This window comes from Aegilops tauschii, chromosome 7 (assembly GCF_002575655.3).
Source record: "Aegilops tauschii subsp. strangulata cultivar AL8/78 chromosome 7, Aet v6.0, whole genome shotgun sequence".
Taxonomy (NCBI): Eukaryota; Viridiplantae; Streptophyta; class Magnoliopsida; order Poales; family Poaceae; genus Aegilops; species Aegilops tauschii.
In genome coordinates, this window is record NC_053041.3 from 651,764,381 (window position 1) to 651,825,328 (window position 60,948).

General features: G+C 46.2%; 4 protein-coding genes across 7 annotated transcripts; 3 read left to right on the forward strand and 1 right to left on the reverse strand.

The window, feature by feature from the left end:
* The first annotated feature begins 39,475 nt into the window (after nucleotides 1–39,475).
* LOC141027948 (uncharacterized) lies at nucleotides 39,476–40,046 on the forward strand. The gene is made up of 2 exons (XM_073505617.1): nucleotides 39,476–39,692; nucleotides 39,789–40,046. Exons 1-2 carry the CDS (start codon nucleotides 39,530–39,532, stop codon nucleotides 40,031–40,033), a joined length of 408 nt encoding a protein of 135 aa, XP_073361718.1. The 5' UTR covers nucleotides 39,476–39,529; the 3' UTR covers nucleotides 40,034–40,046.
* A 93-nt stretch (nucleotides 40,047–40,139) lies between these two features.
* Nucleotides 40,140–48,584, forward strand: LOC109775872 (protein FAR1-RELATED SEQUENCE 5). 2 transcript variants are annotated; one of them, XM_040395328.3, is made up of 8 exons: nucleotides 40,140–40,422; nucleotides 41,172–46,197; nucleotides 46,683–46,748; nucleotides 46,844–46,927; nucleotides 47,008–47,070; nucleotides 47,272–47,429; nucleotides 48,011–48,078; nucleotides 48,155–48,584. In XM_040395328.3, the coding sequence occupies exons 2-6, from the start codon at nucleotides 43,528–43,530 to the stop codon at nucleotides 47,278–47,280; spliced, it is 2,892 nt and encodes a 963-aa protein (XP_040251262.2). In that variant the 5' UTR covers nucleotides 40,140–40,422; nucleotides 41,172–43,527; the 3' UTR covers nucleotides 47,281–47,429; nucleotides 48,011–48,078; nucleotides 48,155–48,584. The 2 variants fall into 2 exon arrangements, with proteins under 2 accessions (XP_040251262.2, XP_040251263.2); XM_040395329.3 differs by having other exon boundaries at nucleotides 48,167–48,584.
* On the forward strand, nucleotides 40,236–41,472 carry LOC141027619 (uncharacterized). The gene is made up of 5 exons (XM_073504708.1): nucleotides 40,236–40,262; nucleotides 40,328–40,414; nucleotides 40,917–41,024; nucleotides 41,172–41,300; nucleotides 41,413–41,472. Exons 1-5 carry the CDS (start codon nucleotides 40,236–40,238, stop codon nucleotides 41,470–41,472), a joined length of 411 nt encoding a protein of 136 aa, XP_073360809.1.
* LOC109775873 (phosphatidylinositol 4-phosphate 5-kinase 9) lies at nucleotides 48,455–55,618 on the reverse strand. Of its 3 annotated transcripts, none has more exons than XM_040395330.3 (9): nucleotides 54,452–55,618; nucleotides 52,493–53,842; nucleotides 51,848–52,015; nucleotides 51,379–51,544; nucleotides 50,931–51,041; nucleotides 50,600–50,787; nucleotides 50,362–50,522; nucleotides 50,081–50,255; nucleotides 48,455–49,986 (listed from the first exon to the last, which is right to left on the reverse strand). In XM_040395330.3, exons 2-9 carry the CDS (start codon nucleotides 53,806–53,808, stop codon nucleotides 49,704–49,706), a joined length of 2,568 nt encoding a protein of 855 aa, XP_040251264.1. In that variant the 5' UTR covers nucleotides 53,809–53,842; nucleotides 54,452–55,618; the 3' UTR covers nucleotides 48,455–49,703. The 3 variants fall into 3 exon arrangements, with proteins under 3 accessions (XP_040251264.1, XP_020190154.1, XP_020190155.1); XM_020334565.4 differs by having other exon boundaries at nucleotides 54,448–55,616; XM_020334566.4 differs by having other exon boundaries at nucleotides 54,444–55,616.
* Nucleotides 55,619–60,948: the final 5,330 nt, after the last annotated feature.

Here is a 60,948-nt window from a genome sequence, read left to right on the forward strand (position 1 = left end):
GTATGATTTGGGTGTGTGCACCCGGACAAGCGCGATCCAGCGTGCCGCCGCCGGCGGCGCCTCATCTTCATCGAACACCACATCGTCAAGGTCCTCCTCTCGAAGACCTAGCTCCTTCATCAATGCTGTTATGTCATCCGTCTCGGAGGGACCTGCAGAGCGCGATCCTGAAGCTCCGTCCGACGCCATGGAAAACTTCGAACCCTAACCCGATTGGAACACCGGGCCTTGAGGATAACCCTAGAACCCCTCCCACCCCAGTCCCGCCCGGACCAGGGTCGCCACCGCACGCCCGCTCGAAGGGAGGGGGCCGGAAGGCACAACAGAGGTAGGGAAGAGAACGATCTCAACGATGGCGATCAGATCGCCTCGAGAGAAAAAAAAAACCCTAACTCGAGGGAACTGTTTAAAACATCGCCCTCTTAACATCCCGTATTGTTTTCAGATTTTTTGAATCTTTAAAATATGGTTTAATCAACGAGCTCGACCGCTTCCTGTGTGTCAGCAGGCCCAACTCGTGGGTGCTTGTGTGTGCCGGCCCAACACGTGGGTGCGGCGTGCCTGTGTGCCAGCGGCCTTTTTCTAGCTGCACTCGAACGAGGGAACGAGACAATCGACAATACATGAGTATGTAATAGATTTGTTTTTGCCCAGAATCAAGGTATGCCCACTGGGGGCCTCCGCCAGTAATGAACTGTTTGGCAATCTAACAGTCTGGTCAATAGAAAGGCCGACCATGCCCCTTACACTACATATGGAGGTGTTTGTGCACTGTTTTCTTCTTGAAGGTGTCGTTTTTGAAGACCTTTTATGTTTTTTAGATGTTGTCTTTGGTGGTGGTTTCTGTGTTGCTGTTGAGAGGAGTTGATCACTGTAGTGAGGTCTTTGTTTTTTTTTCGGGCTTACCTGCTCCGGTCATCGTGCTCCTATCTGTACTCCCTCACTGTTCACTTGCCATTCTACGGTGTCAACATTTTTTCTCACCCCGCATCTTTTTTCGCTGCCAAAACAAATCACAAAACAACCGTATTCGTTTATCTTTCCGGTACTGCATCCGTATCTTTCCTTTGTGATTGTGACTCGGCGCCTGGTCGCTGCCGCTTGGGCCAAAGCCGTCGTCGTGGTCCACCACTAGGTCAGCCATGTCTCCGTCGACCATCGTTGTGCATCAGCTCCGGCGCCCTGGGCATTTGATGTTCAACGGCGGCAGCAACAACGTGGTGAGAGCGCAATTGTGGCATTGACGACGGCGAGCACCATCCGACGGAGCTTGCGCATCAATGGACGGGATGGTCTCCATGACCTCGTCATGCACCTCACGGTCGCGCAGCCATGCGGGCGGGGCACGCTGATGACACTACGACTCTAGAGGAAATCTCCGCAGCTCCTTGATTCTTGAGGATATCTCGTTGACACATGCTTCTGTTGTGCATGTAATCATTGTACTCGGCGGTACACCGCATGGTCAGATTGGGCATGGCGCCATAGTTGACAGTGACGGAACCAGAGGAGTGTCGATCGACTAGTAGCCGTCGTCGATGATGACGAACTTGGGCGGCGCACGGACAGGTAGGCTTGGGAGCCCGGTCTCAACGCCGATGACGTCCTGGTATATTGGCAGACGTCCCACGCGCACAAAGTTCACGAGGCGGGGCCTGACCGCCACGACGGCGAACGCCGTGTTGGTCTCAGTGGCGCCCACGATGAGCACGCTGTTAGACGTATTGTTAGGAAGGGTATCAGAGCCAAGAGGTCTTGAGTTCAAGACCCGGCTGGCGCAATTAAATTGCAGCCCACTTTCGGTCCATGTTTAGGCCTGAGGGAGCCATACGTGAGGGGGAGTGTTGACGTATAATGTGCTGCCTAGTCTCTTCCATCAGATCGGTTTTTTTGGTTGCATTGGCTAGAGCATGCACTTCTACATGGTATACAGAGCCATCCTCTTCCCAATCTAGCTTCCAGAAAACTTCTTTCCATCGCCATGTCTTCCACCTCGACCACGGTCGTCCTCAACCTTGGTCCTCCTCCATCCGAGAAGTTGTCAAAGGGGAATTACCTCTTGTGGAAAGCTCAGGTGATGCCCGGCCTGCAAGGAGCGCAGGTCACGGGGCTTCTAGATGGAACCGACGCAGTGCCCCCTACCACGGTGGAGTAGCAGCAGTCGGACAAGACCACGGTTGCAGTACCAAATCCTTTGTACGCGCCGTGGCTGTCGAAGGATCGGCAGGTCCTAAGTTACCTGCTGAACTCACTCTCCAAGAAGATCCTTGCTCAAGTTATTGTTAAGGAAAACACCTTCGATCTATGGACTGCAATCACCACAATTTTTGCATCGCAGTCCCAGTCCAGAATCACGAACCTGCGGATTGCCATCACTACCACGAAGAAGGGCGCCATGTCCAGCAGCACCTACATCGCCAAGATGAAGAACCTTGGGGACGAACTTGCAGCAGCAGGCCATCCGGTTTCTGATCCCGAGATGGTAGATTATGTGCAGGTCTAGACCGAGATTATGATCCGGTTGTGGCGGCCATTGGTGCTGTCAAAACTTCCATCACCGTGGATGAGCTCTTCGCCCAGATTTCTGCCTTCGATCAACGAGTGGAGATGCTCGGGGATGGTACAGATCGGAGCTTCAATTCTTCTGCAAACACAGTGTACAGGGGGCGCGGCCAAAACAGGAATCGAGGCCGTGGGCGTGGCCGACGAAGGCGTCCCCCTTCTCCTCCTGTCGGAAATGGTGGCAGAGGCTACAGAGGTCGCCCGCAACAGCAGCAGCAGCAGCAGCGCCAACAACCCCCTCGGGACTATCCCGAATGTCAGATTTGTTACAAGTTCCATGCAGGAGGTGCCTGTGCTTGTTGGGATTGCTATGAGGAAGATGACTATGAGGAAAAAGAGGCTAATGCTGTCACCAACGGCTATGGCATCGACACCAACTGGTATACGGACACTGGAGCTACAAATCACATCACCGGTGAGCTGGACAATCAGAGACAAGTACCACGGACCGGATCAAATCCACACCGCAAGCGGTTCTGGTATGGAAATCACTCATATTGGTCATTCAATTGTTAAAACCCTAATTAAAAATTTGCATCTAAATCAAATCCTGCATGTTCCTGAAACTTCAAAAAATCTTGTCTCAGTTCATAGGTTTACTCGTGATAATCGTGTTCTCATTGAATTTTATCCTTACTTCTTTTTGGTTAAGGACTTGGACACGAGGAGAATCCTTCTTAGGGGCAAGTGTGTGGGAGGTCTTTACCCACTCATATCATCGTCATCATCACTGAATAAACAAGCTTTTGTCGTCATCAAGGCATCTTCTTCAAAGTGGCATAGTAGATTAGGTCACCCCTCATCAGTTATTGTTAAACTTGATCTTAGTAGAAATAAGCTTCCTCATACTCATGAGTCTAGCACTGAGTCAGTTTGTGATCCATGTCAGCAAGCTAAAAGTCATCAGCTACCATATCATATTTCAACCAGCATATCTACTCGACCGTTACAACTTGTATTCTCAGATGTTTGGGGACCAGCTCCTATTTCAGTCGGTAGACATTCATATTATGTAAGCTTCATCGATGATTACAGTAAATTTACTTGGATCTATCTCCTTAAAAAATGATCTGAGGTGTTTCAAGTTTTCAAGAATTCTCAAAATCTTGTTGAACGGAAACTAAGCACTAAGATCATCGCCATGCAAACTGACTGGGGTGGTGAATACAAGAAACTCAATTCTTTCTTTCAGCAACTTGGTATCTCACACCATGTTTCATGTCCTCATGCTCATCAACAGAATGGTTCTGCAGAAAGGAAACATCGCGACGTTGTTGAGGTAGGGCTAGCCCTACTAGAAAATGTGTCCATGCCACTAAAGTTTTGGGATGAAGCATTCTTGACTGCCACATACCTAATAAACTTGCTTCCTAGCAGAGTCATCAAGTTTGAAACTCCTATCACACGACTTTTTGGCATTACTCCTAATTATAAATCACTTCGTGTATTTGGTTGCGCATGCTAGCCAAACCTTAGACCTTACAATGCACACAAACTTGCCTTTCGTTCAAAGCAATGTGCTTTTCTTGGATATAGTCCAATTCACAAAGGGGTCAAATGTCTAGATATCTCCACTGGTAGGGTCTATATATCCCATGATGTCGTTATTGACGAGTCGGTTTTTCCCTTTGCATCTCTTCATCCTAATGCCGGAGCACTCCTTAAAAAGGAAATTCTTCTTCTTCCATTTAATCCTCGCGATTTTGATCATGGGGGCCATGATAATTCTACTAGTCCTTGTACTGTGTCCACACCTGTGCAGGTTCATGAAGAAGACATAGAAGAAAACGGTACAGAAAATGATGAAGAAAATGATCAAAATTTTGTTGAAAACGGTGCTATATTTCATGAACTGGAAGGATATGAAATAGGCGCTGGAGACGAGGCGGATCCCGCGTCACCTGAAACTCCTGTGTGCTCGGATTCCTGGGACCACGCGCGAGGATTCGCGCGGGATCACGCGCCTGGAAGGAGTCAGCCCAGCCAGCGGGCGGGTGCCACGTTGCCCTGTGCAGCGGGGACGAGACTTGCATGCTCCCCGCGCGTGCGCCCATCTGTGCTCCCGCGTACGTGGCTTGATTTGATTGGAACAAAATAAGGTCCGGCCCCAACCCCTTAAAATCAGGGAGGAGATGATTAGATTAGATTGGAAAAAGGGGGGAAACAGCCGTAGGATGAAGTGGGAGCACGGATGGGAGCATGGGGAGGGAGCAGGCAAGCCGGATCCGTGCAGCGGCGGGGCCGTGGCCGACACGCATGCATGGCTCGGGACGGCTGCATCCCACACGCGCGCCATCAGAGGCCCCGATAGCGACGGGTTCTGGATTTTCTGCGGTAGCTGACTCAGGAGCAAGGGCCACACCGCCGGCTACAACGTCCAACTCTGGATCTGCTGCGGAAAGTGCATCTGATGCTTCTTCTGGATCTTCTGTGGCTGAGTCTGCGTTGCCCTCTGCACAACAAATGACACGTCCTGTTCAACCAGTGATCCCGCGTGTTACAACTTGTTTACAAAAAGGTATAAGAAATCCAAAAATTCTAACCGATGGAACTACACCGTATGGCATGTTGTGTATTGCAGGGGAACCAACAAGGTTAGAAGATGCACTTGGAGATCTGAAGTGGAAAAGTGCAATGGATGAAGAATACTCTGCACTTATGAGAAACAAAACTTGGCATCTTGTACCTAAACAAAGAGGTAAAAATATCATTGATTGTAAATGGGTTTTCAGAATCAAGAAAAAGGCAGGTGGCTCAATTGATAGGTATAAAGCGCGTCTAGTTGCAAAAGGTTTTAAGCAACGTTATGGTCTAGATTATGAAGATACTTTCAGTCCTGTCGTTAAAGCTGCAACTATTAGGCTTGTACTAGCTATTGTTGTGTCCAGGGGTGGAGCTTGAGACAGCTAGATGTTCAGAATGCGTTTTTGCATGGTGTTCTAGAAGAGGAGGTTTACATGAGAAAACCACCTGGGTATGAGAATAAAAAAACATCCCGCTATGTGTGCAAGCTTGATAAGACTCTTTATGGCTTGAAACAAGCACCGAGATCATGGTACTCAAGGTTGATTTCTCAGTTGAGGCGTCTTGGTTTTGCTGCATCCAAGGCTGATACATCACTCTTCATTTATAACAAGGCAAACACAGTTATATTCCTGTTAATATATGTTGATGATATTATAGTTGCAAGTTCTTCACAAAGTGCCACTAATGCTCTTCTGCATGATCTATGTTCAGAATTTGCTCTCAAAGATCTTGGAGATCTACACTTCTTCCTAGGCATTGAGGTTAAGAAAGTTCAAGATGGCATAGTATTGAATCGGGAAAAATATGCTACTGAACTATTAACTCGTATGGGGATGAAGGACTGTAAGCCTTCACCTACACCATTGTCTTCTTCAAAAAAACTTTTAGCATTTGAAGGTGGGCAACTTAAGGAAGAAGAAAGCACAAAATATAGGAGTGCAGTGGGAGCCTTACAATACTTGACATTGACACGACCAGATATATCCTTTGCAGTTAACAAGGTTTGTCAGTATTTTCTTGCACCTACTACTGCACACTGGACAACTGTTAAAAGAATTATGAGATACATAAAACATACTGCAAGTTAGGGTCTCCTGTTCAGACGTTCTAGTTCTACTCTTGTCAGTGCATTTTCTGATGCTGATTGGGCAGGATGTAGTGATGACAGAAAATCAACTGGAGGTTTTGCAGTATTTTTTGGCTCCAATGTTATCTCCTGGAGTGCCAGAAAATAGGCCACGGTGTCAAGATCAAGCACCGAAGCTTAGTACAAATCTTTAGCAAATGCCACTGCTGAAATTATTTGGTTGCACTAGTAGAAAAAGGGTCATTTGTCCCGGTTCGTAAGGCCCATTTGTCCCGGTTGTGGAACCAGGACTAAAGGGTCGTTACTAAAGCCCTATACCTTTAGTCCCGGTTCTTACATGAACCGGGACAGATGGGCCTCCACGTGGCCGCTGCGGCGAGCCCAGGCAGGAGGGCCTTTGGTCCCAGTTGGTAGCACCAATCGGGACCAATAAGCGTCCACGCGTCAGCATTTCAGGGGCTGGGGGTTTTGTTTTTTTTGAAAGGGGGGGTTAGGGGTTTTGGGGGGTTAATTTAGATGTTTCATATATTGTGTTAGCTAGCTAATTAATAGAGAGAAGTGTCCTCTCCTATCTTCGTTCTTGGTCAACGCTACGTACTATACGTATAGAGAGGACTCGACACGCTAGCTAGTAAGCAAATGAAGGAAACAGAATATCGTCATGAACATATGCATACAGAGAGAAGTGATATCGACCTCTCCTTCTCCGAGAGATTGGTCGAACAACAAGTTTTTGTATATCTATCCGACGCTACTGGCTACATATATACAATATAAGACCTCTTACAATATAATCCCCTAATTATATATGAACTCAGGGTCCACATGGTATTCTCCGTCTTTATCGATCACGTGGTCAAGAAAGAATGCCGCCAATTCCTCTTGAATTGCTCGCATGCGATCTGGTGCTAGGAGTTCATCCCGCATCCGAAACATCTAAATTGGAAGAAGAGGGTCAATACATATATATGAATGAATGAAACTCAACACAAATGATGGTAATAAAATAAAATTGTGAATATTATTGCTTACACACTTCATATTGTTTGTTAGAGTAGCCCCGCTCACAGGTCGTGTGGCGGATGGACTCACAAACGTAGTATCCACAGTAATTATTCCCGGCTTCCTGCCACAACCACTTTACAAGAAATAAAAGTCAATCAAACTGATAAGCAAGCATGCTAAATGGTATTGATGAAACTAGTGCTTGAATCACTAGGAGATGCGCGGAACTAACTAGTAGTACTTACTTTCGGGTGTGTAAATTGCAGCTTCTTCGGCAGTCTCGGAGCTTTTGAGGTGAATTTTTTTCAAACCCTGCCAGACAAAGAAAACAATTACTTGATATCAGGAAATGAACAAAGTTGCCGATATGGTGCGATAATGATCGATTTAACTTACTTCTCGAGCATTTCAGTCATGTCTGCATACTCCTGGGGATCTTTTCGTCTCGAGTCTAAGACGGTTACTAGTCCCTGCTCAAGCTTAATCTCTAGGAGAATATAGTGGAACCCGCGCACGCATGCATAACTCATCAATTACATTACTATAACCTCGACTAATAAGGGAAACCGAATATGCAAAAGACAGTAACACTCACTTGAAGTTGTAAGGAAAGAGTATTATAGCTTTGTTTTGATTTAATACCAACGATCGTAGCAAGTTGGCCTCGATATCTTTGGCATGAAATTCAACCGTATATGCATCTATGAGATTTATGTTAATGAACCCAATATCACCGATTTGTCTTTTCTTCAATTCGGCGATCTTCAATCTGCATAATATAGTGAGGATAATTATATATACATGCAATGAAAGAGTTGACCTATATATAGAGACTTAATGACAGAAGTAGTACTTATAGACAGTAGCAAGTGACCGTTAATTTATCGAGGGCCTTTTGATTGAAAAACTGGAAGAACTCCTCAAATGGAACAGACAACAGTTCAATTCCAACGAGGTCATGCTCCTCTCTAACTCTCAGCGTCAAAGTATTCGTCCCCCCAGACTCTCTGCAGGTTTTCATGTACTAATCATGGAATTTTCGCATCATCGTTGTTAGAGATCTTTCATCTTTGACGAGAGGCTTCCCGTAATGGTATTTGTGTTCGTCCACCTCCAAGAAATCATAATGTACATCGTCGGGCAGGTAATCTCCAAGATTGGTATTGGGAAAAATATCCGGATGATTAGCGACGATATCGCTAGACACCTTGAGCGGGGGGCACGATTGGTTCACTTGTTCGCCAAGTTGGGCAATTTTTTTCCCAGCTCGTCATTATACTAACCTTCGATCACTGATAGTACTTCCCGACTGCTCCGCTTCGATATATGACCTTTCAATAATGCGCTCATAGTTGTTTTACGACGGAGACGGTGGTGGTTTCTTCAGGGCATCGATAGTGCGCTTTGATTTCACCGGATCTATCATCTCCTCCGGAGGTGGATGTTTCTTTGCTTTCACCGCTTGAAAGAAATCCCTCACTTCGTTTTCCACGATCTTCGCGTTTTCCTCCACGGTCTTCTCGTATGGTAACTTCTCTAGAGGCTTGAGAGATGGGCCGACTGTATTGCCTCCCGCCTCTGGCTGTACTGCTAGACGTCGGAGCACACGGAGCGGCTGCGGCTGTCTTCTTTTGTGCTTGCTTACGAGGTGGAGGAGAAGGACTACGACGCGCCGGAGGAGCCGGAGCGGCGGCGGGTCTCTTCCGCCCTTGCTGGCGAGGCGGAGAAGGAGGAGGCTGGCTGCTCGGGCGCGCCGGCGCAGGTGGAGAAGGAGGCGGATTGCCGCCACGCGCCGGAGAAGGAGGTTCTTGCCCTGATCACTCGCTGCAGGAGGAGGCGGAGGAGGAGGCGGAGTGCCCTGACTCGCCGGAGGAGGAGGAGGCGGAGGCGTCCAGTTCGGAAGGTTGATGAGCTCCTTCCGCCATAGGCATGGAGTCTTCAGAGAAGAACCCAGCCGAGTCTCCCCTTCACCCGTAGGGTGGTCAAGCTCGAGGTCCTCAAATCCGTCCGTTATTTCATCCACCATCACCCTAGCATATCCTTCTAGAATCGGCCGGCAGTGAAAAGTTGCACCAGGTTCAGGAGGTGCCACAGAGCCAACAGCCGCCTTGACTTTCAATTTCAGCCATTGCGTCATAAGGTGCAATGTTGAGACTCCGTGATAGAATCCACGGGGAAGCTAGCAGGAGTCGTGAAGGCAGGCTGAAGCAGCTTGGTGGAGGTCACGCTGCTTCTCCGTTGAGATGGCGGGGTAGCTTCGGGGGTATCTTCGGCAGGTCGCTTGTTGTGAACTGCTTCTCGTTCCTCTAGCGCTTGTACCCTTGCGTGCAGCGCCTGTAGTTGGGTCAACTCCACTTTCTTCTTCCTTTCCCGACGTTTGTAACCGCCTACGTCGGGAAACCCAGCCTTCCACGAAACGGAGCCTGGCGTGCCTCGTGCCCGTCCGGTGTGCTCAGGATTCCCGAGGGCCTATGTGAGCTCGTCGTTCTCTCTATCCGGAACGAATGTCCCTTCCTGCGCTTTTTCAATAAACTCCTGAAGCCTCGTGATGGGTGTATTCAGCTGCTCGTCCGTCCAAACACACTTCCTTGTTTCAGGGTCCAATGTTCCCCCAACCCCGAGGAACCAAGCAGGTCATTCTCAGCCTTCTCCCACAACGGTCGGGCTTTCAGGTAGCCACCTGACCCCGTGCGATGGTGATGCTTCTTCTTTGCAGCATTTATCTTGTTTGTCGCTGACATCTTCTTGGCCTTCTCAGATTTCTTTTGGGCGACAAATGCGTCCCAGTGATCTTTGATCTTCTCAAATCGGCCAATGAATTCTGGAGTCTTGTCATTATCGACAAACATTGATTTCAGCTCATTCTTCCACCTCCTGAATAGCTCAGCCATCTTCTTAAGAGCATGAGCCTTGATCAATGGCTCTTTAACTGGCTTCTCCGGATCCTCCTCTGGCGGTAGGTTGAAATTTCCCTTCAGCGCGGTCCAAAGATCAGCTTTCTGCCTATCGTCGACATAAGACACCCCAGAGTCTTTGTCCTTAGGCTTAAACCATTGCTCGGTGCTGATCGGGATCATGTCCCTAACAAGAACCCCGCGCTGAGTAGAAAATGCTTGCTTGGTCCGGAGGGGTTCAATCGGTTGGCCATCGCGGTCGATCTCGGTGATCGTGTACCTTTCATCCGAGCGCAACTTTCTCTTCGGGCCTCGTCTCGTTACCTCAGTTTTGCTCGATCTGGAGGGCTAGAAAAGAAGAAAGAAGAGAGTTAATATGTGTACATACCAAATACAAGTAATGCATCAATTAGCTATAGTCAGCACATGCTTAATTAATATATATACCTGGTCGGACTCCGTTCGGTCACCAAAGCCGTCATCACGGTGTCCTTCCACCGGCATTCGGTCACCGAAGCCATCATAATCATGTCCTTCCTCCTCCATTGTTCGATCACCGTAGCCTGCTTCTTCACCCTGTCCTTCTAGACCATCGGTGTCGTTGAGAAACGACAAGACGGCATCACTTCCGGCTGCGATTATGTCCCCCAACACCGCTTCTATTGCTTCGTCTCGGGGGTGCTCCATAGTTTCTGCAAATATTTACAGCATGGCAATTATTATTCAAACATGACAGATGGATATATTAGTGGCAAACGTAGAACTAGCTAGCTAATCACAATAATGAATCATATTAGTGGCCTCGACGCTTCTCTAGGGTTTGGGGTGGCCTCGGCAACGCTTCAAGGGTTTGGGGTGGCCTCGACAACACTTCAAGGGTTTGGGGTGGCCTCGACGACAACGCTCTTTGAACTTGGTAAATTTGCGTGGCCTCGAGAGAGTTTGTCGGGTAGGGGCGCGGCGGGAGGGGGTAGGAGACCGACATCGTTTTTTTCTAGGGTTTGGGTGTCCTCGAGAGTTTTGGTCGAGCGAGAGGGCTGGGGGTGCTCCCGTGGTATAAGTTATCGTGGTCGAGAGGGGGTATATATATCGACCGCCCCTCATGTCAAAGTTATCAGGGAGGGGGTTATATCGACAACGACGACATACATACATGGGAAAATAATGTTATCGGGGAGGGGGTATATTGACCCACCCCCCCTCATGTTGAAGTTATCGGGAGGGGGTATATCGACAACGACATACCCGATAAAAAATAAGAAGACGAAGAAGAAATAAAAAGAGGAGAAGAAGAAAGGAATAGAGGAGAAGATCGAAGAAAAAAAAGAAGAAGAAAAAAAGAGGAGAAGAAGAAAGGAATAGAGGAGAAATACCTCTATTCCTTTCTTCTTCTCCTCTTCTTTTTCTTCTTTTTTCCTCTTCTTATTTATTTCTCCTCTTCTTCCTCTCCTCTTCTTCTCCTTAATTCCTCTTCTTATTTTCCTTTTTCCTCTCCTTCTTTTTCTTCTTCTTCCTTTCCTAGCTAGATATATAAAACTTTTCTAAAAATGCAACTTTTGCATATATAAAACTTTTTCTTCTTCTTCCTTCTTCCTTCTCTTCCTTCTTCCCAAATATATAAAAAAATTCTAAAAATGAAACTAACCTAAAATGTACTAAATCAGAGAACATATATAGATAAAACTTTTCTAAAAATCTAACTTTTGCATATATGAACATATATACACAGAGAACATACATACATATATAATCATATATAAAAAATGCAAAAAACAAATCATCATATATATGAACAAAAAATCTGAAAAAAAACAGGACATATAATCATATATACACACATACATATAATCACACATATGCACATAATCTGAAAAAAAAACAATCATATATATGAAAAAAACAGAGAGGAAGGTCGGCGGCCGGACCGAACGCGTGGCGGCGGCGTGTGGTCGGGGCAGGCCGGGGGCGTGGGGCGGCGTCAGGGCAGGGGCTCGGGCCGGAGCGGCGCGTCGGGGCAGGGGCGCACGGGCCAGGGCGGCGCGTCAGGGCAGGGACACGGGCCGGGGCGGCGCGTCGTGGCAGGGCAAGGGCGCGGGGTGGCGGCGACGAGGAGCGGGCGGCGGGGCGGCGACGGCGAGCACAGGCAGCCTGGCGGCGTCGGCGAGCACGGTCAGCAAGGGCGCGGGGCGGTGACGGCGAGCACGGGCAGCCTGGCAGTGTCGATGAGTTCGGCGTCGTCGGGGGGCAAATGGTCGATGAAACTGAAAAAATTTACAAGTCCTGCTTATATACACAGCGCATTGGTCCTGGTTCGTGGTAGCAACCGGGACCAATGCCCCTGTTTAGTCCCGGTTGGTGCCACCAACCGGGACCAAAGGTCTCTTTTCAGCAGCCCAAAGGGCGGGAAGCAGAGGCCGTTGGTCCCGGTTGGTGGCACCAACCGGGACTAAAGGGGGGGCATTGGTTCCGGTTGGTGCCACGAACCGGTAGCAACGCACCCCTTTAGTCCCGGTTGGTGGCACCAACCGGGACCAAAGGCCTTGTGCTGCCCGCGTTGCGGCCAAAAGTTTAGTCCCACCTCGCTAGTTGAGAGAGCTCGAGAGTGGTTTATAAGCGCTGCTGCACCCACCATCTCGAGCTCCTCTCAACTGTAGGCTTTCGGGCCTAATCTGTCACTATGTGCCTGTGGGCCTACTGGGCCTCCTGCGGGCCTGAATCCTAACCCATAGTTGGGTTTCGAGTCGTATTCAGACCGTGGTGCCCGAGTAGGTGGCACTTTTTTTCTTTGTTGCTTTATTTATTTTCTACTTACAACAAAATACTTACTGTTGCTATTTTTAATTATTTTATTAAAGTTTATTTATTTTACTTTATTAAAGTTTATTTTGTTTCTACTTATTTATTTTATTAAAGTTTATTTTATTTTATTTTATTTTGTTTCGACTTATTTATTTTATTAAATTTTAATTTATTTTATTTTGTTTCTACTTATTTATTAAAGTTTATTTTGTTTCTTTCTGCTTTTCATGTTTTGAAAAGAAAATACATTGATAATTTTAGTTGCATAAATTTTATATAATTTTAGTTTAAAAAATACTAGAGGTTTATAAAAGCTTTTTAGTTGATTCCTTTTGCTATTAGAATTTTTTAAAAGTTTTTTAGTTAATTTTCTTTTTGCTATTAAAGAATATTATAGTTTTGTTTTAGTTGATCATAACAGAATATTTTAATTGATTATTTTTGAGCTAAATGATGTGGCATTTTAGTTGATCAGGGTTTCGGACGAAAACTCATCTGTTACAAAGAGATTTCTTTTTTTCAACTTATTTGAACTCCAGACTTTTTGTGTGTTCAAAATGCACCATTCAAAGCCACATCATCAATTTTCAACCATTTCTGACTTCATTTGTTATTTTTCATGCATTTACTAATTTTTTTAGCTATAAGACCATGAAATTCAAAAGCATTTCAAATGAACTCTGAAAAGGTTGAAATTTGGCATGGTATCATCATTTCACCCACATAGCATGTGCTAAAAAGTTGAGAGGGTTACGGCAAAAACTAGATGCACTTCGTGTACAAAACGGACAATGTCATCTTTTGAAGTATCAGGGTTCCATACGGAAACTCATCTGTTACAAAGGGATTTCATTTTTTAAACTTATTTGAACTCCAGACTTTTTGTGTGTTCAAAATGCACCATTCAAAGCCACATCATCAATTATCAACCCTTTCTGACTTCATTTGCTATTTTTCATGCATTTACTGATTTTTTTTGAGCTATAAGACCCTGAAATTCAAAAGCATTTCAAATGAACTCTGAAGAGGTTGAAAGTTGGCATGGTATCATCATTTCACCCACATAGAAAGTGCTAAAAGGTTGAGAGGGTTACGGCAAAAACTAGATGCACTTCGTGTACAAAATGGACAATCTCTTTCGAAGTATCAGGGTTTCATACGAAAACTCATCTGTTACAAAGGGATTTCAGTTTTTGAACTTATTTGAACTCCAGACTTTTTGTGTGTTTAAAATGCACCATTCAAAGCCACATCATCAATTTTCAACCCTTTCTGACTTCATTTGTTATTTTTCATGCATTTACTGATTTTTTTTGAGCTATAAGACCCTGAAATTCAAAAGCATTTCAAATGAACTCTGAAAAGGTTGAAATTTGGCATGGTATCATTATTTCACCCACACAGCATGTGCTAAAAAGTTGAGAGGGTTACGGCAAAACTAAATGCACTTCGTGTACAAAACGGACAATGTCTTCTTTCGAAGTATCAGGGTTTCATACGAAAACTCATCTGTTACAAAGGGATTTCATTTTTTAAAACTTATTTGAACTGCAGACTTTTTGTGTGTTCAAAATGCACCATTTAAAACCACATCATCAATTTTCAACCCTTTCTGATTTCATTTGTTATTTTTCATGCATCTACTGATTTTTTTAGCTATAAGACCCTGAAATTTAAAAGCATTTCAAATGAACTCTGAAAAGGTTGAAAGTTGGCATGGTATCATCATTTCACCCACACAGAATGTGTTAAAAAGTTGAGAGGGTTAGGGCATGGACAACACATAAAACCATTCTTCTTGTTTGCCTCAGCCACTTCGAGAAAACATAATTATGTGTGTCTGTCACCGTACATCCATTGCCGGTTCATCTGTGTGCATTATATATAATTTTGTGTGTCAAAAACCATTACAGATTCACATGGATAGATAAGTGACCAAATTAATAGTAGTTCATCATCACATTAAAACCAAAGTACATACATAGTTCAAATTGAACAACATATAGCTCTCCAGAGCATCTAGTTAAACCATACATTGAAACTATGTAAAATCTTTCAATGCAACAACAAATGCGATCATAATCACAACCAAGTTAACAATTGATCCAACGGCATAATGATATCAAGCCTCGGTATGGATGGCATATTTTCTAATCTTCTAATCTTCAACCGCATTGCATCCATCTTGATCTTGTGATCATCGACGACATCCGCAACATGCAACTCCAATATCGTATTCTCCTCCTCAATTTTTTTTCCTTCAAGTAATTGTTTTCTTCTTCAACTAAATTTAACCTCTCGACAATAGGGTCGGTTGGAATTTCCGGTTCAACCACCTCCTAGATAAATAAAATCTATGTCACGTTGGTCGGCATAATTGTGATAAACAATAAGTGAACCAAATAGTTATAAAAAGATAATATATATCACATCCGAATCATAGACAGGACAAGGGCCGACGGGGGCGGATACCAAAACCATCGCACTATATAATAACAAGGAATAATAAAAGTAAGAAAATTAGACAAGTATCTATCTAAAGTAGGAATTTTTTTCTTTCAGAAAGAAGATAAGAACAAGAGGCTCACCACGGTGGTGCCGGCGACGAGATCGGCGCAGGCGATCAACGGCGGTGAAGACGGGGACGGGGCGTGACGGACCGCTAAACTTAGACAAATCTCGGGGAAAATTGAGCTCGGAGGTCGAGTTTCGAGAGGAAAAAAATTAACTAGTGTGGCTCGGACATTTCATCGAACACCTCATAGGAGGTGAGCTAGAGCACCCAAATGCCCTCCCCTCGCCGGCCAGAAAAAACAGAGCACTGTTGAGTGCTCTGCTGCGGCGATGGGGTATATATAGGCAACTCATTTGTCCCGGTTCGTGGTTGAAACCGGGACTAAAGCCCAGCCTGCTGTCCCGGTTCGAGCCACGAACCGGGACCAATGGATGTGGGCCAGGAGCGAGGCCCATTGGTCCCGGTTCGTGCCTAGAACCGGGACAAATGGGTCCAGACGAACCGGGACCAATACCCACGAGGCCCCGGCTGGCCCCCTGGGCTCACGAACCGGGATGAATGCCCCCCATGGGTCCCGGTTCGTGCAGAACCGGGACTAATGGGCTGGCCAGGCCCGAACCAAAGCCCTGTCTTCTACTAGTGTTGGAATCACTTATTCATGAGCTAGGAATCAAGCTACATCGTACATCTTGTTTATGGTGTGACAATTTGGGGGCAACTTATCTTTCTGCTAATCCAGTTTTTCATGGTAGAACCAAACACATTGAAATTGACTTTCATTTTGTGAGAGAAAGAGTTGCAGAGAAGAAGTTTGACATACGATTCATTCTTTGCAAAAATCAAGTGGCGGATGGTTTCACTAAAGCCTTGCCGGTCAAACCATTTGAAGAATTCAAGAGAAATCTTAATGTAAGATAGTTGAGATTAAGGGAGGGTGTTAGACGTATTGGTTCTGGGTGTAATCTCAACCTCCTCCTGTATCTCTGTCAAATTCTGTCTCTCTTGTATTCCGATGAGATCATGGATCGATCGAGGCCTAACTTGTACGCCACAACGAGGGCTTCTCGTCTACAATAAATATACGTCACGCGGCTCCCTCTGGGAGTAGGAACGCTTCCAAAGTTTACACACGCGCACCGTACCGGTGCCACCTCTCTCAATGTCGTTGCTCGTGCGGCTAGCCCGCCAGCAGCAGGGCCAGGCCGACACGCGAGGCTAACATGGGCGACGGCCTGAGCGCTACGTATGGGTTCAGGGAAGAAAACAAATACAGAGAGTAGTTTCGATCTGTTTTGGCAAGCGGGAGAGAAAAATGCTGAAACCGTGTAGGATGGTAAGTGAACGGTGGGGGAGTAGAGATGGGAGCACGAGACAGCTCGTCCATGCTACGTACGCGGCAAGCTGCAGACCGATCGACTCCAATGCACACACACGCCCCACAACTCGGATTCATAGATATGTGTTTTCCTTTGAACTTATATATACAGCTACTAGGTGGTACTTTAATTAGCTAGTGCAGCATGCATTTTAGCTTTAGGGTTTCTTCTTTTGTTTTCCTTTGTTTTTGCACTTGAGGATTAAGCTAGCTAGCCTGCGCCTGAACAAGATATATATACCCCTATCTATCATGTATCGATCCATCCGTGTATATGTTTATATGTATGTTGCCTAGATCATGTTGATGAGAAGAAAAGGATTCAGAAAAGTCATGCAAGTCGGATTATTGTTTCTGCTTTGCTCTGGTGAACAAATAAGGGCGGCACGTGGAAGTGAGCCCCTCTGCTCTGCTCTGATAGTTGCAGTAGTGCCTGCTTTATTTTATGTAATTTTGTTTTGGTTTTTGGCATGTGCGCTGTAGATGTGATCTGACAACCACGAACAGCAAGAAGAGGCAAGCAAAGCAACCGTCGCCTATATCACACAAGACTAGACCAGGGCAGCTTCTTCTTTTTCTTCTTCTAGTTCTTGGGCACAGGAGGAAGGGAGGAAGAAGGCGACCTCCCTTGCCGATCCCACGTACGCCCTTGTCCTTCTTGGTATCGTAGCTGTAAGTCTGTTTCTTCTCTTGAGAGAGATCCCTTGCTTTGCTTGTACGGATGGATGGATGGATGGATGCTCCTCGCTGTTTTTTACCAACCTACCTCTTGTTTTTGACCTATTCCTTCTCTAATCTAATCCAATCCAATCTGCTACACACTGGGTGGGGTGGTTCCTTTCAGTTTATATTACTATATTGGTTGCAGCACCTTCTTCCAACATTGTCTTACCACTGCCACCAGTGTCAGGCTATTAATACTAGTACGTACTACTAGTAATCTTAACTCATCACAACCACCACCCTGTAGTGTTCTTCTTAATTATTATTATTTTTCTGGTGAGTGAGTGAATTAGCACTGCCACTGCAACTGCCATTGCCAGCCTATATATTAGTGCTAGTAATCATACCTCATCACAACCACCACCCTGACAGCTAATTACACTCTTGCCAGGCTCTCTTGTTCATTTTATCCACATCGGCCAACACTATACACCTCTGTCTTTCTTCTCTTGCTTCCTTGCAAACTTCTAACATGTGAGTATTATGCTAGCTCTTCTTTCAGTTGCATTCAGGCAAACTAACTCTTTGTTGAACCATGTATTTATTTGTGTCTCTCCTTCTTTCTTCTTCATCTACATGATTGACAGCAGCTAGTCCAAAAGTTACCTCTCGCTTGCTCTTTAATTTCCTCGATGCAAACTGCCCATGTATTATGTATTTATGTTAATTTCCTGTATGCAAACTGCTATCCACTATATGACAAGCCCCCCTGTGGCCACCAACCACCAACAGCACACCCCTCACCGCCTTGGCTATAAATTGTATAGGCATCGATCTCAAGCCGTTCACAACACAAAAACACAGTCACAATGGCCACCACCAGCAAGCAGGCTCTAGCTCTCGCTTCTCTCTTGATCCTTCTCACTGGCACCCACATCATTGTTGCCGCAAGAGCCCCGGTCACTGTAACTGGCATTGGTGCTAGAGGAGGCGGCTACGGTGGTGGTGGAGGTAGAGGGGAAGGTGGTGGAAGTGCCAGCTACGGTTATGGCTACGGTTCACGCTATGGAGGCCGTTATGGCTATGGCGGAGGCATTGGTGGTGGTGGCAATTGGGGAGGTAGCGGTGACATGGGCTCAGGGTACGGCTCAGGTTACGACAGTGGTTATGGCTCAGGTTACGGTTCTGGTGGTCAAGGTGGCGGGGGAGATAGTGGAGGAGGTGACCGCGGATCCGGCTATGGCAATGGCGGTGGATATGGGTCTGGGTATGGAGAAGGCCACGGGTCAGGTGGTGGCATGAACGGTGGCAGTGGAGGAGGAGGCGGTAGAGGGGGAGGTGGTCATGGCATGAATGGTGGCGATGGAGGAGGCGGCAGTAGAGGGGGAGGTAGTGGTGGCATGAATGATGGCGATGGAGGAGGCAGCGGTAGAGGGGGAGGCGGTGGTGGCATGAACGGTGGCGATGGAGGAGGCGGCGGTAGAGGGGGAGGTGGCGGTGGCATGAACGGCGGTGGTGGAGGAGGTGGCGGTGGAGGGGGAGGTGGTGGTGGCGTGAACGGTGGTGGTGGAGGAGGCGGCAGTGGATGGGGAGGTGGTGGTGGCATGAACGGCGGTGGTGGAGGAGGCGGCGGTGGAGGAGGAGGTGGTGGTGGCATGAACGGCGGTGGTGGAGGAGGCGGCGGTGGAGGGGGAGGTGGTGGTGTAGGAGGCGGCGGTGGAGGGGGAGGTGGTGGTGGCATGAACGGCGGTGGTGGAGGAGGAGGCGGTGGAGGGGGAGGTGGTGGTGGCATGAACGGCGGCGGTGGAGGCGGCAGTGGTGGTTTTGGGCATGGAAGTGGTGGAGGCTATGGCTATGGCAATGGGAGTGGCTATGGTGGCGAGCATGGCCAATGAGCATCACTTATAGGCTATAGCAATTTTTACCACTGTTTATTAACATAAATTAAGCTGGTAAGAGAGCGTTGCGTAGATGAGCCATCCTGATATGCATATTAATGATTGTTTCCACGGTGTTGTGTTCATAAGACAGAATAAACCTTATTCAGTTTGAACTGTGACTTCTATTTCTTTTATTTTTTTCTATCATGCTACTGCCACTACATACACCAAAGAGCCTTTCCACATGCAAGATGACGAGCATACCATCCATGTGTAAGTAGGTTACACGCCATCTCCAATCCTCATCCAATTTCACCCATTTTGCTTCAAAAAAGTTGGAATTCACTTTGCGCTTCCATTCACAAAAATGTATCTACCATCGCAGGCAGCTGAAATCCTCTAATCTCTGCATCATAAATTTGCTCTTGATGTCCAAGCGATAATACTTTCCTGTGATCAGTTTTACAAACATGCAGCAAAGAAACTGAATCAGAATCATCGATGAATATAGATTTCAAAAGCATGTGTGTAGTGCCTGTCTCGCATGCCAGAGCTATGAAATCAAAGTCAACCTAGGCTGAAATCTTAATCCACGCACTGGCATATCTTGACAAACAAAGAGAAGCTACAGCCTACAGGCATCCAATGCTCACAAGGAACACTACACTCCTCACAGGTTTTCTCTGTAAGTTCCGTAATGCACGGCCACGAGAAAAATGGCACTAACTCTCTACCAAGAGCTCGGTGTTGGAGAAAGAGGCAACAAATAAAAAATATAGAATACGATAAATCTTTATGCAAAAGAAGGAAATAAACATGGTAGGCTAAAGAGGTAGCCACATATATATCATACTAGTATAATTTTTCTAGACATATCTATTATACATTACAAGTACATTACGGGCTAACCATAAAAAGGAGAAATAGGTTAGAAAATCCCACAAAAATCAAAGCACGAATTAAGGGGGAAAAAACTCCGAGACCAAGGTGAATCTCATATGTGCACGCAGCGAGCTGACATGGTGCTCTATAAAAACATTGCTAGCTGACACGAATTAAGAAAAAAAAAACAACTTTGAGACCAAGATGTCGTCTGAGCTATCTCAAAATCAAAAAATAAAATCATCAGCAGACAGCAGAGGCACACGTACACTAGCTGACTAGGCTGGCTCTGCTCATGCTCTTGGCCGGCAGCAAACGCATGTAGATATAGATATCGCAGGGATTTGGTTGTAGCAATCGAGGCAGAGTAAGTGAGTCACCACCTGCACTGACACCATGTCCGCCTTCGATGCCCTTGTTCCTTCTCGAGCTGATTTTCTTCTTCGTGGGATCACCAGCAAGCAGAATTATAGAAGCTGGAGATGGAGTAATAACTTTTTTTAGATCAACAGGGAGGCCTCTCCCCGGTTCCATTATCACCATACAGAGTCTTACTCTTTACAGAGCTATAAAGTTCAGAGATTCAAAACCTAATAGTTATTACAGCCCTGCTCAACAAGGAGCCAAAGGACAGAACGAAAACACCAGGAAGCTAAAAAACACCAGCCTGCTAGACCAGGTACACAAACGCACTCGCACGAAATCACATCACGATCTCGCTTCCTCCTCTCCTGAGCTTGAGTGGTGGTGCCAAGGCCGCCTCGGGCGACCAGCAGATTGCGAGGGTGGACACGGGGCTGCGCACCATGGTCTTGTCGTCATTAGCTTATTTTGGGAGAACAACCAAAGGAAGACATGAATCTTTGGCGGCACTACAAGTTTCCAGACAGCTGGTAGGAACAGGGGTTGCACCCTCGCAACCCCTGTTGAGATGGAGTAATAATAGATACATACTCCCTCTGTTTCTAAATATAAGACTTTTTAGAGATTTTAATATAGATAGACTATGTACGAAGCAAAATGAGTGAATTTACACTCCAAAGTATGTCTATATACGTTCGTATGTAGTCTGTATTGAAATCTTTAAAAGCTCTTGTATTTAGAAACGGAGGGAGTACATGTTCCGATGGCACATCGCTAAACCCCCCTCCTCATGAAAAAAAGGTGAGTAGCCACGCGGCTGAAGAGCGACTCACGTGTTTTCTTGGCAGAAAGTACATTGACAAATCCAGAGGAGGAGAGAACGGAGAGCAGAAAACAGGGAAGCTAGTATTGTTTGGAGCAGGGTCGCAAGGTCCTTCTGCAGACGCATTGAGTCTCTGCAGAAGGTGAACCAAATAGTGACCACTGAGCTGCCACCTGCCATGCTTCTACTTAATTTTTCAGTAATGTTTCGCTTCTTTTCTTGAGATAGCACATAACCCAAGCCAACCCTCTCTATAGCACATGACTTCATTTACCAATTTGAAATTAATGGACTTTGCAGAATCCAATATATCCCATTGAGTTATTATTGTTTATAGACAATACGTTGATCCTTATTTTTTTTTAGAAGAACAGGGAGCACCTCCCCGGTTCCATTGCTCAGAATGAAACCACACAAACCAAGCCAGTCTGATACAGCAGCTCTTAAAGAGCAGTTCAAAAAGGAAAAAGCATAAAAGGAGCTAGCTAGGAAGTAGCATTATTACAAGGGCCACCCAGCAGGGGCCAAGTCTCCCTAAAGAGCTAAGAAGAAGAGCTTTCAAAGGACATAGGGAGGATCCAGCGATGCCTTCATGGCCTTCAGACGAGGAGCAGCGTCTGCCTGCGGCGACCAGCAAGCGATAAGAGTAGACACCGGGCTGGATGGAACAGCATTGTGGATGTCTCTCTTCTTTGGCGACAGGAGCCCTTCATCATCTTCTGAGATCTTTAGCTTTTCCCAAGGATCCAGTCCGAGTGCAGGGCATGGTTTGCTCAGCCACTTGTGGTCTCTGAAGGTACTTTGTGAGGAACCCCACGAAGGACATCAGTTTTTCCTTGTCTGATCCCGAGGAGAGAATCGCCCAATTCCTCACTGTGTTCATGATCAATCTCAAGACCTGAGGAACAGAAATCCAAGTGGTGTCCTTCGTGAGGAACAGAAATCCTTATTGAACTTCACAGGAAGACCAGTTTCCTATTTCACGAATCGGTATAAAAATGACAGTACTTCGAGAAGTCACGCCTCTTCGGGAGACCTTATGGTGGCCACCACAATGATGGTAACCAACATCTAGGTGTTCGCTGACTACATACTACTTTTGCAGCGATCTCCTCATATAATCTGAGCAGCCACAAACCAAAATAATGGAACATAATGAAGATTATTAATGAAGTTACCATTTTTACTTCCTATTCTTATATCCTCATTCTGTTGACAATTTCCAGTTTTCAGCATCTGACTGCAAAATGTATTCTATGATATTTTCTATTTTACTAGTAGAAAAGAGGGCTTTGGTTCAGGCCGGGTCAGCCCATTAGTCCCGGTTCAGTTCAGAACCGGGACCCATGGGGCACTGGTCCCGGTTCGTGAGGCCAGGGGCCTGCCGGGCCTCGTGGGGGCATTGGTCCCGGTTCGTCTGGCTCCTTTGGTCCCGGTTGGTGGGACGAACCGGGACCAATGGGCCTCGCTCCTGGCCCACCACCATTGGTCCCGGTTGGTGGCTTGAACCGGGACAACAGGCTGCCCTTTAGTCCCGGTTCATACCACGAACCGGGACCAATGAGGTGCCTATATATACCCCTCGCCCGCGAGCAGAGCACTCCAATGCTCTGTTTTTCTCTGGCCGGCGAGGGGAGGGCTTTGTGGTGCTCTACCTCACCACCTATGCACATGAGGTGTTCGATGAAATGCCCGAGCCACACTAGTTAAGCTTTCTCGTCTCGAAACTCGACCTCAAAGCTCCATTTTCCTCGAGATTTGTCTAGGTTTAGCGGCCCGTCACGTCCCATTCCCGTCTTCACCGCCGTCGATCGCCCGCGCCGATCTCGTCGCCGGCACCACCGTGGTGAGCCTCTTGTTCTTATCTTCTTTCTGAAAGAAAAAAATTCTTACTTTAGATAGATACTTGTCTAATTTTCTTACTATTTTATTCCTTCTTATTACATAGTGCGATGGTTTTGGTATCCGCCCCCGTCGGCCCTCGTCCTGTCTATGATTCGGATGTGGTATATATTATCTTTATAACTATTTGTTCATTTATTGTTTATGAAAATTATGCCGACCAACGTGACATAGATTTTATTTATCTAGGAGGTATGTGAACCGAAAATTCCAAGCGACCCTATTGTCGAGAGGTTAAATTTAGTTGAAGAAGAAAACAATTACTTGAAGGAAAAAATAAAAAAAATTGAGGAGGAGAAGATGATATTGGAGTTGCATGTTGCGGATGTCGTCGATGATCACAAGATCAAGATGGATGCAATGCGCTTGAAGGTTAGAAAGATTAGAAAATATGCCATTCATACCGAGGCTTGGTATCATTATGCCGTTGGATCAATTGTTACCTTGGTTGCGATTATGATCGCATTTGCTTTCGCATTGAAATGTTTTACATAGTTTCAATGTATGGTTTAATTAATTAGATGCTCTGGAGAGCTATATATATGTTGTTAGATGAGAACTATGTATGTACTTTGGTTCTAATGTGATGATGAACTTCTATTAATTTGGTCACTTAATTATCTATTCATGATGTTCTGTAATGGTTTTTGACACACTCAATTATATATAATGCACGCAGATGAACCGGCAATGGATGTACGGTGACAGACACACCTCCGAGTACATTAAGGGCGTGCATGATTTTCTCGAAGTGGCTGAGGCAAACAAGCAGAATGGTTTTATGTGCTGTCCATGCCCTAAATGTGGAAAAAAGTCAGGAGTTCAAATAAGTTCAAGAAAATGAAATCCCTTTGTAACAGATGAGTTTTCGTCCGAAACCCTGATACTTCGAAAGAGATTGTCCATTTTGTTCACGAAGTGCATCCACCTTTTGCCGGGACAACCATTTTGTTAATTTTCAGAGTTCATTTGAAATGCTTTTCAATTTTAGGGTCTTATAGCTCAAAATAATTAGTAAATGCATGATAAATAACAAATGAAGTCCGAAAGGATTGAAAAATGATGATGTGGCTTTGAATGGTGCATTTTGAACACACAAAAAGTCAGGATTATTGAAATATATAAGTAGAAACAAAATAAAATAAACTTTAATAAAATTTACGAAACTAAAATTAACAAAGTATTTTCTGTTCAAAACATTATAAGAAACCTCTAGTATTATTGAAACTAAAATCATATAAAATTGATGCAACTAAAATTATCGAAGTATTTTCTGTTCAAAATCATTAAAAGCAAAAAGAATTTTCATAAAGAACTTTTTTTGATAGAAACTTTAATAGCAAAAAGAATTATCATAAAGTAAAATAAATAAGTAATTAGAAACAAAATAAAATAAAATAAATAAGTATTTTGTTGTAAGTAGAAACAAAATAAAATAAACGAAGCAAAAAAGAAAACAAAATAACTGGGAAAAAATAAAAAATGCCACCTACTGGGCCACCACGGCCTGAATACGACTAGAAACCCATCCATGGGCTAGGATTCAGGCCCGCAGAAGGCCCAGCAGGCCCACAGGCATAGCAGTGCAAGATTAGGCCCAGAGGCCTGCAGTTCAGAGGAGTTCAATGGAGATAGCGGGGCAGGGCTTATAAACAGGTCATGCCGCTCCTCGGCTAACGAGGTAGGACTAAACATCCCATCGCACCGCGGCTTTGGCAGGCGCGGGACATTGGTCCCGGTTGGTGCCACGAACCGGGCCAATGCCCACCTTTGGTCCCGGTTCGTGGCACTAACCGGTACCAATGCCCACCCTTTAGTCCCAGTTGGTGCCACCAACCGGGACCAAAGCCCTCTGCTTCCCGCCCTTTGGGCTGCTGAAAAGAGGTGCATTTGTCCCGGTCCGTGACAAGAACCGGGACTAAAGCTTCATGTATATAAGGCACACTTGTGAAAATTTTGGTTTGCATCTTGCAGTTCGCCCCCGACGACGCGCGCGGAGAGGACGCCGCCAGGTTGCCGGACGCCGTCACCGTCGCCCCGCCCCGGAGCCCACGCCGACGCTGTCGCCGTCCGTCGCCCCGCCCCGGAGCCCACGCCGACGCCGTCCGCCGCCAAAGCCGTCGCCGTCGCCCGTGCCCTGCTCCGCGCGCCCGCCCGGATCCTCTGCACGCCGACGCCGTCCGCCGCCCCCACCGTCGCCGTCGTCGACGCCGTCGCCGCCCCCGCCGTCGCCCTAGCCGGCCGGCCCCGCTATGAGCCGCCGCCGCCCCGAATCCTTTTTTTCATTTTTTTTTGTATATGTATTTTTTCATGTATATATACTAGTAAGTGTTTAATAAAATTAGTTAGATTAGTTGAATTAGATGTTTTTCCATGTATTTTAGATTAGTTGAATTAGATGTTTTTTTGTCAATTTATGTATATATATGTGCATATCTAGAAAAAAAAATTGTGTTGAACTAGTTAAATATAATAGAACTAGTTAAACAAGTTTATTTTTAGTAAGTGCTTAGTAGTTGAACTAGTTGATTTAATAGAACTACTTTATTTTACTATAGAAGTAGTTTATTTTAGTAAGTACTACTTTATTTTATTTATAGTAAGTGCTTAATTAGTAGTTGAACTAGTTGATTTAATAAAACTACTTTATTTTACTATATATAGAAGTAGTTTATTTTTAGTAAGAACTACTTTATTTTATTTATTTATAGTAAGTGCTTAGTAGTTGAACTAGTTGAACTACTTTATTTTAGCAAGAAAATTAATAGAACTAGTTTATTTTTTTTAGTTCAAGCAATTAATCCCGCATCGACGTCGACGATGCCTATCCCGCATCCTCGTCGTCGACTCGGCGGAGGAGGCCGGCTTGATCAGAGGGGCCATGTCTGGGACTGGGCTCCGCCGGGCTGGTTTTGGGAGGTGCTACCTTCCGGTGGGCGTAGGTTGGTGAGGAGCCAGCCCATCGTTGACCCGATCCGTGTTTGGTGGCGGTCGCGTGGCCCAGTGACGGTGCCGAGGCTTCCGGACACCGCGGAGGTGGTACGTCACCGTGTCAGCGAGGAGGACCAGCACGTCCGTCGCTACATGGTTGCGTTGGAGGGCAGGTTCGACTATACCTGGCAGGTTCTCCAGGGATCTCACTGGAGCTATGATCATGTGATGGTTCTGTCCCTTTGGGTGTCCACCGCCCGCGCCGATACCCGTCGGGCGCTACTGTTCTAGCTATACTAGCGATGCTATATGTATAATAGTATTCGAGGTGTATTAGTGATAATATTCGACGATGTACGGACGCATGGAGATGATGTAGTTTTGCTTATAATTGAATGCATCCTAATTTGAATACTACTTTATTTTGTGATTGGATTTTGCTTATTGAATGCTCAAAGTGGAAAACTACTCCTACTTTGAATGCTAAAATTGGAGAGCACTATGCAAGGCGTATGCATATGATTAGTTGATAGCTTATAGGGCTTTTGTTTTCGCAGAAATCTAGGACCCCCGGCCCCTCCATCATCCCCGCCGTCGTCCCCGTCACCGCCCCCTTCGACATCGAGGTGAGACTAGCCAAATCCTCTTTTAGAAAGATAATTAAACGATATTTCGGGTTGACTGTAAGTCTGTCGAGTCTCCACCATATATGAGAGGACGAAGAATCCCGACTGTTGTCGTGGGGGTAGCTTCTCCTTCGTTCCCGTGTGCTAGACAATTTGGTGTAATGCACTCGAGAACGAAAGGAGGAGCTACCATACCATCACCGACGGTCGCAAATGTCAGAGAGGAATCAGTGAGGGAGAGTTCCACCATATATATATGAGAGGACGAAGAATCCCGACTGTTGTCGTGGGGGTCGCTTCTCCTTTGTTCCCGTGTGCTAGACATTTTGGTGTAATGCACTCGGGGACAAATGGAGGAGCGACCATCACCAACGTTCGAATGTATACACCACGTGAGCTGAGAGTTTTCAAGAAAAGACTCGACAAACCGATAGTCAACCCGTGATGAATAATAATGATCTAACTTAGGTTTTTTAGTACATATATTTAATTGTAGACGTTTAATATTTGAATTATGAACATAGGAAATGTCGTACTCGGACGACGAAAGTCTCCCGGGGGAGTGCGACTGGTGCCACGACGACCGAGGTCAGTGCGACAGGCCTCACCTGGACGAAGATTGGCGCTTCAGTATTAAGTTGGAGGAGACCTTCGATGTTGAAACGGTACGCAACGACGACAAGTGTTATTTTTTCGTAATTAAGCATGGTTCAACTATTTCAACGTGTACTTTTCATCTTTTACAATTCGGCTAGCTTATCCCATGCCATGCAAGACGCTACATCTTGGAGAGGATGGGTTTTGAAGACCATGAAAGTATGGAAACAAAGAAAATTCACCTAAGGACCCATCATGATATAGATTTTGAAGTAAATCTGTATAATTCTGAGAGCGTAACCCATTTTGGTTGCAAAAATTGGGAAGCATTTTGCAAGATGTATGGTTTTGATGAGGGTGTGCTTGTCACCATGGATCTTGGTGATCCTGACATCGAGCAAGACAATATGGACATTTGGGTCCTTGTTGATACGCCTCCAATTCTACCGCTATGTGAGTTTCTCAAACATAGTTATTAGCTAATTTATATTGTTCATTTCAAAATAGTTGACAGCTTATTTTCATTGGCAGCTTATTTTGATTTTTCAAACAATGTGCGGAACATGGTAGATAGAACCTACTACACCGATGGCTCTGAGTTAACTTATAATGAGAAAACTCATCTGGTCGAATTTTGTACTGATCTTGAGAATTACAATATCTATTGTAAAACTCCTCCACATTATGGTCAATACGTGCCACTAGTGCACGTGTTGAACTACGGTAACTACTATGGAGATACTCTGGTAAGATTTCTTACTATTACGACATCCGTGCATCTTTTGCATACTTCTAAAACTAGTACATCATTGCTAACTATGAAGTTATTACTATGTTTTTCAACAGATAATCCCAGAGGATTGTGTGCCTTATTTGATGTATCAGAATGGTAGGCTTGATGTTTTGAACATACAACCAGGTCATCCTACGAATCTCAATTGTCCATATCGGATTTCTAAAAGAAGTGGAGACATGCAAATCAAAGAATGGAAAAAATGTATGGACAGTCGCAAGGAGGTTCTTGGAAGCAAAAGGAAGCGAAGCGCAAGAATTGGAGACAGGATGATCTCCATTCTCCATAATGGAGAGTCAGGGTCTATATTGTTTTATGTTATTTTACCTTAAAGAGGGTATTTTGGTCCTACCTAATACTGATGATCATGTGCTAAGAACAATTAAGTAGGGTTGGTTCGATGACTATGAGGATGATGATCGTATGACTGGTTATTAATAACGAGTAGAAGTTGTATGATGATGATTAGTAGGACTTGTTATTATATATGATGATGCATGATGCGCGCATGAAGAGTTATTATATATCAGCGGGTGAAATGAACATGGATTGGATTGAAGTGAAGGCAACATGCATCATCATCCACATGTTGCCTTCACTTCAATCTAAGCCATGTTTAGGCATAGCAGTACGTAGCGTTGGTAAACCAAGCACGGAGATATAAGAGAGGACACTTCTCTCTAATAGCTACCTAATAACAACCAAATTAACCCCCAAAACCCCTAAATCAAGCCCTTTCAAAAAAACAAAAACCTCAGCTCCAGCCAGATGCTGACGCGTGGATGCCTATTGGTCCCGGTTGGTGTCACCAACCGGGACCAAAGGCCCCCCGGCCTGGGCTGGCCGCAGCGGCCACGTGGAGGCACATCTGTCCCGGTTCGTGTAAGAACCGGGACTAAAGGGTTAGGGCATTAGTAACGACCCTTTAGTCCCGGTTCAAAAACCGGGACAAAAGGCCCTTGCCAACCGGGACAATGGGCCCTTTTTCTACTAGTGTGCCCTTCTTTTTGTTAGGCAGTGTTGAATAATAATTCAATAAAATGGTTGTGTGCATAATTTTTTATGCAGAGGCCAGGGGTCTCAACCTCCTTTTTCAAGAAAAAAATGTATGCATTGTGCATAGTCAAAAGATTGATGGGCTATTTATATGCTAGCTGGCATTAAAGTGTATAAAGCGTACTGTTAAGTCGCAGTTGCATGCAACTCAAAAGGCAAGAAAGCGATCCAGAAGAAATATACCAATCTAGTGAGGACGTTAGCTAGTCAATCTAGAAAGAAGAAGAAAGACGAACGATCCGTGCTTGTGATCGTGCATGCGTGTACGTGACTTCTGATGCTCAAGCTAGCGACTTGTACGTACCTCATGGAGTCGTGGTCGTACTTACGATTTGAAATTGGAACCTCAGTCTATCATCTATTAATAATAGTAGTTAAGGAGATAATTGCATGTTTTATTAGCAGAAAACCAAACGCAAATTGGTACAACACACGCACAAGACACAGCACCTCAGTCGACCTGGCCATCCACAGAGACCCGCACACTATTAAAGAGAGGGACTCTATTGAGAGAAATTTTCATTGTCATCACTTCTCCCCAAGGAAATCGACTCCGACTTCACCACGGAGGACCAACCAAGAGCCCTCACCGTGGCTGATGCACGAGATCTCTGTCGACCTATGTGAAACAACAGGCCAGGTGCGTCGAGGACTAGCTAGGCAGCAAGCTGTAAGTGTCCAAGTCCTTATCTTGTGAAAGGTGGTGAGACTATGAGATAAAGGTTTGTTTTTAAGACCTAAAGAATAATCTTATATTATGGGACGGGGGAGTACTATGTGATAGTATTTGCTAACAATATAGAGACGTACATTTGTGATATCTGATACGTGAGCTAGGTAGCATGCAGGAAAGGAAGGAAATTTGAAGGATCAATGGAAAGAGAGATAGGCATGCACTTGTGATTTGTGGTACTTTAGCTAGTGCAGCATGCATTTTTAGTTTTAGCCATTCTTCTTCTTCTCTTTTCCTTTTTGCAATTGGGGATTAAGCTAGCTAGCGGTCGTCGGTACATGTATGGATCCTCTTTCAGCCGAGCGCCTGAAAAAGATAGACCACTATCGATCGACCCATGTACGTATATGTTACCTATAAGTCTTGTTCATAATTAAGAAGAAGAGGGTTCACAAAAGCCAAATAAGCTAGATTACATATATGCAGTATCAATGTTTATTAAATCACGCATCACCACAACAATGCCACTAACATTTCCTATACACATAAACAACTTATTATGTGTACTACAAATGGCCATAGAGACCACCCACGTAATGACCGGTCTCATACAATGTACCATCCTTGGGGTGCTCCCAAACCTAGTAGGTTAATATATACTGTATATAATTGGGCCGGGTCAATTTGAACGCTTGGCCATTAATAAAGAGAATGCGTTAAGGAACTTACTCTGGAGAGGATGGAGGAGGCCGTTAAGGAAGTTACTCTGGATAGCACTCATACGACGGCGAGTTCCTCTTGTACAGCACGCCGCCGGCAGCCATGGATGTCGATCTGCTATGTACGTAAAGCCAGCTTAATTTGAAGGTCAATCAATTCAAAAGGGCCCTAATCTAATCTATCTACTAGAGTACTCAGCTAACTTCTCCGGGTCCGGGGGCATATATATAGATTAGATTAGGAGTAGATTTGAGATGGAATCGAGATGATCAGTTCAGTATCCGACTCGCACCAATCAACCAACAAACTAATTAATCCTCGCCGGGGCACTTTAGATTTATTTACCACTACTCATGGGCCCTTTATTTCAATACTATATATATGGGCTCTGCTGGGCTGGCTAGTTATGGATTATCTTCTTTGCGGGTCGGGTACTTACGGATTTTTAGTTTTTGAACCTTGCTACATTTGATGACTAGTACGTAGTGTATATAGTTTTTTTTTAAATCAAATCTCATAAACTTCGATCAAGTTTGAGGCAAAAAATGTTTACATTTAGAATGTCAAAAATATATCATCAGATTCATCATAAGATGTAGTTTCATATTTTCTATATTTCGTATTTTTGATATTAATAGTTTTCTTTATAACTTAGTCAAAGCCTGTGAAGTTTGACTTAAAAAAAATCTATACGCACTATGTTACGGAACCAGTGGGGGAGGGGGGTTAATTATATTACCACCTCGTCCCCCACCCCTGGAAAGACTAACCTCGTTGCCATTTTGCTGAGCAGGCATTATGCCTACAAGAAGTACATGTACCACTTTTTTCTTTCAAAATAACTCTGTTTTGCGAAATTCCTTTCAAAGTAACTATACGATTGAATTTTCATATGTTCAAACGTTGTGGGCGTAATAGTCTGCTTTTTTCTCAAAAAGCACTCAAATCTTAGGTGCATTCCAATTCTAACTATGTTAGGATATACTATTAATTAGGTAGTACATTGAACTTAGTTGAAACTTAGCTAAAACCAACTCTAAATATACCTATCGGGGTGGACACGGATCTTGGACGTCGGGCCTCTAACGCTGTCCCCACTGCCAGAGTTGTCGTCGGTGTCGGTCCAGTCGCGGGTGCCGCATCAGCCGCCTCGGTATATACCCTGGGATGTGGCGGCGCGCTCGCGACGGCGCACCTCCGATGTCTCTCCTTCCACCGGGCGTCATGCTCAGATTCTAGGAGCCCCTCCCGCAGTGCCTCGGCATTGATCCGGTGCCAGCTGCAGGCATCCGAATCCTTGGCGTCTCCAAACGGTCGTGTGCCAAAGCGGTGGTGAGATCCGGAGCAGTGAGGCTGTGTGACGGCAACTCATGCTGCTTGGCGATGGATGCCGAGCGCCGCTCCCGGCGATGAGCCACTCAACCCGCCAGGGGCGGAGCCAGAAAATTTGGCCATTGGGTTCACTTCATGACTCCTCTGGTTCGTCATGGACTCGGAAAGCTAAGCCTTGATGCAACAAGTATCTCACCGAATCAATGGAAGCATTAAGCCAGATTCGATTTTGCTTTTTTGTAAGATCAGTTTGCTTATCAAGAGCAACCTGAATTTACGGATCTTGATCATCAAAGCATCACATCTTTCTATTGCTACATTATAAAAGCTATTAACATTATCATTATCCTCATGAGTATCGATCTAGTCTGCTTTTCCTGTTCCAACCGTTAATTTCAAATGCATCCCTCCCAGGTTGTCCATGATTGTAATCTCTAAAAAGGTCAGAAGGCTTTATGCACTTTGTCACCACAACGACGATATTCATCAAATCAATCTGGATTCAATCTCCGTCGAGTTAATATCTCCAGTCTCCCTCTGCGGGTAATGAAAATTAGAAGGTGGCATGTAAGGTCCTCTCGTTAAATATATGCACCTAATCTTATCTTGCTTCTTTGGATTTTCTGTGTACTCTGAATTCTCTTCTGATCAGCCGGATTATAAGGCAATTAATCTAAGTTAATTTCTGTATGAATAGTATGCTTCAGGAGACTAACTGTTGTGATATTTGATGCAGTTAACCTACGTCTAATGCGTGACCTTGATGTGCCTGTATAATTATGTCAATCTGGTGGCCGAGTTTTCTTGGACAAATACTATTTTCATAGCCTAGATCAATCAAAGTCCATGGAGAAAAACAAATAAAAAAACTAGGGCAAAAAAGTCACTACCGTACTGGGCTTTTAGGCTAGATTGAACATACACACGAGAGAGAAGAGATGCGGCAATGCAATCTAATTACCTCAAATTTTGGGCTTCAGTTATTGCCGATGTCCATCTGCAGCCGCTGCTTGCCGCGGGCGCCGAGCAAAACGAACAGGCGAGATAAGGAATCAGAGAAGGGAACAGAAGAACGATGAAAAAAATCTTCGACGAGGCGTGCCGCATGCGTTTTCTCAGGAAACGTTTACGTGACGCCCGCACTCCCGGGCTAGGGCACGGGAATGGATTCGTTGGCTTTTGCCTTTTGGGCTCTTTGTTCCACGTGAGGTGTGATGGGGTCAGTCAAGATATTTTACTGAGTGCAGTTGAACACGTACATATAGACAGTACGGGGCAACATTCATTGGGTTCAGTTGAACCCAATAGTTATACGCTAGCTCCGGCGCTGCAACCCGCCGAGGACTAGCTCGCAGCGGCGCAGCGATGAGGAGGGCAAGCACTGGCTCTAAGAAGGTGAGTCCGCGCGGCAATTTATTTTTATTTCTTTCAGTGAAATGCCCACTTGACTCATGATTCAGAAGATCCCTTTTTAGAAATTGATGTCAAAGAGGGAGAGAGAGCACATCAAAACTTATCACATAAGAGAGAATGCACGCCTTAAGCTTCTCTAGATGCTTATTATTCATAGAGGAGAGAAGTCAAATGTCTTCAAGAGGGAAAAGACATGTCAGTATGTTTGTTATATGATTGATTTTGCTTTGATTTTCTTTTGCCCTATCTTCTCCCATTATCCAATGTAAGATTCAAGGGGAGAAAGACTTTTAAGGGAATGAAACCTTCGAATTCATTGCATATCTTTATTCTTTGGGGACATGTCCATATCCAAATAGAGTACTAAGTACTCACTCTCTGCATGCCATCCCGATCTTGGTAATCTTGTGATTTTCTCAACTTGCTTTGTTTAGTAGGTGTTCTTGTGTTATCTAACCCTATTTTCTCAAGTTCATCTCCTCCAAAGTCAGCTCAAGACCACAAGGTAAGTATATGCATAACACTCATGTGCATGATGATCTCTTGCTAATGTACATACTGTTTGCAAGAAGGACTCATGAACATGAAGGTATATTTCCTATATCTACATCATTTGCTCTGATGCATATAGTCAAGATACATGTAACTCATTGCTTGCTCTGACATGTCTATGCGTTCACATGCTCTTATAATCTATCTTCACATGATTGCATACATGTAGGGGGAACCTATGCATGTTACATGTCCTTCCAAAGCTTTACATGTCATTCTTCATATCTTTATCTAAAACTTTGATTATGTTGTCATCAATTACCAAAAAGGGGAGATTTAAAGCACAAGTGCTCTCTGGGTGATTTTGATAATTAATGTCAACATATCTTTTGTTAGACTAATGTTTTCATCTAGTATATTTCAGAGAGTTCAATAAAGGCGTGGCATGGACAAGAGGATCCGGAACCCCTTCAAGATGCTAAGGACAAACATTGGCAAAAGCTCAAGACTCTACATTCTCATTTTAGTGGTCCAAGATCACATTGAGTCCATAGAAAAGACAATACTATTAAAAGGGATGAAGTGTTGCTTAATGGCTTGCTTGCTCAAAGTGCTTAGAGATATGCTCCAAAGCCCTCAACCACTTTCTTATTTCCACATATGTCCTAAACATAAAGTCAAACTCGGCGCCAACGAGTTCACTTGACATAGCCACTGCCTAATCAGTTCGGTCTCACCGATGGGATCTCAGTCTCACCGAGATGGGCTTGCAAACTCTCTGATTACCTGTTGCAATTATTTCGATCCCATCGAGATATGCACTCGGTCCCACCGAGTTTGCTTGACCAACTCTTTGTTTGCTCATTACCAAAATCGGTCTCACCGAGTTTGTGTGTAATCGGTCAAACCGAGTTGAGGTTTTACCCTAATCCTAGCACATCGATCCCACCAAGTTGATCATGTCGGTCCCACCGAAAATCATAACGTTCACATTTTGAACTGAATCGGTCTGACCGAGTTTCACTATTCGGTCCCACCGAGTTTGGTAAATTGTGTGTACCGGTCATATTTTGTGTGGAGGCTATATATACCCCTCCACCCATCCTCCATTCGTGGAGAGAGTCATCTGAACGTGCCTACACTTCCAGCATTCATTTTCTGAGAGAGAACCACCTACTCATGTGTTGAGACCAAGATATTCCAGTCCAACCACAAGAATCTTGATCTCTAGCCTTCCCCAAGTGGTTTTCCACTCAAATTATCTTTCCACCATATCCAAATCTGTGAGAGAGAGTTGAGTGTTGGGGAGACTATCATTTGAAGCACAAGAGCAAGAAGTTCATCATCAACACACCATCTATTACCTTTTGGAGAGTGGTGTCTCCTAGATTTGTTAGGTGTAACTTGGAAGCCTCCGTCAAGATTGTGGAGTTGAACCAAGGAGTTTGTAAGGGCAAGGAGATCGCCTATTTCGTGAAGATCTACCCAAATGAGGCAAGTCCTTCGTGGGCCATGGCCATGGTGGCATAGACAAGGTTGCTTCTTCGTGGACCCTTCGTGGGTGGAGCCCTCTGTGGAATCGCGCAACCGTTACCCTTCGTGGGTTGAAGTCTCCACCAACATGGACGTACGATAGCACCACCTATCGGAACCACGCCAAAAATCTTCGTGTCTCCAATTGCGTTTGCATACTCCAATCCCATCCCTTTACTTTCTTGCAACTTGCAAGCTTTACTTTCCGCTGCTCATATACTCTTGCCATGCTTGCTTAAAATGTATTGTAAATGTTTAAACTTGTGCTAAAATTCCACCTTAACTTGAAGAACTTAAAAACTGCTACTTTTCTTTGTTAGGGGTCTAATCACCCCCCCCCCCCCTAGACACCTCTTCTCAATCCTTTCAAGGGATCATCGACATCCTGCAGGAGTACATCATGAGGAAGAAGGTCAAGCACGCCTACAAGTCCGTCAAGTATAACCCCCAGTCGATATCCGTCGCCGAGCCCCGGTTCTACTCGGAGCGCTTCCTCAACTTCATCCACATCGTCTTCCCGGAAAACTCACCCACCCAATAATTCATTCATCTTTCCTTCCTTCTCCCCAGCAAGAAAAAATGTAACAAATGTGCTCTGCTTGCTATATTTGTTGTTCATGTGTGTGGTTTGATATGGTTGGGAGCGAAAGCAATGTGTGTATTTTGTTAAAAAGCAGCATCGACAAAACTAGTCATGAGGAGTGAGTGCTCCATTATGGATGGATGTGGTTTGGGTTTTCTACCATATTGAGATGACCAACAAACCCCATCTGGACAAGGCGAAGGCAGTAGCCGACGCGGCTCCGGTTGATGCGGACCCAGAGGAGAACATGATCGTCGTCCAACCGGCAGCAGCCGACGCGGCTCCGATCAACGCGGAGCCAGAGGAGAACATGATCGTCATCCAGCCGGCAGCAGCCGATGCGGCTCCGGTCGTCCATGGCGGCCCGGCTCCGGTGGCCCCCAACTGGCGCGTGAGTACTGGATCAAGCTTATCGGTCTGATTTTCACCGGACTCATTGCGTTGGCGGGCCTTGGGACGCTCATCATGAAACTGATAGAGTAATTGGGTAAATGTGAAGTGCGAAGACTGCCAACTGGGGTAACTGTGATGTGGAGAGATTAATTATGTTTGAGTAATCGGCATATAAGTGCCAGCATCGAACTTCCATATAATCGGCAATAAGAAAAGTAATTAATTCTATGCGTTGCCCCTTTTGTTTCTTTTATTTAATTGTACAAAAGAAACACATCCGCGAAGTTCTGCAACAAATTCAACATACCAACACACTAGCAGAGGGAAAGCAATGTGTTAATATGAGGGGGCCAATGCCACCCCCCCCCCCCCCCCCCCCCCCCGCCAGCTTTGAACCAATTTTTGTAAAAAAAAAGAGGGCTTACATGGGTAAAAAAATTAGCCTTTGCCCTCCCGTGTCCCCCAAGGGCCATGGTTTGTCTTTTGCCCTTCGTGGGAAGATATCGGGTTTGTTTGGTTCGGCGCCCCAAGAAATCCATCAAAATATTTGACGTTGACTTCAACACTGGCCTCTCTTTAGATCTCGTCCAATTTTTAGATTCGCCTTAGCCCCAAACAGCTTGCCCTATTGGTTTCTTAGCCGATATTTTTGGTGAGTGACTGGCAGTCGAATCCTTCAGCAATTATTTGGCGTGCCAATATAAACATTGGAATAGATCCCACGCATAACATGTCTTGGATAAATAAGGTTGGTCTTTCTCTTTCCTTGGTAAAAGCAGAAAGATAAATATTCTCTTGATGTCCTTCCGTTTGAACCAACTCTCATTCCTTTCATCCCAATACACATGCGCATGCAAGGCCGTTGAACAAAACATGAGCTTGGTTGATCTTCCGATTGCACTAGCACAAAAATAAGTAATATCATTTTTCCATCTGGCATGCGAAGCTACATGTTGGTATGAGTTTGCATGCGGGAGGTCTCTTCCAGAATTTGCATGCACCACGTCCTTTTCTTCAACGAGACTTCTTGATGCAGCTAACAAATCAACAGAAACAATATCAGTACTAGGGGTAGCCACGACCATATCACAATATTGGCATGGCGAGCACAAGAAGGATCCAAACGGACCTATCGTCTAGCTCCGACACTGCATACTAGCATAGAATTTATCAAAAGAACGTATTGTTAAGTTTAATCTTGTAATAATTCTATAATAAAAATATTTAATTTATCAATTGCCAATTCGAATTAACCCATAACCATCATTAATTAGTTGGCTCCATTTATCAATTTTGAGTTCCGATTTGTAATCACAGCCAAACCTTGAAGGCAAAATCATACTTTGAACTTAAAATGGAAGTCATAATTTAAACTGGAAAGACGTGAAGTCGTTGGAGGTCCTGCCTCAGTGGATTGGTCTGCCCGGTGCGCTTGTTTCTAGCTCCTGCCTCGCTGGCACGCACCTCCGCCCTATGCCTACCTGGTGTCATGGGACGAGACTTGCATGCTCCCCCGACGTGTGCCCATCCGTGCTCCCGCGTACGTGGCTTGATTTGATTGGAACAAAATAAGACCCGACCTCATCCCCTTAAAATCAGGGGGGAGATGATTAGATTAGAAAGAAAAAAGGAAAAAAGACAGTCGTAGGATGAAGTGGGAGCACGGATGGGAGCATGGGGAGAGAGCAGGCAAGCCGGATCCGGTGTCATGCGTCACCAGCTTATGCCTCGTTGGACGCTACGGTTCGCCATCGCGGCGTGGTCGGTTGGAGAATTTGAGTCATCAAGTTCATCCTCTAGGATACAAGAAAACTTGTTTCAAAGATACAAGGCGATATTTCTTGGGGAAAGCCGACACCTAGAGAGTAGGAAAGAACAACAAAGCTAGCTATTAGATCGCGTAGTCGTACATTTTGGGTTTAGGCATTGGACGTGCGCTACGGCCTGCCAATTGTTTTTTTTCAGATATAGTGAAGTACTCGGCTGATGTACACGGTGGTCCATGGACCACCCTGTCCACCCTCCGAATAAGCCACTGCTCCATAACGGCGAATCCATTGGGCTGGGCATGGGCGGTGGCCTGTTCCTCCTTGCCGTCCTTGCGGGCACCGTCTAGTGCTGGTGCGTCCACCAGGACAAGGTGAAGGTGTGCAACAACCGACGCGGCTCCGGTCGACGCGGACCCAGAGGAGAACATGATCATCGTCCAGCCGGCAGCAGCCGACGCGGCTCCGGTTGACGCGGACCCAGAGGAGAACATGATCATCGTCCAGCCGGCAGCAGCCGACGCGGCTCCGGTGGACGCGAACCCAGAGGAGAACATGATCGTCCTCCAGTCGGCAGCAACCGACGCGGCTCCGGTCATCCATGGCGGCCAGGCTCCGGTGGCCCCCAACTAACGTATATGGCTGAAGATTATGGGTCTGATTTTCAAGTTGTCCTTGAGAAACTTGAGCTTCGAGAGGCCTCCGATAAAGAAGCTGTCTCTGCAGAGGCGCTGGAGCATCGGAGTGGCCATCGAGAAGATCATCGGCGGTGAGCCAAGTGGTGCATTTTCTGAAACACAAAAACAGGGTTGTGATGAAGACATGGCCGGTTTCTCGAAAGGGAGTACGCGCAAGGCATTCTGATCAGCGAGGTCATTCTAAACAAGAGCTGCCTGTCCTGGATTCATCCAAGAAACTGAGCCGTCGACATAGCAGGGCGGCCAAGGATGTCAAAAGGCCTGGGGAGATGATAATCAAAGGGCACAGAAGCTATGACCTGATGCTCTGTTTACAGCTTGGAATCAGGTAATAATGCATATATATTGCAAAGCATCTGCCTAATCTGAATTTTCAACAGCTTAATTCCTTCTCTTCATTATTAGTTGTGCATATAGGTTGTCCTTTCATTGTTAGTTCAGATCCAAGTCTTTAAAAGGTTAAAGACTTGAATCTGAACTTAAGTAAGCATGTTGTCCCCGAAAAATCAATTTGGTATTTAATGGATAATTAATGCATAAATAAATAAATAATAAACAAGAATAAAAAAAGAAGAAAAAAGGGAAGCCACGAAACAGTCAACAGGAGTCAACCCCCATTTCCTTTCCGTCCCCCTCTCCGCGCCGCCATGGATCCCGCCGCCGACGACGGCCGCTCACCTTCACCCGTCACGGACCCAGACGACGGCGACGGCGGCAGCGACAAGCCGCCCACGCGCGTGGAGGTCGTCGGGAAGGCCGCCATGGAACCCTCGCCGTCGCCGCCGGACTCCACCGTCTCCGACGACCAAGGTACCCGTCCTGCTCCTCGCCCCCTCCGCTCCCAAGCCCCAACCGCAGGCGGCATCGGTTCCGATCCAGTTCGATTCACGCATTTCGATTTGCCAGTCGCCCTCTCCTCTCCACCGGGCACGCCCGCCCTGGACCCAGAAGACGGCGGCGGCAGCGACGACCTGACGCGCGCCGTGTCCCTGCTGTCGCTCGCGGAGGCGGGGCTCACCCTCACCGCCCCCGCGCCGTGGATCCGTCCTCCCACGGTCACCAAGGTACCCACCCGCATTCCCCGCTCATCACACCTGTTTTGCGCGTGGTTCGACAGACTCCATTTGCCACTCCGATTGCTCTCCTTCTGACGATGAACACACGCGCGGCTGGGAACCACATGATGATGATCTCGCAAGGGTGAACAAGCGGACGCACGCGAGGTTCCTCGTCACCCACACCCAGGCCGGGCTCATCATCGGGGCGGGCGGCTCCACTGTCGAGGCACGCTCCGGGGCCCGGGTCAGGCTCTCCCGCCACGACCAGCTCCTCCCCGGCACCGACCGCAGGGTCATGCTCGTCTACGGCCTGCTCAGCCAGGTCATGGATGCCATGGATCAGATCAGGTGATTTCATCCTCTCAAGTTGATCATTGGTTCTCGCAGGGTGACCAGGTGTCCGACTCTGAGGCCACAGTAGTGCTGGTGGTGCCTCAGCCCTGCTGCGGCATGCTCATCGGCAAAGGAGGATCTGTTATCAAGTATATATGTTTCCCCCCCTTCTCTTCGTCTTTTAGTTTCATGTGCATCCGTCGGCTTAGCGCACCGCCGATCATGCTACGCTTGCTGCATCTCTGATTAATGAACTGTGCGTGTGTGTTTTGCCCATGTGGGCAATTTATAATAAGAGAACCAAACAGCACCTATATTTGATATGATCAAGAAACTAAACTAAACGGGCCCCCTTGCAAGCATCATCATCATTGTCAAGTTCAGTATCTGGAATAGAAGAGATTCCTCAACATTCATAAATCATAATGCATTTCAACTTATCTTTGGCTCTCATCGATCAACTGTTCCTTGTTGGTTCATTCTCACCCCATCCTTCCACAAGCTGGACAGTTTCTTTTTCAAGAACTGACTGCAATGTCATATAATGTATAAATTATATGTACCAACTAGCAGTACGTATGATCTGTTCATCGAAATTTACTTGCATTCACTATGAAAGGTTTCTTTTCTGTACTTTCTGTAGGAGTTTCATGTCAAGAAACTTGGTAAATTACAGAACATTGGCTCCCTGACTGAAATTATTGCTAGTGGTGCTAAGCCTAACATAAAGGTGTCTTTCATGCATCCTTTGGTAAATAAGTTTGAAATATCTCTTACTGTTCTTTGCATACTGGATGCAAAATTATTTGTGAAGAACATTATTTACTGTTTATGTCCAGTTAACCAAATGGTCTGGGCCTTTGCGCAATCTCAACTTTTTTCTCTTGATTTTTTTCAGCCAAAAACTCCAATGAGATCACCTGTCAACAAGGATGCCCAAGAAGAATCTGTCACGATTGCTGTTGCTGATGAGCATATGGGTGCTGTTATTGGTCGCGGTGGAAGGATTATAAATGAGATCAGCAAGGTATTCTTATTCATCATCACAAACAGTCAAGCAAAACTTTGTTTTTCTACTTGCGCTGCTCATTGCCCTCTGCTCTGGTTAAGTGTCTAACATGAATGAAGTATCTGTACAGTGCCCGGAAATCTTGTTTTTGGACCAACTTGTCTCTCTAGAGGTGTTGCGTACGTCCTAGCTACTAGATGAGTTGTGTTAAGGAAAGATGGTTTTGTTTGGGTTACTGTCGTCCTATATATATGCGGTGCTTAAGTAAAGCAAGTCACTTGCAGCAAGAAGAGGGTAGTAGTAGTGTTCCTTACTCGTGAACACTGTATATGGCACCATGCATGTGGGTCTTCTATGTAAGCTTGCACCAATATAATTGGCAGGCAGAAGGTTCTCTAGTTTGTTAGTCATATATATGATGGGTGGGGTTTGTTTGGGTCATCATGAGATGTGAGGCCTGTTAAAAGTCGTTGGCATGTGCACTAGGAAGGAAGGAACATGCGTGCATGGTGCAGTAAGTATTATTCCTGAATGGTGGTTTAATTGGTGCTGAGGTCTTTTAATTTTTTTTATTTTTTTGGCTTTCCTCTTCTTATCAAACCTGTACATATGTGCAAGGCATTGGATATTTTGGCTGATCATTGAGATTTTGTTTGGAGTTGAGGTGAGCGGAGCATGGATCGACATCTCAGGCAAGGGGGAGTTCATACCCGGGACTCGCGACAGGTAGCGTTTTGCTGTGCTCAGGTTCTTTGGGTGTGTGGGGGAAAGGATGCGTGAGTTTCGTTTGCTGAAGCAGCTGGTCGCCTGTACTGTACCGTATGTAACCTGAGTCAGGTAAATGGATGGACGATGCTGATCAATGCTGCTTGACCAATTTTGCTTGTTAACATTAACATTACATTGGGATCTTGCATGTGTTTGCTGCCTGGACGATGGATGGATGGATGGATGATTTGGGATTTGGGATTTTCAACAAAGCCAAGGTGTTTGATACTAGAATCTTATCTCCCCTGAATGTTGCCTTGCCCTCCTTGATCTTTTTTTGTTGTTGGTTCGATTGAATTTGCAACTTACTTTAGATGATTTATTTTTTCAAAAAATGGGGGATTTAATTTCATCTTTTGGAATTCCTATATGCACTGCCTTCCCACACCACAATTTCATGATATCATGCCCTGTTCTTTCTCTTATCTTGTTCTGATTTTCTGTGTTGCAAAAAGGAAAAGGGGCTTAAATCGCCAATATTTTTTGAATAAACTTATAATGCATGAGAATATGATTTTTTTTTCTGAACAGGGGTGGGAAATTTAAAAAAAACAAAATGGTGTGGCAGTAAATCTCACAAACAAAAAACTATGAAATAAAGAAACAACACAAAGGTTTCTAAAAATTCCAAAGAGGTCCGCAATTGAGAAAAATAAAAGCAATTAGGTCCAAACCGCTCTCGAGTAGAACAAATTTTGTCAGCGCCCTTGGGTCCAGACTACTCCCTCCGTCCTATAATATAAGAGCGTTTTAGGACGGCGGGAGTACTTCGTAAGACCGCTTGGTCCAGCGAGACCTCCACCGCAACAAGCCATGTGCTCCACCCTATAACAACATTATGGCCCTTTGGCACTGATATGACCGGAAGGAATAAACTTGGCCACCTTTTGACTAGAAGGAATGACGGCTCATCGGAGAAGGCCGACAACCTATCAGTACCGTAGCCCTTCCAAATACCCCACCGATGAAGCTTAGGACCCTCGCTGCATCATCTCCTAGTTTTGGCTGGCATAACACATGTATACCGCAGCAAAAGACGAGGATCCCTTTTTTGGGATCAGGGAGCAACTCCACCCTCGTCGGAAGCTAGGATCCAGCAAGGCAAAGCAACGTTAAAACATGCGGCTGCTGAATCTTCCCACACGCCCCCTCCACCACCATCGTGACTAGCATCGACGTGCGCCATCACCACTGTGAGCTTGTTCTGGAACTAGCTGCCACCAGATCCCTCCCCCTCCCCATGTCTCTACCATGGCTGAGCACCCAACGGCATCTCGCCACACAACGTCATAAATCCAAAGACCAGCACGTATGAAGCCGACAATCAACACTAAGGCCCAAACTAATTGTACCACACTTACTATGTGCAAGAACATCCCGAGCTCCCCTTCCCTCCTCGCTCCAGGCGGCAGTGCCGCCGGAGGAGGGGCAAAGACGAGCCGGGGAGAAGGAGAGAGGGGAGGGGAATGAGAGCTCAATGCAAACATGCATTTACAACCAGCAAACAACCAGATCGCCAGGTACGTCTTCCTCCCGGGAAGGCGTATTTTCTCTTCCCATTCACACAGACCGCACCCCGCCGCCCGTCCTCTCCGTTCCCCTTTCCCTCGCCGCGCCGGCGCCGGCGATGAGCTCCCCGGCCGACTCCGGCCACCTCCCAGCCCCCGCTCCTCCACCGCATCACCCCCTCCCCCCCTCCGCCCCAGCACCAGCCTCGAGCCCAGCCACTCACCGCGCCTCCCCGCCAAAACCTAAATACCCAATCGCCACCCCCGCGCCGCCGCCGCCCCCGCCGCCACCACCGGAACCAAATGCCTCGGCCGCCTTCTCCGGAAGCTCCCCCGCGCAGACCACCAGCACCGCCGCGTCCGCCCGCCCGGAGGACCACCAAAGCCCGCCCTCCGGCGATGCCTCCACCAGCGCGGCCATTGCGGCCGCGGCGGCCTCGGCCCGGCCGGAGGAGTGCACGCCGCGGATGGACATGGAGTTCGAGACGGAGCTGCAGGCGTACGACCTCTACCGCCTCTACGCCTTCAAGCTCGGCTTCAACGTCCGCCGCCGCTACACCAACCGCAGCAAGACCTCCGGCGAGGTCACCTCCTGCAAGTTCGCCTGCTCCCGCGAGGGCTTCAAGGACCACAAGCCCGCCGCCGCCATCGCCGGCACCGCCAGGCTCCCCCGCGCCGCGGCCAGGCTCTCCCGCGCCGCCGCCGCCGCCATCCCCGCGCCGGACGGCAGGACCGGCTGCAACGCGCACCTCACCCTCCGCCGCACCAAGCCCGGCGGCAGGTTCCAGGTCTCCGGCTTCCAGCCGCGCCACAACCACCCGCTCTTCGCAGCTCCCCGCGGCCCGCCCAGCCCCTTCCAATCGCCGCCCAATGCCGCTCCGCCACCGGATTTCATTGACGACGATGCCAGTGCCACAGCCAGGGCGGCATGGGCCGAGGGAGAAGGCCCCCTGCGCACCAGGCGGCAGTGGGAGATCAAGTACGGGGAGGCCGCCGCCCTGCTGAACCACCTCCAGCGGCAGTCGCTGGCCGACCCGGCGTTCCACCACGCCGTGCAGCTCGACGTCGAGGACAAGGTGGCGAATGTCTTCTGGGTCGACGCCAAGATGGTTGCCGACTACGCCCACTTCGGCGACGCCGTCGCCTTCGACGTCGTGTCCAGGAACAGCATCAGCCTCCGCCACCTCGCCTCGTTCGTCGGCTGCAACAGCTTCGGCGAGCCTGTCGTCTTCGGGCTGGCACTCATGTACGACGAGACCTGCGAGTCGTTCCGGTGGCTGTTCCAGACGTTCCTGCACGCCATGTCTGGGCGAGCACCCAAGACTTTCATTTCGCATCAGGACACGGTGATAGCAGAGGCCCTGTCCTTGGCGATGCCTGGCACGACGACGGCTCATGCCATATGCGCGTGGCACATAAAGCATGTTGCAAAGGGGAACATACGTCAGCTTTCTAAAGGCGATGCCAATTTCATCGAGGAGTTCAAGGCGTGCGTCGACGGAGAGTATGACGAGGAGGCGGGATTTCTCGCTGCGTGGGATGCTATGGTCAGCAAGTACGAGCTTCGTGACAACGCGTGGCTGCAGAGGTTGTTCGAGAAGAAACACAAGTGGGCTAGGCCCTACGCGAAAGGGATCTTCTCGGCCGGGATGGAAGGCACACGGTTGAACGAGCGCCTGAATTCCGAGGTGCGCGGTCATCTGAGAGCAGAGGTGGACATTGTTCTGTTTTTGAGGCATCTTCAGAAAGTGATCAGCGATAGGCGGCACAGAGAGTTGGAGATGGAATACGGTTCAAGGCTGATGATGCCCTACCTCAAAATCAGAGCCCCCGTTCTGACACAGGCTTCCGATGTCTATACCAGCGTGATCTTTCAGCTTTTCCAGGAAGAATATGAGGAGTTCCAGTCAGCTTACATCGTGAGCCGCGATGAAAGCAGCCCGTGTCGTGAGTATGTCGTCTCGCTTGTGGAGAAGGAGGACCGGCGATACACGGTTTATGGGAACCCTATGGAGCAGACTGTCACATGCTCGTGCGGGAAGTTTGAGACGGTTGGCTTCCTGTGCAGCCATGCTCTCAAGATTCTAGATGTCATGGACATAAAGTATATACCAGATAGATACATTATGAAGCGCTGGACCAAATATGCAAGGCGCTTGACCTCACCGGAGGTTCTGGGGCAAGCCGTTCAAGCAGAGGAATCATTGGAGATTTCTAATCGCTACCAGCACCTGTGCCCCAAGTATGTTAGGCTTGTTGCCCGGGCATCGGAATGTGAGGAGTCCAGCAGAGTACTAGACCAATTTTGGGGAGAACTTGGCGACAAGGTTGAGCAAATCCTGCAGAAACAAACCAGCATTAGCAGCGCACCTGTCACACTACAGCCTGATGTTCAGAATCTTAAGATGGCCTTGTCTTCTATCACGGATGGCACTGAATCAGAAAATGTTGTGGACATTTCAAGCAGGGCAGCAGCAAAAACAGTAGTAAAGAAGAAAGGCCAGAAAAGTAAAAACCATCCAAGAAATTGCGTTGAAAAGGGTCTGACAAAGAAGCAGAAAGTGCACTCTGAGGAACCTGCAGTAGTGCAGTATGGTTTGGCAGATGGTTCTGCCCAGTCTGGAAATGCTATGTTTCAGGTAACCTTGCTATTTTCTTCATTGAGGTCGAGGTATCTGTATCCATTTTAACCATGCAAATTTGAAATGTTATGTTAATTAAACTAATTGCCTAATTGGGATCCATCATGCATAACATTTATTGGCCAAATGCATCGTATTATATGAAGTTATCTGCTGTCCTAGGATTCTCTAAAAAATACTACAAGCAGAGCAACTGTTGAATAAACTTATGCCATGCATCTTATAATTCCTCCTGCTTTCTTGCAGTGACATGCAACAGTAGAGTTTGCATTATTACTTTTAAGTTTCATGAAACTATCGCGGGCATCACGTGAGTGTAAAATTTATGTGTACACCATAAATTTTTAGTTAAGTGTTTGATGAAAATTAGGTGTGCCAGGCCTAAGAATCTTAGTTTCTAGCCTTTTGCATTTATTTCATATCATACTCTCAATGTTAGTGCCTCTTAGTGCAACCAGTATTCTAACATTTGCAACACGCAGGGCTTGGAGGCTGCTCCTAACTTGTCCAAAATGGGTAGCCAAACTCCAACCTATATACCTTACATGGTATGAATTTATGATCTCTGAAGTGCCTCCCTAAAATAATTTACGTTCTCTTGGTCATGTTGTATCAAATATTTATCTACTCCTCTTTGATCCAGGGGACTGACTTTTTAAATCCCATGGCCATGGGGACACTCAACTATGAAGAGATGCACCGTGGCGCAAGTCTGGGGCTCACTCTGGTATTAAGACCACTTTGGATTGAACACTTGCACGTACATTTCTGGCCAGTGTAATGATCATTGAAATTTTGTTCCTGCAGTTACCTTCTCAGGACCCAGGCTTTGTCGCCTGTCACACTTCTCAGGCGTCAAGTGACAGCCAGGTAAGATGTTAGCACAATATGTCTAAAATAAATTATAAACAGATATGCAGTTACCTCTTTACCCTGCTATGTTTCTTTCTTTCCTTTGTGTAAAGGTTTTGTTATATTCTGTATTTTTTAATTGTGTCGCCACTTTCTCCAACAATGAGCTCTTAGGCCCAAAATCAGCTGAGTTCACTAATCTGCATTCTTCATCTGCAGGCCTTGTAGAAATCAATGTCTACTTGAAGGCTCTCTCTTTGGAGCACAATCAAATGAGAGGCTTCTTATGATGTCCACGCAAAAAAAAAAGGCTTCTTATGATGTCCACAACTGTATATGGAAATGAGAAGCTGCACAGGTGGACTTGTACCAAACTGGTATGTCCAGTAAAGCATTTCACTTGCCACTGTGGTCACTCTCTTGTTACTAGCAACCTGGGCGCTTTGTATTTATTTTAGTGCGCAAGTTGGTACTTGTTGTCCATGTGCTGAGTGCATTTAACCAGTGGTATGGTTCAGTTGTGAAACCATCCTTTTTTATTTAGTTTTTTGGGTATGAATTGTGGAAGACTGATATGATCTGTTTCACCGCCTCAACTTTTTTCTTTCGATTTTCTTCATCTTAATACACCCATGAGATCACCTGATAACAATTTTGTTCAACAGTCTTTCACTACTGCAATTGCTGATGAGCATATAAGACAGGGTGCTCCTGTTTGTACTCTACTTGGTAGCGCTGGGACGTGGTACGGCATAGATGGTTTATTCAAAAGATATATGATTTTAGTAGAGTTTGTGCCATTTGTATCATGCCTGTGCATTACTAAACTAAGTTACAGTGAGAACCTGGGAAGAGTGTTGTGTTCCTTCTGAGCATTGGATGCTTGTAGCTTTCCTTTTGTTGTCAAGATATGTCATTGTATATTTTTCCTGGTTGTCGAAAATGCCTTCATGTGCAGGTTAGTGGTGTGTGGATTAAGATTTCAGCCAGGGGTGTCTTTGACTTAATAGCTGGGGCATGCGACAGGTACTCTACATATGCTTTTGAAATCTTTTGTCCGTTGATGATTCAGTTGTGAAATCTCTTTACTGGATGTTTGTAGAATTGGTCACAGGAAAATATGATCGCCTGGACATTAGAAGCAATTCGTGATGCAGAAATTAGAGGATTGCAGCCGGCTGCGATGGTGGATAAAGTTTTCTGAATGGAAGAGCAAAGTGAATTCCAACTCTTTTGAAGCAAAATGGATTTAGTTGGATGAAGATTGGAGATGGCGTGTAACCTACTTACACATGGATGGTATGCTCGTCATCTTGCATGCATCTTGTATGCGGTATAGCTCTCTGGTGTTTGTATGTAGTGGTACTAGTATGCAATGCATGATAGAAAAGTAGAAATCAGAATTCAAACTGAGTAAGCTTTATTCCATCTTATCAATACAGTATGAGTATGGTGGCAACAAATATTAACATGCATGCATGTAAAGGATGGTTGATCTGATCTACACAACACAGGCGTAGTCACCATTTTTATTCCTCTCTGTTACCAGCTTAATTTCTGCTTATATATGATGCTCAGTGGCCATGCTCGCCGCCATAGCCACCTCCACCTCCACTGCCATAACCATAGCCTCCGCCGCTTCCATGCCCAAAACCACCACTGCCGCCGCCTCCACCTCCCCCTCCACCGCCGCCTCCTCCACCGCCACCGTTCATGCCACCGCCTGACCCATAGCCTTCTCCATACCCAGACCCAGACCCATAGCCACCGCCACTGCCATAGCCGGATCCACCGCCACCTCCTCCTCCACTACCTCCCCCACCACCTTGACCGCCAGCACCGTAACCCGAGCCATAACCACTGCCATAACCGGAGCCGTACCCTGAGCCCATGCCACCACTACCTCCACCACCACCACCACCATGGCCACTGCCGCCACCACCACCAGTGCTGCCGCCATAGCCGTAACCGGCTCCATAGCCGGAACCGTAGCCATAACCATGACCGGCGCTTCCACCGCCTTCTCCTCCACCTCCACCACCGCCGTAGCCACCTCCTCCAACGCCAATGCCGGTTACAGCGACCGGGGCTCTTGCGGCGGCAATGAGGTGGGTGCCAGTGAGCAGGATCAAGAGAGCGGCGAGAGCTAGAGCCTGCTTGCTGGTGGTGGCCATTGTGAGTGATTATGTTTTGGTGTTGTGATCGGCTCGAGACATGGATACAATTTATAGGCGAGTCGGGGAGTGGTCACTTCCATTGGCATTCGACACGAGTGATATGAGATAGAGTATCAATCATGGGTTCATGTCATCATCTCACCTAATTAACCCCACTAGCTAAGCTCCTGTTCACAACAAAAAGAAGCCAATAGCAGATGACAGATGTATGGATGGGTTTGGGTAACAGGCACACACGTGTCACATCTATGTATAGTGGGGTGGCAGAAAACCCAAACCACATCCATGCATAAGCATAATGGAGCACTCACTGTTTTGTCAATGCTTCTTTTTGACAAAATACACACATTGCTTTCGCTTCCAACCATCTCAAACCACACACATGAACGGCAATGTAGCAAGCAGAACACATTTCCTTTTGATCTTTTTGTTACATTTTTTCTTGCTGGGGACAAGGAAGGAAAGATGAATGAATTATTGGTTGGGTGCGTTTTCCGGGAAGACGGTGCGGATGAAGTTGAGGAAGCGCTCCGAGTAGAACCGGGGCTCCACGACCGATATCGACAGGGGGTTATACTTGACGGACTTGTAGGCGTGCTCGACCTTCTTCCTCATGCTGTACTCCTGCAGGATGTCGATGATCCCTATGTAGAGCACCACATCATAAACCTGACGGAGCGATTTTCCGCCGTCTTTCTCTTGTTTCTCTTGTTTCTCTGCTCTTGCCGGCATGTTCACCCCTAGCTGGATCTGAAGCCTATCCGGTTTAACAACAAATTCAGTCATTCCAGACCATCATACATTAGCATTGGAAGAACATGTGAACTGACCAACAGTAACAGAATATCAACCTTGCTGTGCCTGGAAGCAGGAGATCCACTTCCTCGTAACAAGCGGACGACGATCGCAGGCGGCTCCCTCTTATGTGAGGGCCGACAGCGACTTTACCTTCTTGGTTGCTGCCTCGCTGCACCAAAACCAGCCCTTCGCGGTAGTCGTTATAGGCAGAATCATCCTCCATGGCATCTGCAATACCCCGTCGTCACATGAGCAAGCAAAAAATTGGTATTCCAAATGGGTGAATCGGACAACTTATTCAGAGGAATGGAGATACAGTTTCATGCTTAATTACCTTGTTCCGAAAGAACGGCTAGTTTATTATCTTGCAAAATGGTTTCAGGCAACGACCCTCCTCTTACAAGGCTTTGACGAGCCCGGTAATGGAAGCCAAGAAGCAAGCTGTAGTCCATTATGCCCTGATTCTTCAGAAACTCGCTGTCGATCTCAATCTGCCTACACATAATAAGAAGAGAACATGGAAAACTGGTCATGAGGATAAGCTGCTTTTTTTTCAGAGAGAACGTGCTTACTTGAGCAAAGCATCCCGCCAAGAAGGCTCGAGATAGAATGAGTAGTTCAGATCCAAGTCTTTCAGCGTCGTGTTCTCGTCGATTTTAACCTTGTCGGTAGATCTGCCTAAGGATGAACCTTTCAAATCGAATCTTTGATGGATTCTAAGTTCTGTGCAGAACATGTTGCCCATCACTACAAATCTAAACTGCAGATACAAACAAACAATAAAACCAACAGTTAAATATCAACTAGTAAAATAGAATTATCAGATATGACAACTAAATCCTTTTTTATGGCAATATCTGTAACCTTTTTAATTGAGCAACAACAGTCGTTTACTGGCATTACCTTTTGCCCGCTGGAAGGTTTCACCCGGTGGAGGCCAAAAAATTTAGTCACGAGTGTGTTATCATAAGTATGGACATGGCGGTAATAGTCTCGAAGCATACGCAAAAGGACCTACAAGCAAATATCATGTCAGGAAAATCCAAGTTGCACAAATGATTCAGTATGAATCATAAGTGAACTAGGAAACTAGCTCAGAAATATATCTTCCTTATGACAACATTTTCTTTTTCGTGTTAGGCCAGATGAGCAATCACCAGATAATTGGAAACATCAGATTCTTATCAAGTGCTGGGATTTCCCGCGGTCATAAAACAAATAGACCTGGATCCAATCGTCTGGTCTATGTCAGTTTACCAGACTATACCACCAAGTTACCAACATATATTGTCAATTAGCATGAATAGTTGCACTGGTTATCATAAAATCATCGAGTAGAAACAGCAGAAACCTGCACTTCAGATTTCCGAAGAGTCTTGATCATGAAGCGGTCATCTTGCGATAAGAAAAACATACTTCCACTCTTTCCAGGAGAAGACAACTCCCTAAGTGCATCACTTCCAGAAATGGAAATCATGTAATCTGCTGTATCAAGCTTGAACATCTCCCTCAAATTTCTGTATAGTAATCAAACACAAACCAGAAATTAGTCCTGTTATTATGCTCTAAAATAGAAAACAGTATTGAGTATTTCTTCTCAGAAAAAACAAACAGTACCTGAAGCTGAAGTAGTAGACAGGAAACAGATTCAGAGTTTATAATTAAGCAATCAATAGTACTATCATAGAAGAAAAGATTCAGAGTTTATAAGCTGTTGAACTTTCCAAGTTACTCCTGGATATAAATATACTTGGATTCTTCCTTGTCATTCTACATGTATACTCCACTTAAAGTAAAACTGGGACAGAAGCACAACAAACCTGAAGACCACTGGACAGTAATCCTTCCACTTAAAATCGACAGCACGGTGTGCGGGAGTAAGCCGTGTTCCTTTTGTGGGGAAGTTCATCCAGAAGCTAGCCTTGGGGCCGAAATCGGAGGCTTGCACCTCACGCCTCTGAATCGGAGTAATCTTTCCGACCGTGTACCTGAGTGAGTAGGATAATCACATATATAACGACCTTTTACTGATCACGAGAAACTAAATCAGTAAGGTATTCAATGTTGGGTGTCGGTAAAAGGAAAAAAGGAACAATTTGCTGCCAGTTTCTATCTATAGCATAATGATGGTGCCTTTTAACTTGAGGGCACGAAAAGCAGCCATCTTTCCATGACTCGGAAAATTCAGAGCTACTTTGGTCAATGAAAGTAGATGAACAAGTTTGGTGCTCTTATATATGGGCATGGTATGTTGGCAACTTGCTATATGTATGTATGTCACAATCCTCTGTTCCGCATATATATGTGGGTTAAAGGCAGTGGACAATATATGCACTGATATCATAACATTCCATATATATAAGTACAATGGGACAACTAGTAGAACTAACAATGCAGAGAAGGAATTAAGCTGTTGAAAATTCAGATTAGGCAGATGCCTTTGAAATATATATGTGCATTATTACCTGATTCCAAGCTGTAGGCAGAGCATCAGGTCATAGCTCCTGTGTCCTTTGATTATCATCTCCCCGGGCCTTTTGACATCCTTTGCCGCCCTGCTCTGTCGACGGCTCAGTTTCTTGGATGAATCTTCCAGGCAGCTCTTGTTCAGCACGACCTCGCTGATGAGAACGCCCTGCGCATACTCCCTTTCGAGTATCGGCAGGCTAGAACAACCAGCCATGTTTTGGTCAGACCCTTGTTGTGTTTGTGGTTCAGAACCTGCACCGCTTGGCTCATGAGCGCCGATGATCTTGTCGATGGCCACTCCGATGCTCCAGCGCCTCTGCAGAGACGGCTTCTTTACCGGAGGCCGCTCGAAGCTCAGGTTTCTCCAGGACTTCTTAAGATCTGCTGGTGCAGCAGCAGGCTCTTGATTCGTGTCAAAGGAAGAAGAGGAGGTGCGCTGCTGCTGAAGGACATTTGTTGAGATGTCATCGGGCAGCACGCCCCTGTTCCTCAGATCGTCGATGTAGAGCTGGTGAGCAGCAGGAACCCTGCAACTCTTAGGATAGAATGTGCCCTTTCCATCCTTGAATCCTCTGGTCCACGTCCCGAGGTAGCACCCGCCGTCCTCCCAGGTGTAGAGCCCGTAGCCGTGCATGGCGCCGTCGAGCCAGTTCCCCTGAAAAGAGTCCCCGGTGGCGCTCCATGTGAGCACCCCTTTGCCGAACATGGTGCCGTTCCTCATGGTGCCGACGTAGCTGTTGCCGTCGGCCCAGGTGTACCTGCCATGGCCCTCCATCTGGCCCTGCACCCAGGAGCCCTCGAATGTGTCCCCGTTGGGGTAGGTCTGGCGCCCGTGGCCGTGCTTGCGGTCCAGCTTCCACTGCCCCTTGTAGGATGATGATGATGAAGAGGAGGTGGTGCTGGTGCAGGGGCCGGCGACGTAGGTCCCCTCGCCGTCCATGAACCCGGCGGAGTAGTCGCCCTCGTAGACGGCGCCGGAGGGCCAGAGGGTTCTGCCGTGGCCGTGCCTCGCGCCTCTCTTCCAGCCGCCCTCGTACACGCAGCAGCTGCCGCCGGCCCAGACGTAGCGGCCCGTGCCCTCGGGCACCTGCCGCGAATGTGATGATGATGATGATAGCGTGCCGGAGTAGACGTCGCCATTGGGTAGCGTCATCTCTCCTCTGACGCTGAGGCCTGCTGCTGCTGCTGCTGCTGCTGCTGCTGTTGAGTTTGCTCTGAAGAAGCTGGGAGCAGGAGCAGCGTTGGGGTGGTAGTTTTGGTCTGCTGTTGCTGCCTGAAGAAGGTGGTTGCTGGAAGCAGCAGGGGCTGCCATGCTCTCATACGATACGTACTAGTGGTGCCCTTTGCTGTACATAAATGAAGATGAAAGACACATTCCATTCCATGAGAGTTATATACACGACATGAAACAGGAGGAGCGGCAGAGGATACATGACAAGACAAGAGAAGAAGGACAGAGCAGCCGAGCAGCCTGTCAGGGTGATGTGGATAAAAAATCAACAAGCAAGCAAGCAAGCTAGGTAGAGTGAGCATTTTTTATTTTATTTTTTGAGCTGAAGAGTTTTGATTATTAGTAGTAGCGTGTCTGTGGTAATTAAAAAAGAAAACCCAATAATAACACAGAGTGAGCAGAGCAGAGCAGAAGGAAGGTAGCACAAGATGAAGATGAAAGAAAGAAACAGTTCCAGAGCAGCAGCTGGTGGTTATGATTTGCAGCCATCCTAAATCAAGAGCTGAGAGGTAGAGTGTGATTAGTTGTCCTAATGTGCACAATTTGGATTAGATTATACAGTATTGGATTGGAGAAGGAAACACAGAAGAAATGCAAGGGATCTCTCTCTCTCTCTCAAGAGAGAAGGAGAAACGCCATCCCATCCATCCCATCCAACTAGAAGGGAAGGGAAGGGACATGAGGAACTGAAGAAGGGGAATGAAGAGGAAACGTACCTACCTACCATACATACAGCCAGCCACGGGAGGAAGAAGGAAGAGCGACAGACGGGGAATGTGACGGCAGCCGGCGTGGGAACGGCAGCCTTCTTCCTTCCTTGCTTGCTTGCTTGCTTCTGTGCTATGCTCTGCTCTTCTCTTCTCTTATATATGCTGTGAAGAAGAAGAAGAATAGAAGAAGAAGAAGAAGAAGAAGAAGAAGAAGAAGAAATAAAAGGACAAGCAGCTCAGCTCAGATGAGGTCGACGGCCAACGAGCGTGACAAGACTAATAATTCCCTACCTCCAACAAAATCTTTTCTTGTTATCAATTTAATTTACTTACTTATATATTATTACACTACCTTTGTTTGTTTCAACTACTAAAACACTTATTCTTTTCAAGGAAGGGAGGGAGGGAGGGAGGGAGCATTATTAAAGCAGCAACCGCTCGATGGATCCATCTGCACATGCACATGCCAAAAAACAAAAAATAATAAAGCAGGGCAGAGGGGCTCACTTCCACGTGGCGCCCATGTGACCACCTGCCAGGCCAGGGCCACCCTCTTGTCTTTCTTCACGTGTGGATGTGTGTCCTGGCTATACACCTCTGCACATTTCTTTTCTTTCACACGCTCACCAAGAGCGTCCACAGCCGCGGACAATTACAATCCATGCAAATAAAATTCTACATACATGCATCACGCTAGCCACTACGCTTTATTGTCGGAGATGTCCATGACCTTCATGCCGGGCGCTGGGTAGATGGGCGCGTAGGAGGGCTCCAACTCCTCCTTATCAATATACACGAGCATCCGTCAATAGCCGTGGTGTGCTCCGCCCCCGCCTCTTGCAGGTGATGGGGTTGGCCTCTGCCTCCGACCGGAGGGAATCGATGATTGCCTATATATTGCTCCACCTGTAGATCCGCGTCCTCCCCGTCATGCTCCTCCTTCTCCGAATCCACTGTGTTCAGAGTCTCGCGGCGGTTCGGGCTTCACGCCCGTGTATCCACCTTTTGCATTTGCATGCATCCAACCCACGCTCGAGTAGAATAGAATATATTCCGCCTGTCTCTCTGTCTATTCCTAACTAGTTGTATAACAGATCAGGGGAGAAAAAAGATCAAGGAAGCTTTGGACGACCGATCCATGACACTGCGTACGTATGACCTCAACTGCGACTAAAATATCTTATTAGGGCAGCAGTTTGAGAAAAATAGGTAGTAAGTCCCATGTGCCATCCACTAAAGGAAAAAGAAAACACCTAGCCGCTTTACCCGGCTAACGCAGCTGCTATCCTCGATCCAAAATCCTCTTCCCTTACCCATGTGTGTGATCTTGTTTAAATGTGTTGATCATTTGTTTTGTGAATCCATGATTTTGTCTCTGATTTTGTTTATCTTATTAGTAGGGGCTCCAGAAGTATCTTGAATAAAGAAAATTAAAAAAAAAACATGTCCTCCTTTTGTCTTGTAATGGAAAAAAGAAGAAAGAATGGATGTGAATGTGCCTCTACAAAATTCACTTACAAGCTACTCATACCTGAATGTAATTGCACATTGTTTAGTGCCACCTAATTCATGCTTATTTCTATCCATTTCTGAAAATTAATATCATTCTTTTTATTCCATTGTACAATAAATTATGATATACTCCCTCCGTTTCTAAATATTTGTCTTTCTAGAGATTTCAACAAGTGACTACATATATACGGAGCAAAATGAGTGAATCTACACTCTAAAATATGTCTATATACATCCGTATGTGGTAGTCCATTTGAAATCTCTAAAAATACAAATATTTAGGAACGGAGGGAGTATATGTGTTGAAATGCTAAAATGTGGTATATATGTGCTGAAAAAAATGTTGAATTATACATGCTGAAATATTGTGTTTATGCGGAAATGCTGAAAAATACACGGTGACCGAGATGGGAGGTACTACCCGAACCCGGCCGGGTACGTGTATGAGAATAGTTTGAAACCCAAGGTGCGGGTACAGGTATAAGTTTGAGCGAAAAATATTGAGACATTACAGGTTTAGGCGAAAAATATTGAGACGGTACGGGTTTGGGCGACCATTAATTACCCACACCCGAACCTGGCGAGTGCCATGTATCTCCCCTTTCCTTTGGTCTGATGCAACTACTACGATACAACACATGCCCTACTTTACTTTTAGTTTCTTTCTTTACCGGCTGGGTGGCATGCCATGTCAACCAACTTTGTAACAGGAAAAGAAAAACAATCAATCATTCATACTGCATATTGGGAGTGTACACACACATATAATATCTAACTTATTTGGCTTTTGTGAACCCTTTTCTTCTTAATTATCCAAAGATTTAGGTAACATATAGATGGATCGATGGATAGTGGTCTATCTTTTTCACGCGCTTGGCCGAAAGATGCATCATGCAAGGATCCACTGAGTGTCTACTGCAACTAGTTTTGCCGGCTCCGACAAGGGAGGACAGATGATAGCGGCGCGCCTTCAGCCCGATTCAGTGCTTGTAGTTGTAGTCGTGCTAGATGGTCTACGGATCTGAATGCAATTTTTATTATTTTTAGTGTTCGTTGTAGTACCATGATTGAATATGAATAAATTAGAAGTTTTCCCAAAAAGCATCCATACACGTACTACACACCCACGCTAGCTAGCTTAATCCCTACAGTCTTGCTAAGTCTTGGTTGATTAAGACTTCGTTAAGTCTCAATCGATGCTATATCCGTGAGATCTTACATTGAGATTCGTGCAAAAAATTCTTTTTAGAATTATTTTCTCTCTTACATGTTATGTCATTTGACTTCTTGGTTAAATCTGAGTGCCACACCCTAATCCCTAAGAGCATCTCTAGCTGCCTCATTTGTAAAAATAACACATCTACCACACACACCAAGATTTAAAACATGCATGCACATACGTTTGCTAAAAATACAATTTAATTATAATTCATTAATGGATCGATCGCAGCAAATCAAGCAAAGTTCACGCCGGACCGGCCAAGCTGCTCCTGGCTGCCACCTGTACATGGTAGTACGTAACTAGCAAATTCACATGTAGAGCTAGAATAGAATATATTCGCTGCCTACCTCCATTGCTGCGATCTGTAACAGCAGAAAGACACGAAGAACTTTTGCTTTGATCAACCCATATAATAGCTAGCTAGCTAGGTATATTTCTCCTTCCCTTTCCATGCAATTACACCCCACCATACACCTACGCTACTTTACTTTATTTATATACTGGTTGCCAACTACCTGAACATAACTAATCAACTAACCACTCAAATTTCCACAAAAAACGAACTACTCAATTTTAATTGCCTTGTCAGAAAACTAAACCAAACCAATCAACATGCGGACGTCATAATAATGGTACATATACAATCGGACTTTCTTTCTTTTAAGAAAAAATCTTATCAACAAGCTACATATATAGTCTGATATAGGTGTATCTTTTGCATGCAGGCGATTGAGCAAATCAATAAAGCTATATAAGCCAGAACAGTAACCTTCACAGCCAGGATGCATATGAAGAAGAGGTGCCGCCACCACCACCAACTCAACAAGAAGAAGAGACATCTCTGCTTTGCTCTAATATAATTCAGCCTGCTTGTGTTTTATATATGTCTTGCTGTTGATGGCTGTCAGCTCGGTGGTTTTTTTTAGAAAAGGAGGATGACCCCCGGCCTCTGCATTTGAGAGATGCATACGGTCACTTTATTGATTATTCTTGAGGACCTTATAAAGTATTAACACAATGTGTCCGAATCCACCATCTTGGCAACATATGCCGCTACTCCTATCTAAATGATGAAGGGGTGCTAGCTGGGCCACTACCCAAACCACTCATCTAAGCCTAACATTAAAAGCCGGAAGCCGAAACACTCATTCGGAAGCCCCAGCCGAGCCACATACCGGGTCTGGGGCACAATCCGGTCAGACGCACTCGTGTGTCGTCGCCGCCATCTTCCACAGGTCCGTCTTCAGATCATATTGAGGCTTCTACCTTGTCTGGCCACTCTGCCATCAACGTCACCATGACGCCAGACAGCAACCTCCTCCTGCGCGAGTCCATCTCCGTGCATCGGACGCCGAGCCTCCACAACGCCATGCCGCCGATATCCGCCGCCATCATTGTGTGAGATGAAGCACCGCTCCACCATCCCCCCAGCCAGCACTTACTCCAAAACGATGCCCCCAGAAGGGAAAGCGATAAAACGCCATCATCGTCTGATCCGGAAGACCCAGATCTAGGGTTTCCCCCGGAGCATCTCGAGCCTGATGACGCAGACTGCAACGACGATGCCTCGACAAGGGAACGGCATCCAAGACGCTGCCATCGTCCGTCATGACCGTAGTCGGCGCGATTTTCATCGGCAATTGCTCCACCAGACGTGCGCCGCCGACGTCGCTGGTCCCTGCAACCGGAGCAAACTCCAAAACAATGCCCTAAAGAGGGACTACGACGCAAAAGCGCCGCCATCGCTCGATCCCAAGGAGATCTAGGGTTTCCCCCGGAGTTGCCCGCGCTGTCAAGGGCCAGACAAGGGTAGAATCCCGCGGATCTGCCCAGCTGCCGACGAGTCGCACCCACCACCGTGCCGACGGCAGACCAGCGATCAAGGCCCACGCTTGGGCATAGATCCGGCCGCGCCGCCGCGAACCGATCCGGTCACGCCGCTGCCGTCCCTGGCGGCCGTGACGCACCAGATCGCGAGGCCTCCTGCCACGGGGAAGCGACGTCGCCGAGGCGCCGCCACCACCCGCCGTGGCGTCCGGCCCGCCCGCCACGCTCCGGCCCGGGGGCGCCGGCCCGCGCCAGCCCCACCCAAGCGAGAGGGCCCGAGTCCCCGCCGCCGCCGGCGACGGCAAGGCTTCGCCTGGCCGCGCCCTTGGGCGGCGGCGAGGGAGGAGGAGGAGGAGTGGGGGAGGTCCGGCCGACGGGATCTGGGGGCCTCCCGGTCGCCCACGCGGGGGGCACCCGGTCAGCTCGGTGGCTAGTGGTCGAACGTGACAAGGCAATTCGCTCCCTCGAACAAAATCTCTTTTGTTTATGTATTTACTTTTAATTTGTTTATCAAAGCAGCAACTGGTTGATCGATCCATATGCACATGACAAAAAGCAAAACAAAAATAATTTGGAGAGAAGAGAAGCCATGTGACTGCCAGGGCCTTTATGCATGCAGCAGGGCCAGGCGCAATCCAATCCATCCCATATACGTTTGGCGTAAATTAATTAATGGCAAATAAATTAAACGACGCCTGCAAGTCCCATTTATTTAGGTTTTTGCTAGCTCGAAAAGAACTTTATTGAACTGTGACCATAAGTGAGCGAGCTTAAACGGGATCCGGTTTATAGGCCTACTGGCCCTGGCCGTTTATTCCGACATGTGTAGTACGTTACCTATATATGTACGTATAGGTAGGAGCAACGTATCCAAGTGAGTGATGAGCTCCTGGCTCCAGCATACATCGATCAATACATGTTTCCTGCTACCCTGAATTGATCTTCTCCCACCCACGAATATCTATACATCAATACATGCGTCCAGACCTACATACACAACTCAATCAACTGATACAAGTACAAAAGTACTCCCTCCGTTCCAAAATAGATGACCCAACTTTGTACTCCCTCCGGTCCTTTTTACTCCGCGTATAAGAATTGTCTGAAGTCACGCTTCATAAAGTTTGACCATATTTATATGAAAAAAATATTAATATCTACAATACTAAATTTATACAATATGAAAACTAAAATCATGACGCATCTAATGTTGTTGATTTTCACATTCTGAATGTTGATATTTTTCTCTATAAATTTAGTCAAAGTTATGGGGTTTGACTTCAGACAAACCTTATATGCGAACTAAAAAGGCCCGGAGGAAGTACTAAAGTTAGTACAAAGTTGAGCCATCTATTTTGGAACGGAGGGAGTAACTATGGTTGTAGACTTGTAGTAGTAACTGGGCCGGCCGGTAGCCACCTTTTGAACACACGGTCTGAGTAGCCGACCTGAGTAGAGTAGAACATGCATATTCCATCTGCATTTCTGTCTGTTCCTACTTCCTAGTTGTATAACAGATCAGGGAAAACAAAAGGATCAAGGAAGCTTAATTTGGACGACCGATCGGCCTGATACAACCTACTACGACGCAACACACATGCACTACTTTACTTTACTTTCTTTTTTTCCTTTGAGGATTTTGTTTACTTTACAGGCTGGGTGCCATCTGCCAACGAACTTAATTTGCAACATGAAAAATTAGAAAACCAATCAATCATTCATGCTGCATATTGGGAGTGTACACATGTATGTATAATCTGACTTGCATGACTTTTGTGAACCCTTTTCTTCTTATGAAGAAGATTTGCGTAACATATGGATGGATCGATAGTGGTCTATCTTTTTCAGGCGCTCGGCCGAAAGATGCACCATGCATGGACGGATCCATACATGTACAGACGACCACTAGCTAAGCTTAATCCCCAATTGCAAAATGGAAAAGAGAAGAAG

Coding starts and splice junctions, on each gene's coding strand:
- LOC141027948 (XM_073505617.1), top strand. CDS start 39,530: ATGGATCCCGCCGCCGACGACGGCCGCTCACCTTCACCCGTCACGGAC. Junction 39,693..39,788: donor CACCGTCTCCGACGACCAAG/GTACCCGTCCTG, acceptor TCGATTTGCCAG/TCGCCCTCTCCTCTCCACCG.
- LOC141027619 (XM_073504708.1), top strand. CDS start 40,236: ATGCTCGTCTACGGCCTGCTCAGCCAG. Junction 40,415..40,916: donor TCATCGGCAAAGGAGGATCT/GTTATCAAGTAT, acceptor TACTTTCTGTAG/GAGTTTCATGTCAAGAAACT. Junction 41,301..41,412: donor TTATAAATGAGATCAGCAAG/GTATTCTTATTC, acceptor GTATCTGTACAG/TGCCCGGAAATCTTGTTTTT.
- LOC109775872 (XM_040395328.3), top strand. CDS start 43,528: ATGCAAACATGCATTTACAACCAGCAAACAACCAGATCGCCAGGTACG. Junction 46,198..46,682: donor CTGGAAATGCTATGTTTCAG/GTAACCTTGCTA, acceptor TGCAACACGCAG/GGCTTGGAGGCTGCTCCTAA. Junction 46,928..47,007: donor CAAGTCTGGGGCTCACTCTG/GTATTAAGACCA, acceptor TTGTTCCTGCAG/TTACCTTCTCAGGACCCAGG.
- LOC109775873 (XM_040395330.3), bottom strand. CDS start 53,808: ATGGCAGCCCCTGCTGCTTCCAGCAACCACCTTCTTCAGGCAGCAACA. Junction 50,523..50,599: donor TGGCGGGATGCTTTGCTCAA/GTAAGCACGTTC, acceptor TATTATGTGTAG/GCAGATTGAGATCGACAGCG. Junction 49,987..50,080: donor CTGCTTCCAGGCACAGCAAG/GTTGATATTCTG, acceptor TAAACCGGATAG/GCTTCAGATCCAGCTAGGGG.